Raw genomic sequence first — 72089 nt, forward strand, 5'->3', positions numbered from 1 at the left:
GTCATGCGATGTCCCTGCAGTAAGAACATAAGAACATAAAAAATAGGAGCAGGAGTAGGCCATACGGCCCCTCGAGCCTGCTCCGCCATTCAATAAGATCATGGCTGATCATCGACCTCAGCTCCACTTTCCTGCCCGATCTCCATATCCCTTGATTCCCCTAGAGTCCAAAAATCTATCGATCTCAGCCTTGAATATACTCAAAGACTCAGCATTCACAGCCCTCTGGGGCAGAGAATTCCAAAGATTCACCACCCTCTGAGTGAAGAAATTCCTCCTCATCTCGGTCTTAAATGGCCGACCCCTTATCCTGAGACTATGCCCCCTCATTCTAGATACTCAAGCCAGGGGAAACAACCTCTCAGCATCGACCCTGTCAATCCCCTTCAGAATCTTGTATGTTTCAATGAGATCACCTCTCATTCTTCTAAACCCCCGAGAGTATCGGCCCATTCTACTCAATCTCTCATCATAGGACAGCCCTCTCATCCCAGGAATCAGTAGCTGGGACCATGCCCAATAGAGCAGTGCCTGCCCACTCTCAGAAACTTCAACACTTTTAAGGGTCTGGCTGCAATGGGAGGATGTGTGTGACCATGAGAGGAATTTACCTCATCATATCCTCCTCCAGCCACACCCCTTCAGTTGGGCACCCCAAATAAATTGCCAGCGATCTGTCCATAGGGTGTCTTCGATGTTGCTGAAGCCCTCTGAAGGAGCCATGCTGGCCATGTACGGAGAGCAAATGGTGTATGCAAAGTAGGGTGCACTTACCTTGACACTTCTCCAAATATTGGCAAACCTTCCCTTCATTTGTTCCCAGTATAACGGACCTGGGAGACAGTATTGATTCACTCGGTCACCTCCCCGATCTGCTGCGCGTAATCTGTCTTCACAGGAGGGCGGTCATCTGCCCCAGAAAGAGCCACCATCCCTTTGATGCACCTCCTTCAGCAAGATCTCTAAGGCTTAGACGGAAAATGGGGCAATGCCCTCGTTTCTCTGTACATCCATTTAAGGATTTCTCGGTGCTATGAAGCACAGCCCCAATATGTTTCTATAGATATATCTATGTTTCTATAGATATATTTCTTAAGGCTAAATGGATCAAGGGATATGGGGAGAAAGCAGGGACAGGGTACTAAATTTGGATAATTAGCTATGATCTCATTGAATGGCGGAGCAGGCTTGAAGGGCCGAATGGCCTACTCCTGCTCCTATCTTCCATGGGGTCGATTTTCCCGAAGCTGTCGGGAAGGAGGCGGGACTACAACTTTTGAGTTTTAGACCCGCCTACATCGACATCCGGCCAATCCGCGCAATCCGCGCGGGCTCAGCAGGCCAATTAAGGGCCACCCGGCAACAGGTGACGTCACAGACTGCAATTTCATCTGTCAAGAGTTCTTGACAGATGAAATATCAGTGTTTCACAGCTGTTTGAAGCTGCCAAACACTGACAGTCTGAGTTCTAACCTGAGTCCTTCTGCACAGACTCAGTTAGAACTCTCAGCAGCACTCAAAGCTGAAGGCTGTCACTTTTCACAGATCACGGCCATTCAGCTTTAAGTGCCGGCTGAGTGATGCGCTCCCGACGCCTAGAGGAAGAAAGGCTGTTAAGGTAAGTACAGGTAAGTAAAAGTTCTTTACACACTTTAGACACACCAAACACACTTACCTTTGCACTCATGCACCCATCACTCACCTGAACACCGACATCGCGACCCCTCCAACTCCTTCAACCCGACGGCCCGCCTGCTCTAACCTGGCGTGGTTTGGAGCCGTCGGGAATCCCACACGACACCCCTCAAAATAGGGATTAGGCTAAAAACTGCCTGTTAACTACCTGTTAACAGGCAGTTAATTGTCACTAATCCCTTCCCGCCTGGGGTCGGCGGGTCCCAGTGCGGGGCAGGTACCCGCCGCCTCTGAAACTTGCGTGGAGCGGGATTTTGGGCGGGATGGTGTCGGGACCCCCCGAATTCGGGATTTCCCCCCCCCCCCACACGCCTGAAACCCCGCCTGACGGCGCCAGGAAAATTGACCCTATGTTTCTACAGGTCTTCCAAAATTGGGATTATGATGTGTTAACTGTGCATTGCAATCATTTTGATTCTGGGATTGCGGTCCTTAGAGCAGAGAAGTTTAAGAAAAGATTTAATAGATGTGTTCACAATTCTGAAGTGTTTAGATGAAGTAAATGAGGAGAAACTGTTTCCACTGGCGGGTGGGCCATTAACCAGAAAACACAGAAACAAAATAAATTGGCAAAAGAACCAGAGGGGAGATGAGGAGAAATGTTTTCACGTGGTGAGTTGTTATGATCTGGACAGCACTGACTAAGAGGGTAGTGGAAGCAGATTCAATAGTAATTTTCAAAAGGGAGTTAGATATATACTTGAAAAGGAGAAATTTGCAGGGCTGCGGGGAAAGAGGTAGGGAGTGGGATTAATTGGATCGCTCTTTCAAAGAGCCGGCACAAGCACGATGGGGCAAATGGTTCCCTTCTGTGCCGCCTGATTCTATGAAAGATTCCCATTGAATTTAGGTCGATCAAAGTTGAATTTGAGGTAATAAAGTTATAGCAACCGTACAGTACATGTATCATCCCACCAAGCTTTGATCCTGTGCAGAGCCACATACGCAACATATATGCAAAAGTAGGACTTAAAATATGACTTTAACAAGGTCAAATGTTGAAAATGGGATCGGCTAAATTAACAGGGGTTCTGAAAATAGATGCACTCACTCAGCAAAGTTGTAGAAAATCTGTTTTGCAAAGTAACTCAAAAAAAAAGGCTTGCGTTTATATCGCGTCTTTCATGACCACCGGACGTCCCAAAGCACTTTACAGCCATGAAGTACTTTTTGAAGTGTAGTCGCTGTTGTAATGCAGGAAACGCAGCAGCCAATTTGCGCACAGCAAGCTCCCACAAACAGCAATATGATAATGACCAGATAATCTGTTTTTGTTATGTTGAATGAGGGATAAATATTGGCCAGGACACCGGGGATAACTCTCCTGCTCTTCTTCTAAATAGTGGACATTGGATCTTTTATGTCCACCTGAGAGAGCAGACGGGGCCTCGGTTTAACGTCTCATCGGAAAGACGGCACCTCCGACAGTGCAGCACTCCCTCAGTACCGCACTGGAGCGTCAGCCTAGATTTTTGTGCTCAAGTCTCTGGAGTGGGACTTGAACCCACAACCTTCTGAATCAGAGGCGAGAGAGTGCTGCCCACTGAGCCACAGCTGACACGTGGACCTCCATCTTCCTCAACCGCTTCCGAGGATTTAGTGAGTATATTCGCCAAGTGGTGCGGTATCAATCCGTACGGACCAGCGGATCCCAGGTTCGAACTCTGGTCGGCGCTGAGTGAGCTGATCTCAACCTGGGCAGCATCGGAGGCGCAACAGTTAGCCTCAGTGCCCCAGATGAGTTAGGGAAGGAGAGAAGAAAAAACATCAGCTAGATTTTCCAGTCCTGATCGCTACTCAGTGACTCTTGCTGGAAGGAACACGTTTGTTGATGGTGAATGAGGACAAGATCACATTCAACTGAGAATGCTCGCCGCCAACAGATAGCCTGCTGGCACGCGCTGTGTCGGCTCGCATAGAATCATAGAATAGCACAGCACAGAAGGAGGCCATTCAGCCCATTGGGCCTGCGCCTGCTCTTTTCGAAGAACAATCCAGTTTGTCCCACCTCCATGAAGTATAGGGCTGGAAGGTGCTTGATCCCATGGAACTGTGTTCCGGCCCGAGTCAGCAGCTTTAGGAGGAAAGGACAATATTGGGGCAGAGAAAATAATTATTCAGATTCAGATTCAGATTCAGATTAGATTTATTTGCCATATGTAACAAGTACAATGGAATGCTTGTTCCCCGTAGGGACGCGTCAGCTATACATACAGCGCCGTGTTCAGAGTCAATACAATGGCTTCCCGTGGCAGTGGGAGCACGATGTCCCTCAGCCGCTCCGTTCTCCTCTTCACCGCGGCCTCCTCCTCACTGTTGCCGGCTCCACGTGTGGTGGCCTGCTTCTCCCGCTCTGTCCACCATGCCCGGCTCCCCTCCTCCCATCCGGACTGCGAGTTACCCGCCATGGAGCTGCCGGCCGACGTGCTGCAGCGTGTCGTGAGTCTGCTGCTGCTGCTCGTTGCGCTGCGCTGTCTCCGCCCGACTCGCCGAACACATCGTCGGGATGTGAATGCTCCAATGCGGCCTCCTCTTCACCGTCGCCGGCTCCACGCTCCACGGCCCGGGGCCTACTTCGGTAGTTGCAAAAATACTTTTGTTAATCAGAATCGTAGAAAGAGTGCTGCAAGAGCAAATCTTTATAATTAACAAAGTGTAAAACCATAAATTTGCGCTAACTCTTACCTCCCATTAATTTCAGAGAGATTTAATCTTTACTGATGGTTCTCTTTCTGTCCCGTTTTCTTCTTTTATATTCCCTCTTCTGAAGCCACTGACTATTATTGGGCAACATCGTAGTTCTGAGGAAGTGTCTACACCTCCAACTATCTTTGCTCCTTTCAGAAGCTGATGGACCTGCTGTGTAATTGTCGCATTTTCTGGAATGCTTTATTTATTTTTTCTTCTTCCAAATCGACTCTTTATTCAACCAGCAAATCACCATTGGTATTCCCCACAGTATGTGAGGTAATAAACTGTTTTACAATGGCAGGAAAAGGACGAGGACGTCCCAAAGCGCTTTACAGCCAATGAAGCACTTTTTGAAGTGTAGTCGCTGTTGTAATGTAGGAAACGCGGCTGCCAATTTGCGCACAGCAAGCTCCCACAAACAGCAATGTGATAACGACCAGATAATCTGTTTTTAACATAGAAACATAGAAGATAGGAGCAGGAGTAGGCCATTCGGCCCTTCGAGCCTGCTCCGCCATTCAATGAGATCATGGCTGATCATCCAAATTCAGTACCCTGTCCCTGCTTTCTCCCCATATCCCTTGATCCCTTTAGCCTTAAGAAATATATCCAACTCCTTCTAGAATATATTTAATGAACTGGCCTCCACCGCCTTCTGTGGCAGAGAATTCCACAGGTTCACCACTCTCTGGGTGAAGAAATTCCTCCTCATTTCAGTCCTAAATGGCTTACCCCTTATCCTTAGACTATGACCCCTGGTTCTGGACTCCCTGGCCATCAGAAATATCCTTTCTGCATCTAGTCTGTCCAGACCTGACAGAATTTTATAGGTTTCGATGAGATCCCCTCTCAATCTTCTAAACTCCAGTGAGTATAAGCCCAATCGACACAATCTCTCCTCGTAGATGTTGTGTGATGTTGTGTGATGTTTAGTGATGTTGATTAAGGGATAAATATTGGCCAGGATACTGGGGATAACGGGCAGATCATAACCGCGGCCCCTATCACATATATATATTTTCTTTTTTTTATCCACACTTTTTGTTTTTTTCTTCCCTCCCTTCAGCTGTCCTTCATTCTGCCAGCGCAATTCACACCCCATCTAGAGCCATCCTTTATTCCTTAACCTGTCCCATTACCACCTCCCCCCGCCTTGAATATCTCTTAATGTCTCTCAATGTCTCTCAATCTCTCCTGCTTTCTATCCTATCACTGACCTTCCCTTTTGTTCTTTCATCCCATCCCCCTTTTCCCAGCCCCCAAACTTGCTTTCCATTTCCTGTTTTTTTTCCTGTTCTGACGAAGGGTCTTCGACCTGAAACGTTAACTCCGTTTCTCTCTCCACCGATGCTGCCTGGCCTGCTGAGTTTTTCCAGCGTTTCCTGTTGTTATACCGGGGATAACTCCCCTGCTCTTCTTTGACCACCTGAGAGAGCAAACGGGGCCTCGCTCTAATGTCTCATCTGAAAGACGGCACCTCCGACAGTGCAGCACTCCTTCAGTACTGCGCTGGGAGTGTCAGCCTAGATTTTTGTGCTCAAGTCTCTGGAGTGTGACTTGAACCCACAACCTTCTGACTCAGAGGTGGGTGTGCTACTGAGCCACAGTTGACACACATATAAAGGGAAGGAAGTTTTCTACAGCTGTACAAAGCCATGGTTAGACCACACCTGGAGCACTGTGTACAGTTCTGGGCACCACACCTTAGAAAGGATATATTGGCTTTGGAAGGAGTGCAGTGCAGATTCACCAGAATGTTACCAGGGCTCCAAGGGTTAGATTATGAGGAGAGATTACATAAACTAGGCTTGTATTCCCTGGAATATAGAAGGTTAGGGGGTGATTTGATTGAAGTTTTTTAGGATTTTGAAAGGAACTGATCGGGTCGATAGAGAGAAACATTTTCTGCTGGTGGGGGAGTCTCGGACAAGGGGACATAACCTTAAAATCTGAGCCAGGCCATTCAGGAGAGAAGTTAGGAAACACTGCTTCACACAAAGGGTGGTAGAAGTGTGGAACTCTCTCCCACAAAGAGCAGTAGATGCTGGGGCTCAATTACATAGAAACATAGAAGATAGGAGCAGGAGGAGGCCATTCGGCCCTTCGAGCCTGCTCCGCCATTCAATGAGATCATGGCTGATCATCCAAACCCTAGCACCCGGTCCCTACACCGACAGCCATCCCACCCAAGCCCTATCCCCGTAACCCCGCGTATTTAATCCCCCCTAACACTAAGGGCCAATTTTTATCATGGCCAATCAACCTAACCCGCACATCTTTGGACTAGTGGGAGGAAACCGGAGCACCCGGAGGAAACCCACGCAAACACAGGGAGAATGTGCAAACTCCACACAGACAGTCACCCGAGGCTGGATTTGAACCCAGGTCCCTGGCACTGTGAGGCAACAGTGCTAACCACTATGCTACCGTAAATCGGAGATCGATAGATTTTTACAAACCAAGAGTATAAAAGGATATGGAGCCAAGGAGGGTGGATGGATTTAAGAGACAGATCAGCCATGATCTCATTGAATGGTGGAACAGGTTCGAAGGGCTGATTAGCCTCCTCCTGCTCCGATGCAGGCACACAAAAATCTACCAGGCCTGAACCCAATCAATTAAATTGCTCAAAATACATTTTGGAATAAAATTGTGGCCTTTATGTTCTTTTAATGTGTCTGCTGGCTAAGAGATCAAAATAATGGCCCGTATTTTCCGATTGGAGGTTTCCCGCGTGCGGAGGCCTGCGATCTGGAACAATCTACGCCCTTACCTGAGGGCTCTCAGGACGCACACACTTCTGATCCTGGGCCTCTCTAAATGCCAAGTGTGCAGGGCCCACGTATCCCAGGGGCGCAGGTAGTTCGCAGCGTCCCCAGGATCACGTGGGCCATGGGGAGCCAATCAAAGAAGGGAATCTCCCTTCAAACACTTGACAGGAAGACCTGTCAAATATCTGAATGGAGATCACCCCGTATACATAGTAAAACTTTAAATACATTTTTTTTTAAATCACATTTTTAAAATGACTTGAAATTACAATAAATTTAATACTTTAAACAAAAATTTAAATTTTTGTAAAAAAGAATTAAAGTTTTTTACGGGGCTAAAAATAAACTTACCTTTTTTAAAGTAATTTTAAATGATATATCAATGAAAACATTTTTTTTTGGGACTTTTTTTCAACTCTTATCCTTAGGCGTAAGAATTGTAAGGGTTTTCTGCGGGCGGAGAGTCTCCAAAAAGCGGAACTATCTGCCCGCAGAGGCCCTTCTCCAGGGCAGCTGGAGGATCTGTCAAGATCATTCTTGACAGATCGGAAATGCCGGTTTTCAGCGCATGCGCTTCGCACGCCTGAAACTGGCATTTCCGATGTCCCTACGGATCGGAATATCCGGCCCAATATTTGCAACATAAATAACAATGTTTAACAATTAAATATTTCACTATTACATGATTACCGCTTACCTATACGAGTGCCTTTTGTATCTTGAGGGCCTATTTGTGGTGAGCAGTTTGCTGTTCCATTGCAGTGTCCATGCACTAGTTGAAATGTTTCTAAATGGGCTTCGAAGCCTCTTTACTCACCTTTCTTCCTTGTGTTATTCTACATGTGTGATTCGCACTTCTTGTTAAGTGTCCAGACCATGTTGATCTTCCTATAACACTTTTCCCCATTACACTTTTCATTGATAACGCCCTTGCTGATATAAGACAGTGGATCTTCCAGCTCACCATGAGCAATGGGAACATAGGAACATAAGGAATAGGAGCAGGAGTCGGCCACTTGGCCCCTCGAGCCTGCTCCGCCATTCAATAAGATCATGGCTGATCTTGGGCTCAAAGCCACTTCCCTGCCCGCTCCCCATAACCCTTCACTCCCTTATCTTGCAAAAATCTGTCTATCTCCACCTTAATTGTAATTAATGACCCAGCCTCCACGGCTCTCTGGGGCAGAGAATTCCACAGATTTACGACCCTCTGAGAGAAGAAATTCCTCCTCACCTCAGTTCTAAAAGGGTGCCCCTTTATTCTGAAACTATGCCCCCTAGTTCTAGATTTCCCCACGAGGGGAAACATCCTCTCTGCATCTACCTTGTCGAGCCCCCTCAGTATCTTATATGTTTCAATAAGACCAGGAGGAGGCCATTCAGCCCCTCAAGCCTGTTCCGCCCTTCAATGAGATCATGGCTGATCTGCGACCTAACTCCATGTACCCGCCTTTGCCCCACATCTCTTAATACCTTTGGTTAACAAAAATCTATCAATCTCAGATTTGAAATTAACAATTGATCTAGCATCAATTGCCGTTTGCGGAAGAGAGTTCCAAACTTCTACCTCCCTTTGTGTGTAGAAATGTTTCCTAATTTCACCTCGTGTACGCCCTGGCTCTAATATTTAGGCTCTGCCCCCTAGTCCCAGGCTCCCCAACCAGCGGAAATAGTTTCTCTCTCTCTACCCTATCAGTTCCCCTCAATATCTTGAAAACTTCAATCAAATCACCCCTTAACCTTCTAAATTCCAGGGAATACAACCCTAGTTTGTGTAATCGCTCCTCGCAATTGAACCCTTGCAGTCCGGGTATCATTCTGGTAAACCTGCGCTGCAGACAGGAGACCTGCATGTAACTATGAGCCTGGCTTTCCTTCCAATTCAGAAGCAGAATGAAGGGAGTTCAGATCTCGGGGGTTTAATGTCCTCTGGTGAGGCATTGGTTAATGCAGCCAATTAAAAATATCTTTGCACATGCTCTTTGAACGCAGTTAAGAACATAAGGACATAAGAAATAGGAGCAGGAGTCAGCCATTCGGCCCCTCGAGCCTGCTCCACCATTCAATGAGATCATGGCTGATCTTCTGCCTCAACTCCATTCACCGGCCCTATCGCCATATCCCTTGATGTCCATACTAGTCAGAAATCTATCAACTTCTGTTTTGAATATACCCAATGACTGAGTCTCCACAGCCCCCTGGGGTAGAGAATTCCAAAGATTCACCATCCTCTGAGTGAAGAAATTTCTCCTCATCTCAGTCCGGAATGGCCTATCTTTTATCCTGAGGCTGTGGCACCTGGTTCTAGACTCCCCAGCCAAGGGAAACATTCTCTCAGCATCCACCCTATCAAGCCCTGTAATAATTGTGTATGCTTTAATGAGATCCCCTCGCATTCTTTTGAATTCAAGAGAATGCAGTTGGTAACCTGTGGCAATTTGATGCATTAACTAGTGCACTACCGAGGGAAATTAAACAGCTCACTCATTTCCCCAGTGTCCTCGCATCCTTCGAGAGATGTTTTTGAAGTTGAGTGCTTTAAAGTGCGATGATTAATTAAACTTTCTTCGTGAAATTGTAATGAGCTTTTGCCGGCAAACTTGTCACAAAGCATAACCTTTGAAGAACCGTAACTTCACAAGAACTTCTCCTGCTTAAGTGATTCAAAAGTATTTAAATGCCAGAGTACAAAGAGGATCTGTTCCAGAAACTAATGCAAATAGCTTTATTGTTGACAATTGTTAAGTCGAATGAAAACCCTTCTTTAAAAACATTTTAGAAGTTTTAAAAAAAAATGAGAGCTGCACCCACTGTTTAAAATAAACCTTCTCTCATTTCCCCAGGTGAGTCTCCGTTCCCCGTCACACAGCATCTGCATCGGAGGGGAGGCTGCTGTCGCCCAATGTGTAAGTCTCCAACAAAGCTTCTCTCTCTCCCCGTCTCTGTCTTTCCCTCTATCCCTCTGTCTTCTTTCTATTTCTGTCTTTTTCTCTCTTTTCCCCCTCTCGCCCCCTTTGCTTTCTCTCTCTCTCTCTCTCTTTCTCTTTCCCTCTTTGTCTCTCTCCCTTTTTCCTCGCTGACTGTCTCCCCTTCCCGACAGCAGCGTGCCTGTTGGGGACAACGCAGGCGAATCCAGGGTTTGCCACTGATGCTCTCATACACTGTTCTCGTTATCCTTTATTGACCTGGGATGCTTCCTTCTCCATCTCAAAAAAAAAGGCACACACAGCAATGTTCCCTGTAATTTTTCTGGGGGCCGTGCGGCCCATTCAAAATACTGCGCACGTGCGGTTTTTCTACTTAAAAGCCGGCAAGCTGGCTGCGCGGGACCCCTGGAGCGCTGCGCGGTGGCACAGCTTAAAGGGAACAACGACGCACAGTAATAAAGGCCATTCTGAGCAAGGTTCCTTCACGGTGAGGGAAGAAGATTAAAAATAAGTGCAGTGAAGAGACAGGCTAAAGATGTTATACTGCGAAACCGGGAGGAAGCATATTATGTGGGCAGATAATCTACTGCATGGAGATGAGCAGAAATTAATAATGGGCGAGGATAGAAAAAGGAATCGATGTTTAATACCAAACACATTAATGTGGCATTAGAAGTTTTCACCGAATGTACTGAAGCTGTAAGCAATAGCTTTCAATTTACAGACCAAATCTGAACAGTTACATTTTCGTCAGGTATTGAGTTCAAGTGCAGCTGCCGGTAATGCAGTGGTACTGCCAGATGGAGGCAGTGTAAACTAAGAAACAGTTATTTGAAGGTTATTGGTACAGACTGACGCTCACTTACTGTCAGATCCGTTCCAGTACACAGCCAACTCGGGAGGGCTGAACTTGCTCTCTTTACTAATCTTAGTGAAAGATAGACGCGAGTAAAAATATGAAGCGGTGACCCAGACCAGGCTGAGTTTGTGCTACCTAGAGGGAATAAGTGAGAAACTATCTGTCACAGTGTCAGCTGTGTCTCAGTGGGTCGCACTCTCGCCTCTGAGTCAGAAGGTTGTGGGTTCATAGTCCCACTCCAGGGAATTGAGCACATAAAAGCTAGGCAGTGCGGTGCTGAGGGTGTGCTGCACTGTCAGAGGTGCCGCCTTTCGGATGAGATGTTAAACCCGAGGCCCCGTCTGCTCCCTCAGGTGGACGTAAAAGATCCTATGGTATTATTTCGAAGAAGAGCAGGGGGGTTCTCCCTGGTGTCCCAGAGCCAATATTTATCCCTCAATCCACATCACTAAAAACAGATTATCTGGTCATTTATCACATTGCTGTTTGTGGGAGCTTGCTGTGCGCAAATTGGCTGCCACGTTTCCCACATTACAACAGTGACTCCACTTCAAAAAGTACTTCATTGGCTGTAAAGTGTTTTGGGCGTCTGGTGGTCATGAAAGGCGCTATATAAATGTAAGTCTTTCTTTCTTTACGGGGTTAATTTTAACCCAACTTGCCCAGCAGGAAACTGTCACAAGCAGATCAGCTGCCCATTTTACACTCTGCCCGGTTCCACTTTCCATGAGAAGAGTCAGGCCACTGATCCGACTGCCTCTGTTTCCTGCCAGCTGCTTCATCAATGACCTTCCCCCCAACATAAGGTCAGAAATGGGGATGTTCGCTGATGACCGCACAGTGTTCAGTGCCATTCACAACTCCTCAGATAATGAAGCAGTCCATGCCCGCATGCAGCAAGACCTGGACGACGTTCAGGCTTGGGCTGATAAGTGGCAGGTAACATTCGCGCTGCACAAGTGGTGGGCAGTGACTATCTCCAATAAGTGAGAGGCTAACCACCGCCCCTTGACATTCAACGGTATTACCACTGCCGAATCCCCCACCATCAACATCCTGGGGGTCACCATTGACCAGAAACTTAACTGGACCAGCCACATAAATACTGTGGCAGCAAGAGCAGATCAGAGGCTAGGTATTCTGCAGCGAGTGTCTCACCTCGTGACTCCCCAAAGCCTTTCCACCATCTACAAGGCACAAGTCAGGTGTGTGATGGAATACTCTCTACTTGCCTGGATGAGTGCAGCTCCAACAACACCCAAGAAGCTCGACACCATCCAGGACAAAGCAGCCCGCTTGATTAGCACCCCATCCACCACCTTAAACATTCACTCCCTCCACCACCGGCGTACCGTGGCTGCAGTGTGTACCATCTACAAGATGCACTGCAGCAACTCGCCAAAGCTTCTTCAGCAGCACCACCCTAACCCGTGACCTCTACCACCTAGAAGGACAAGGGCAGCAGGCGCATGGGAACACCACCACCTCCAAGTTGCCCTCCAAATCACACACCATCCTGACTCAGAAGTATATCGGCCGATCCTTCATCGTTGCTGGGTCAAAATCCTGGAACTCCCTCCCTAACAGCACTGTGGGAGCACCTTCATCACACGGACTGCAGCGGTTCAAGAAGGTGGCTCACCACCACCTTCTCAAGGGCAACTAGGGATGGGCAATAAATGCTGGCCTTGCCAGCAACACCCACATTCCAAAAACGAATAAAAACAAAGGTATTCTCTATGAAGTTTAATATACTTTTTTTTTTAACCACGTCCACTTGTAAAACGAGTTGCTGTCTCAGTGGGCTTGAAGTTACCCTGGAATGTGACAGCAGTGTTTAAATTAAATATGCAGGAAAGAGGAGTAAATTTATATGACCGTGTTGCAACAGAAAACAAAATAAATACTTTTATACGGTATCTTTCATGGCACAAAGCACTTCACAGCTCATGAATTAGTTCTGACGTGTAGATACAACAACAGCAACAACAACTTGTATTTATACAACGCCTTTAATGTAGTAAAAAGTCCCAAGGCGCTGCACAGGAGCGATTGTCAATCAAAATTTGACACTGAGCCACATAAGAAGACATTAGGAAAGAGAATCAAAAGCTTGTTCAAAGAGATGGGTTTTAAGAAGCATCTTAAAGGAGGAGAGAGAGGTAGCGAGGCAGAAAGGTTTAGGGAGGGAATTCCAGAGCTTAGGGCCCAGGCAGCTGAAGGCACGGCCGCCGATGGTGGAGCGATTAAAATCAGGGGACGCGCAAGAGGCCAGAATTAGATGAGCGCAGATATCTCGGGGGGGCGTTTGTGGGGCTGGAGGAGATTATAGAGATAGGAAGGGGCGAGGCCCATGGAGGGATTTGAAAAGAAGGATGAGATTTTTTAAAATCGAGGCGTTGCTCAACCGGGAGCCAATAAAGAATAAATCTCCCAATGGAAACGATTTTGATTGCAAAAATACCATTCTTCTCTGAAGAGCAAATGTATTACATAGAAACATAGAAACATAGAAGATAGGAGCAGGAGTCGGCCATTCGGCCCCTCGAGCCTGCTCCGCCATTCATTGAGATCATGGCTGATCATCCAAATTCAGTACCCTGTCCCTGCCTTCTCCCCATACCCCTTGATCCCTTTAGCCTTAAGAAATATATCCAACTCCTTGAATATATTTAATGAATTGGCCTCCACTGCCTTCTGTGGTAGAGAATTCCACAGGTTCACCACTCTCTGGGTGAAGAAATTCCTCCTCATCTTGTCAGCGGCATCGGCAGCGGGTGGAGGCGGAGCTGAGCGGCAGAGCGACTACAAGAGGCCCCAGAGGCTCAGGTAGGCCCCAGTGCGGCATCGGCAGCGGGTGGAGGCAGAGCTGAGCGGCAGAGCGACTACAAGAGGCCCCAGAGGCTCAGGTAGGCCCCAGTGCGGCATCGGCAGCGGGTGGAGGCGGAGCTGAGCGGCAGAGCGACTACAAGAGGCCCCAGAGGCTCAGGTAGGCCCCAGTGCGGCATCGGCAGCGGGTGGAGGCGGAGCTGAGCGGCAGAGTGACTACAAGAGGCCCCAGAGGCTCAGGTAGGCCCCAGTGCGGCATCGGCAGCGGGTGGAGGCGGAGCTGAGCGGCAGAGCGACTACAAGAGGCCCCAGAGGCTCAGGTAGGCCCCAGTGCGGCATCGGCAGCGGGTGGAGGCGGAGCTGAGCGGCAGAGCGACTACAAGAGGCCCCAGAGGCTCAGGTAGGCCCCAGTGCGGCATCGGCAGCGGGTGGAGGCGGAGCTGAGCGGCAGAGCGACTACAAGAGGCCCCAGAGGCTCAGGTAGGCCCCAGTGCGGCATCGGCAGCGGGTGGAGGCGGAGCTGAGCGGCAGAGCGACTACAAGAGGCCCCAGAGGCTCAGGTAGGCCCCAGTGCGGCATCGGCAGCGGGTGGAGGCGGAGCTGAGCGGCAGAGCGACTACAAGAGGCCCCAGAGGCTCAGGTAGGCCCCAGTGCGGCATCGGCAGCGGGTGGAGGCGGAGCTGAGCGGCAGAGCGACTACAAGAGGCCCCAGAGGCTCAGGTAGGCCCCAGTGCGGCATCGGCAGCGGGTGGAGGCGGAGCTGAGCGGCAGAGCGACTACAAGAGGCCCCAGAGGCTCAGGTAGGCCCCAGTGCGGCATCGGCAGCGGGTGGAGGCGGAGTCGGGACCAGCGGGAGCAGCGAGGAGGAGCTCGGGAGAAAACCCGGCGACCAGCGAGGCCCGAGACCAGTCGGGAGCAGTGAGTCGGAGCCCGGTATAAAAACCGGAGAGAGGCGAGGCCCGAGACCACAGCTGGGGCAGTCGGGAGAGCAGGAGGCCAGTAACTGCTGGGGCAGTCGGGAGAGCAGGAGGCCAGTAACTGGTGAGTTTAAAAGCTCACCTTTCGCGGGCTTTTTCTTTCACAGCTGGTGCAGTCGGGAGAGCAGGAGGCCAGTAATTCTTATATAGGTGGAGCTGTTGCTAAACCCGAAACACTACAGTGTAGTGTCTCCCACCCTTCCACCTCCTCTAACCTTTTAGGGGTTAGGGGAAGTTGAAAAGGTAGGTTCAATTTATTTTATTTCAGGAGCCTAACCTAGGTGGAAAAGGTTCCAGGACAGGAGGCGGCAGTGAAAATACAACACCAGAAAACAGGTAGGTGACTGGTTGGTGAGTACTTTCACAAACTTATTCTAAGTAGAATTCAATAATTAAGCTAAATCGTAGTAAATAAAAGGGTATTGTAAGGGTTAAGTCATGGAAGGGCAGCTCGGACCCGTGTCATGCTTCTCCTGTGCCATGTGGGAAATCAGGGACACTGTCCCTGACAACTATGTGTGCAGGAAGTGTGTCCAGCTGCAGCTCCTAGCAGACCGCATGGCGGCGCTGGAGCTGCGAATGGACTCACTCTGGAGCATACGCGATGCTGAGGATGTTGTGGATAGCACATTCAGTGAGTTGGTCACACCGCAGGTAAAGGCTAGCTCAGACAGTAAATGGGTGACCAAAAGGCAGGGTAAAGGCAGGAAGGTCGTGCAGGAGTCACCTGCGGTCATCTCCCTCCAAAACAGGTTTACCGTTTTGGGTACTGTTGGGGGAGATGACTTATCAGGGGAAGGCACCAGCAGCCAGGTTCAGGGCACCATGACTGGCTCTGCTGCACAGAAGGGCGGGAAAAAGAGGGATAGGGCTATAGTGATAGGGGATTCAATTGTAAGGGGGATAGATAGGAGTTTCTGTGGCCGAGACCGAGACTCCAAGATGGTATGTTGCCTCCCTGGTGCAAGGGTCAAGGATGTCTCGGAGCGGGTGCAGAGCATTCTGAAGGGGGAGGGGGATCAGCCAGTTGTCGTGGTACATGTAGGTACCAACGATGTAGGTAATAGAGGAACAGATATGTAGGCAAATCTCAGAGAAATGTGCAAATAATAGGGTAATAATAATGGGGGATTTCAACTTCCCCAATATTAACTGGGATAGTCAAAGTGTGAAAGGCTCAGAGGGTGTAGAATTCTTAAAGTGCATCCAGGAGAGCTTTTTGAGCCAGCATGTAGAAAGTCCTACAAGAGAGGGGGCGGTACTGGACCTAATTCTAGGGAATGTGGCCGGCCAAGTGGAAAAAGTGCTAGTAGGTGAGCACTTTGGTGATAGTGACCATAATATGGTAAGATTTAAGGTGGTCATGGAAAAGGACAGGGATGGGCCGGAAATAAAGGTTCTAAATTGGGGGAAGGCCGATTTTAATAGGATAAGGCAGGATCTGGCCAAAATGGACTGGGATCAGCTACTTGTAGGAAAATCCGCATCGGAGCAATGGGAGGCTTTCAGAAGGGAGATTGAGATCATACAAGGGCAACATGTTCCCATAAATGTCAAGAGTGGTTCCAAAAACCACAGGGAACCGTGGATGTCAGGGGATATACGGGAATGGATTAGGAAAAAAAGGAGGGCTTTTGGTAGATACAAAAGGCTAAAGACGGAGGAAGCCCTAGAGGAGTACAAAAAGTGCAGGGGGATACTTAAAAAAGAAATTAGGAGATCAAGGAGGGGCCATGAAATAACACTGGCGAGCAAAATAAAGGAAAATCCGAAGATGTTTTATAAGTATATTAAGGGTAAAAGGATAACTAGGGAAAAAATAGGGCCCATTAGGGACAAAAGTGGCAATCTGTGTGTGGAGCCGGAAGATGTAGGAGGGGTTCTAAATGAATTTTTTGCATCTGTTTTCACTATGGAGAAGGACGATGTAGACATAGAAATAGGGCGGGGGGACTGTGATATGCTCGAACATATTAACATCGAGAGGGAGGAGGTATTGGCGGTTTTAGCTGGCCTAAAAATGGATAAATCCCCAGGCCCGGATGAAATGTACCCCAGGCTGCTGTGTGAGGCAAAGGAGGAGATTGCGGGGGCTCTAACACATATATTCAGGACCTCTCTGGCCACAGGGGATGTGCCAGAGGACTGGAGAACCGCTAATGTAGTACCATTATTCAAGAAGGGTAGTAGGGAAAAACCGGGGAACTACAGGCCAGTGAGCCTAACATCAGTGGTAGGAAAATTACTGGAAAAAATCCTGAGGGACAAAATTTGTCTCCACTTGGAGAGGCAAGGATTAATCAGGGATAGTCAACATGGCTTTGTCAAGGGAAGATCATGTCTGACTAATTTGATTGAATTTTTTGAGGGGGTGACTAGGTGTGTGGATGAGGGTAACGCAGTGGATGTGGTATACATGGATTTCAGTAAGGCCTTCGATAAAGTCCCGCACAGGAGACTGGTCAAGAAGGTAAGAGCCCATGGAATCCAGGGTGCCTTGGCACATTGGATACAAAACTGGCTTAGTGGCAGAAGGCAGAGGGTGATGGTCGAAGGTTGTTTTTGTGACTGGAAACCTGTGGCCAGTGGGGTACCACAGGGATCGGTGCTGGGTCCCTTGCTGTTTGTGGTCTACATTAATGACTTGGATATGAATGTAAAGGGTATGATCAGTAAATTCGCGGATGATACTAAAATTGGTAGGGTGGTAAATAGCGAGGAGGGTAGCCTCAGTCTGCAGAACGATATAGATGGGTTGGTCAGATGGGCGGAACAGTGGCAAATGGAATTTAACCCGGAAAAGTGCGAGGTGATGCACTTTGGGGGGTCTAACAAGGCAAGGGAATACACAATGAAGGGAAAGACCCTAGGCAAGACGGAGGGTCAGAGGGATCTGGGTGTGCAGGTACACAGATCCCTGAAGGCGGCGGAACAGGTGGATAAGGTGGTAAAAAAGGCATATGGGATACTTGCCTTCATTAGCCGAGGCATTGAATATAAGAGCAAGGAGGTTATGATGGAGCTGTATAAAACACTGGTTAGGCCACAGCTGGAATACTGTGTGCAGTTCTGGTCGCCACACTACAGGAAAGATGTGATCGCGTTAGAGAGGGTGCAGAGGAGGTTCACCAGGATGTTACCAGGGCTGGAGCGCTTCAGCTATGAAGAGAGACTGGGCAGATTGGGTTTGTTTTCCTTGGAGCAGAGGAGGCTGAGGGGGGACATGATTGAGGTGTACAAAATTGTGAGGGGCATAGATAGGATGGATGCTGAGGAGCTTTTCCCCTTAGTAGAGGGGTCAATAACTAGGGGGCATAGATTCAAGGTAAAGGGCGGGAGGTTTAGAGGGGATTTGAGAAAGAACTTTTTCACCCAGAGGGTGGTTGGAGTCTGGAACTCACTGCCTGAAAGGGTTGTGGAGGCAGAAACCCTCACAACATTTAAGAAGCATTTGGATGAGCATTTGAAATGCCATAGCATACAAGGCTACGGGCCAAATGCTGGAATATGGGATTAGATTAGACAGGGCTTGATGGCCGGCATGGACACGATGGGCCGAAGGGCCTCTATCCGTGCTGTATTACTCTATGACTCTATGACTCTAAAAAGAGGGAGGAGGTCCTACAAGCTGAATTTAGGGAGTTAGGAGCTAAATTGAAAAGTAGGACCTCAAAGGTAGTAATCTCTGGATTGCTACCAGTGCCACGAGCTAATAAGTTTAGAGAGAGTAAGATAGATAAGCTAAATACGTGGCTTGAGCAGTGGTGCAAGGGAGAGGGATTTAAATTCTTGAGGCATTGGAACCAGTTCTTGGGGAGGAGTGACCTGTACCAAGGGGACGGTCTACACCTGAACTGTGAGGGAGCCGATGTCCTCGGGGTAATATTTTCTAGGGCGGTTCGGGAGGATTTAAACTAATTTGGCAGGGGGATGGGAACCTAGGTAGTGGAAAAGAGGGAAGTCATATGAAGTTAGAAATAGATGGTAGAAAGGTGAGAAGCAATAAGCAAAGGAGAGAAACACAAAGGGCCAAACTAATTCATAATGAGAGTGTGAAAAAAGCAAGCCTGAAGGCTTTGTATCTTAATGCTAGAAGCATTAGGAACAAGGTGGATGAATTAGTTGTGGAAATAGAGGTAAACAAGTATGATTTGATTGGGATTACAGAAACGTGGCTGCAGGGTGGGCAAGGCTGGGAACTTAACATCCAGGGATATACAATATTTAGGAAGGATCGGCAAAAAGGTAGGGGAGGTGGGGTAGCATTGCTGGTAAAGGAGGGGATTAATGCAATGGAAAGGAAGGATATTAACTCGGATGAAACGGAATCTGTATGGGTAGAAATGAGAAATAGCAAGGGGAGGAAAACGTTAGTGGGTGTGATATATAGGCCTCCAAATAGTAATATGGAGGTGAGGGAAGGCATAAAAAGGGAAATTAGAGAAGCGTGCGATAAGAGCACAGCTGTCATCATGGGTGACTTTAATTTACATATTGATTGGACTACCCAAATTAGTAAAAATTCTGAGGAGGAGGAATTCCTGGAATGTTTTCGGGACGGTTATCTGGACCAATATGTCGAGGAGCCGACTCGAGATCAGGCCATTTTAGACTGGGTATTGTGCAATGAGAAGGGACTTATCAGCAATCTTCTTGTACGAGGCCCCTTGGGTCAGAGCGATCATAATATGATCGAGCTCTCAGTCGAGATGGAGAGTGAGGAAATTGAATCAGAGACTAAGGTCCAGAACTTAAATAAAGGGAATTACGAGGGTATGAGACGGGAATTGGGTAAGATTGATTGGGTGGTGTTTCTGGGGGGATTGACAGTGGATAGACAATGGCAAGCATTCAAAGATAGAATGGAAGAATTCCAGAACATGTTTATACCGGTTTGGCATAAAAATAAACCTAAAAAGGTGACTCAACCGTGGATAACGACGGAAATTAGGGACAGCATAAAATCAAAAAAAAGGGCATATCAACTGGCAAAAAAAAGCACCAGACCGGAAGATTGGGGGCAGTACAGGATACAGCAAAAGAGGACAAGGGGATTAATCAGGAAGGGGAAAATAGAATACGAAAGTAAACTTGCAGCAAACATAAAGACAGACTGCAAAAGCTTTTATCGGTATATCAGGAGGAAAAGACTGGTAAAATCCCAAGTCGGTCCCTTGCAGTCCGATTCGGGAGAATATATAATGGAGAATAAGGAAATGGCAGACCAATTAAACTCATACTTTGGTTCTGTATTCACAAAGGAGGACACAAATAACCTCCCAGGAATATCGACAAACATAGGGACTAATGAGAGGGAGGAGCTGACAGAAATTAGTATCTCTAGGGATATGGTGTTGGGTAAGTTGAGGGGACTGAAGGCCGACAAATCCCCGGGGCCTGATAAACTACATCCTAGGGTACTTAAGGAGGTGGCCCTGGAGATAGCAGATGCTCTAAGGATCATCTTCCGGAACTCCATTGACTCGGGAACAGTACCCGTGGATTGGAGGGTAGCTAATGTTACCCCAATATTTAAAAAGGGGGGTAGAGAGAAAGCAGGGAATTATAGACCAGTAAGCCTTACATCGGTTGTGGGCAAAATGCTAGAGTCCATTATTAAGGATAAAATAGCGGAGCACTTGACAAATGGGGAAAGGATCGGACAGAGTCAACATGGATTTACAAAGGGTAAATCGTGTTTGACTAATCTGCTGGAATTTTTTGAGGAAGTAACTGGTAAAATAGATGGGGGAGAGCCAGTGGATGTGGTGTACCTTGACTTCCAGAAAGCCTTCGATAAGGTTCCACACAAAAGATTATCATGCAAAATTAAGGCTCATGGGATTGGGGGCAAAGTATTAACGTGGATAGAGAACTGGCTGGCGGATAGAAAACAGAGAGTTGGAATAAACGGCTCGTTTTCGGAGTGGCAGGCAGTGACCAGCGGGGTGCCGCAAGGATCTGTCCTGGGACCCCAGCTGTTCACAATATATATAAATGATCTGGATCAGGGAATTGGATGCAATATTTCCAAATTCGCTGACGACACTAAACTAGGAGGAGGGGTGGGCTCTGATGAGGATGTCAGGAGGCTACAGTGCGATTTGGACAGGTTGGGGGAATGGGCGGATACGTGGCAGATGCACTATAATGTGGATAAATGCGAGGTTATCCACTTTGGGGGTAAAAACAGGAGGGTGGATTATTATCTAAATGGCAATAGATTGGGAGATGGGGAAGTGCAGAGGGACCTGGGTGTTCTTGTGCACCAGTCACTGAAGGAGAGCATGCAGGTGCAACAGGCGATTAAGAAGGCAAATGGTATGTTGGCCTTCATATCAAGGGGGTTCGAGTATAGGAATAGGGATACCTTACTACAGCTGTACAAGGTGCTGGTGAGACCGCATCTGGAGTATTGTGTACAGTTTTGGTCGCCCCATCTGCGGAAGGATGTTCTTGCCATGGAAAGAGTGCAGCGGCGATTCACCAGGCTGATACCTGGAATGGCGGGAATGACCTACGAGGGGAGATTGAATAGTTTGGGCTTGTACTCACTGGAGTTTAGAAGATTGAGAGGGGATCTCATTGAAACATATAAAATTATGGCAGGCCTGGACAGGCTGAATTCAGAGAGAATGTTTCCAATGGCAGGGGAGCACAGAACCAGGGGCCACAGTCTAAAAATAGCGGGCAAATCATTTAAAACAGAGATGAGGAAGAATTTCTTCACTCAAAGAGTGGTGAGCCTGTGGAATTCCCTGCCACAGAGGGCTGTGAAGGCTAATTCAATAAATATTTTCAAGAGAGAATTGGATATATTTCTGAAGGCTAAGGGGATTAAGGGTTACGGAGAAAAGGCGGGGACGGGGTACTGAACTGGTAAGATCAGCTATGATCTCAGACGAAGATCAGCCATGATCTCATTGAATGGCGGAGCAGGCTCGAAGGGCCGAATGGCCTACTCCTGTTCCTATCTCTATGTTTCTATGTCCTAAATGGCTTACCCCTTATCTTTAGACTGTGGCCCCTGGTTCTGGACTCCCCCGCCATCGGGAACAGCCTTCCTGCATCCAGTCTGTCCAGTCCTGTTAGAATTTTATAAGTTTCAATAAGTTTATTAAATTTTCTCACGATACACAGATAATAAGATGGAATGGAAATGTCACTGGGTACACTGAGGAAGCGTTGTACTATTGGAGGTGCTGCCCTTCAGACGATCATTGGGCCAGAGCCCTGTCTGCCTGCATAGGTGAACGTGAATTATCTATGGTATTTTTTGAAGAAAAGCAAGGGGGAGTTCCTGCAGTATTCAATGCAATTGAAAAGAATATGTTTGGAAATGTTGTTCTGAAAAGCAACCATAGCAACTATCCCCTCACAACGCAGTAATCTTTCAGTTTGGGCAGCTATCAGTTACTGGGGTGAACGCGATTTGTGAAATTGAAAAGTTTTCCAATTTCAAATAATTGCAAAGAAGTGTGTCGAACATATGCCACTTACAGCTGGATCTGCTAGAGCACATCAATCCAATTCAGCCATGTATTTACTTTTTCTTAATCCTACCTTATGTCTCCTGCCTATTGCAATCCCCTCATTTGTATTCAATAAAGTGCAGCTTGCAAGGAAACAATAGAGATTCCAATACGGTTATCAGTAATCACTCAAAACCTGGGTTACAGCACTTTGAAATCTCTATCAAAGAATAATTTAAACATGCCCAGTTTATTACTGTTCAATAAAATTTGATACCTGCACTAATAGCAAAACCTCAGGAGGGTTTCAGAGGGGTGGGGGTTGGGGTGGGGGTGAGGTGGTGTTGAAGTCGGTTAGCCAGGTGCTGAAGGACGGAATACTAGAGTCTAGACTTTAAGCTGCTTACAGTGTCAGCTGTGGCTCAGTGGGTAGCACTCTCACGTCTGAATCAGAAGGTTGTAGGTTCAAGTCTTGCTCATAGAGACTGGAGTGCAAAAATCTAGGCTGACACTCGAGTGCTGCACTGTCGGAGGTGCCGTCTTTCAGAGAAGACGTTAAACTTGAGGTCCCGTCTGCTCTCTCAGGTGGATGTAAAAGCTCCCATGGCACTATTTTGAAGAAGAGCAGGGGAGTTCTCCCCAGTGTCCTGGGGCCAATATTTATCCCTCAACCAACATCACTAAAACAGATCATCTGGTCATTATCACGTTGCTGTTTGTGGGAGCTTGCTGTGCGCAAATTGGCTGCTACGTTTCCTACATTACAAAAGTGACTTCAAAAAGTACTTCATTGGCTGAAAAGTGGTTTGCTATGCCCGGTGGTTGTGAAAGGCGCTATATAAATGCAAGCCTTACAGAGACACACAGTACATATTGTGCATCCCCAAGATAAGCTTGGCACCCTTTCCCAGCCTACTCCCAAATATATATATGTGCACAAGAGAGTCCCGAATTAATACCCAGCACCTGAATATAATTAACCCCCAATTGCTGCACTTGAATACAATTAAGAGGTAGTACTGTTATTAAATGATTGAGAATAATAACACAAGGTCAGCTCAGTGCTTTTAGATTTGAATAATTAAGTGGTATTCGCTGCATATTCATTGTAGGATTGCATCTATTCATTCCTTCACTCTCCACATTGGTTCAAGTTTTGCTTGTGGTCTGTTCTTCAGTGCTTTAGGCATCGGTGTACATTAATGCTTAATTACAAAATCACAACATATCACCATTTGCGAAATGTTGGCCGAACCTGTGTTAATCCTTTTCAAGATTACCAGGAATTACTCCAGATCAAGCTAACCTGACAGAAATTCCCCAGCCGCACTCTATTGATTGACCAACAGAACATACATTACTTCTCAATCGCACTTCTATCTTGCACCGTGTTGCAGGGTCAAATGTCAACCATAATCAACACAAATTGATTTCCAGTGTTCAAGCCCTGTTTTTCCTCTTTTGCCCGCTTCCCTTTCTCTGTGCGCCTGATCTGCCGGGGTTTACACAATGTCCCTGGGCCAAGAGAGCGAGCAAGCAGCACTCTCCTTGAGTGGCATCACCATCTTTAGCACGTGTGCCCGCTGCCTTGGCGTGCCACACAGGTACACACATCAGTCAGAGGGTGAGGGTGGGGGAAAGGCGGCAAGAGCTTGCTAAATTCTGAGGTCAAAGCTAATGGAAGCAGATTATGTACATTAGCTTATCGTTATTGCAAAAAAGCACGCAGGAGCTGCACTCTATTCCTGTTGAGACAGGACACAGGGAAGTAGTTTGGAGATGCTAGGTTATAGTTACACAGAGCCCAAGAAACCCGAGACCACTTGCAGGATGGCCAGTTGGAGGCAGACTTGCTTGCGACTGGCTCTGTGGTTTAGAATGGTATTATGAATACTTCTTACTGCTTTACAGAGTTAAATGCGTAACTCCACTTCCATGATGTAGTGCAGTATAACGGATAACCGGGAAGGAAGCCCAGTTGAGCTGAATGAAGATCTCAAACTGTGTTCAAATTGGTGGATGATCTCCTATTGCCTGGTCCATCTCTCCCCTACATCCTCACATCTCGGTCCAACTCTCTCCGACGTCCTCCACATCTCAGTCCATCTGTCTCCTACATCCTCACATCTCAGTCCATCTCTCTCCTACATCCTCACACCTCAGTCCACTTCTCTCCTACATCCTCACATCTCAGTCCATCTCCCTCCGACGTCCTCCACATCTCAGTCCATCTCTCTCCTACATTCTCCACATCTCAGTCCATCTCTCTCCTACATCCTCCACATCTCAGTCCATCTCTCTCCTACATCCTCCACATCTCAGTCCATCTCTCTCCTACATCCTCACATCTCAGTCCATCTCTCTCCTACATCCTCACATCTCAGTCCATCTCTCTCCTACATTCTCCACATCTCAGTCCATCTCTCTCCTACATCCTCACATCTCAGACCATCTCTCTCCTACATCCTCCACATCTCAGGCCATCTCTCTCCTACATCCTCACATCTCAGTCCATCTCTCTCCGACGTCCTCCACATCTCAGTCCATCTCTCTCCTACATCCTCCACATCTCAGTCCATCTCTCTCCGACGTCCTCCACATCTCAGTCCATCTCTCTCCGATGTCCTCCACATCTCAGTCCATCTCTCTCCTACATCCTCACATCTCAGTCCATCTCTCTCCTACATCCTCCACATCTCAGTCCATCTCTCTCCGACGTCCTCCACATCTCAGTCCATCTCTCTCCTACATTCTCCACATCTCAGTCCATCTCTCTCCTACATTCCCCACATCTCAGTCCATCTCTCTCCCCTACATCCTCCACATCTCAGTCCATCTCTCTCCGACGTCCTCCACATCTCAGTCCATCTCTCTCCTACATCCTCACATCTCAGTCCATCTCTCTCCGACATCCTCACATCTCAGTCCATCTCTCTCCTACATCCTCATATCTCAGTCCATCTCTCTCCTACATTCTCCACATCTCAGTCCATCTCTCTCCTACATCCTCACATCTCAGTCCATCTCTCTCCGACATCCTCACATCTCAGTCCATCTCTCTCCTACATTCTCCACATCTCAGTCCATCTCTCTCCTACATCCTCACATCTCAGTCCATCTCTCTCCTACATCCTCACATCTCAGTCCGTCTCTCTCTGACGTCCTCCACATCTCAGTCCATCTCTCTCCTGCATTCTCCACATCTCAGTCCATCTCTCTCCTACATTCCCCACATCTCAGTCCATCTCTCTCCCCTACATCCTCCACATCTCAGTCCATCTCTCCCCTACATCCTCACATCTCAGTCCATCTCTCCCCTACATCCTCCGCATCTCAGCCCACTTCTCTCCTACATCCTCACATCTCAGCCCATCTCTCTCCTACATCCTCACATCTCAGTCCATCTCTCTCCTACATCCTCACATCTCAGTCCATCTCTCTCCTACATCCCCCACATCTCAGTCCATCTCTCTCCTACATCCTCACATCTCAGTCCATTTCTCTCCTACATCCTCACATCTCAGTCCATCTCTCTCCTACATCCTCCACATCTCAGTCCATCTCTCTCCTACATTCTCCACATCTCAGTCCACTTCTCTCCTACATTCTCCACATCTCAGTCCAACTCGCTCCTGTTGTGTATGTAACCTGTTCCACCTTAAGAGAGCTTAAGCCTGTTCCACCTTAAGAGATGTACTACTTTCTCAGGCTGCTGTAGACGTAATACCGGGGGTGAACACACCGGTATATAAGCACTGTGCAGTAATCTTGTATTCAGTATAGTCCCTACCTCCAACCAGTAAAGACCTGTTTGAGTTATACGTTTAAGTCTTTGTGTTAATTGTTCAATACAATACACATACTTAACACTGGCGACGAGTCAGGTTCTTATCCTGCGGCAGTTATTCCACGGCGGTTGAAGAGAGGTTTCAAACCTCACCACTCACCACCCCACTGGAAGCGACAGGCATTAGGACCCTGAAGCCTCCATCAGCTTGTGAACCGGAGTAGAAGACAGGACTGGGGAAGAGAGAGGTACAGGGCGATAGCGATCGGCAGATAAGGGCCGGGCCGCTTTGAAGTGAGGGGCGCAGCCGGGCCATCGATCGCAAGCACTGATAAGGGCCGGGCCGCTTTCAAGTGCGAGGCGCAGCCGGGCCATCGATCGAAATCCCTGATAAGGGCCGCACTCGGGCTGAAAGGCGCAGCGTCGGCAGACACTGAAGGCGCGAGAGCCGCGGTGAAAAGCGCGGGCCATCGATCGCGGCGGAGATAAGGGCCGCACTCGGGGCTGAAGGGAGACGGCGTCGGGGGATGGGTGAAGACCGCCAAGCGCGGGAAAACCGCCATTTTGTGGGCGGAGGACGACGGCAAGAGCGGGAAGCCGCCATCTTGGATAGCAAAAAAAAAAAATCTGAGAAATTGCAAATCTGATAAAGTACTACAATGCCTAAACACGGGAATATTAGCAACTTTGATAGTGACATCGAAGATTGGGCCATATATGTTGAACGAGTTAAAAATTATTGTAAGGCCAATAAAATTCGTGAGGCTGATAAAGCACTAACATTATTAAATTTAATGGGTGCGAAGACATACGGGCAATTGAAACACCTGTTATCACCAGATGAACCGGCGGATAAGACGTTCGATGAAATTGTTACTGTCCTGAAAGATCATCTAAACCCCACGCCGCTGATGCTAGCGGAACGATTTAAATTTTATGACAGAAGGCAGCTACAGCATGAAAGCAATGCTGAATATTTGCTGGAATTGCGTAAATTAGCGAAATATTGTCAGTTTGGAACGGGACTGACAGATGCACTACGAGACAAATTTGTGTGTGGTTTATTTAAACAGGATACACAAAAGCGACTGCTCGAGGAGAATGAGCTGACGCTTGAAGGCGGTCACTATGGCAGCAGCACACGAAGCCGCAGCGAGAGGCACGGCAGTAATGCAGCTACGGTCACCGGAGCTCAGTGCACACAAATTGGGTGTGAGTTCTGTTAAATGTTATCGTTGTGGAAAGACAACGCATGATCAGAACCAGTGTTGGTTTAAAAACCAAGAATGTAGAACTTGTGGTAGGCTTGGACATATAGCTAGAGTATGCAGGTCAGGGAAGAAGACCAGCAACAAGAAGTCACCGCAAGGGAAATACGCAAAGGTACACAAGGTGGCCGAACAGGAGTCCGATTCAGACGCAAGCAGTATTGAACTGGCTAGCTTAAGGGTACTCAACGTTGGTAAGGGTGCAGACCTCCAGACAATTTGGGTTACTCTTCAGATAGAAGGAGTCCAAGTAAAAATGGAATTGGACACTGGATCGGCATTGTCGGTCATGAATAAGAAAGATTACAGAAGGTTATTCCAACATATTCCCCTACAGGATACGGAGATTATATTGACAACCTACACGGGGCAGAGAGTGTACCCCATCGGGACAATAAAGGTTGCAGTGGCCAACAAGGGCGAAGGAAGTCAAATAATGGACTTATGTGTGCTACCGGAGGGAGGTCCACCACTACTAGGCCGGGAGTGGTTTAGAAACATAAATATGGACTGGCATTCGCTAAAAGCCATAAAGAGTGAGAACTCGGTGCAGATAATCAGCCCAGACTCTAGAACTGATGATGGTAAGACCAACCCATGTGCAAAAGACAAAGTTTCAGCACAGAATTCCACTGAGCAACAACAACATAGTTTAACAGAGAATTCTGAGTCTGTCAAGTCTACTGATATGCACATTTTTGAGGGACACTGGGCTCGAACTCAACTCCATTTCAAACTACAACAGCAATTAGAACAAATGATTCGCCGTTTTGAGCAAGAGATGAATGAAATAAAAAAGTTCTTTGTTACAGAGTGGGAGAATCTGGAAAGGCAACAGAAGCAACTGATGGAGAAAATGGAGCAGGAGCACACCAACCATCTGCGCGAGGAGGCTGAACGAATCAAAGCTGATTCAGGTTCTGAAGGTGCGTGCCATAATCTGGTGTCAGAAGAGTTAACGGTCAGCCAACTCCTTCATATGCTGAGGGACAAGACTCTGAAATGGGAAAAACTTGAACACGAGCTGCGATCTTCAAAGGAAAAGGGTTCGGAGCTCCCAAAAGTCATTGAGATGGCTGATGTGACGACACAGACTGAAACGACTGCAACAGAGCAGCCATTGGATGCCAAAAGTACGCTGACTCACGTCAATGTAGAACAACAGACAGCTGAAACAGCTGCTCCGGTAGAGGGATTGCATAGTCCGAGCAATCAATCTCCAAAGGAAGTTGAAGTATTAAAATCACAAATGAGGTCACTAGTAAACGACTTGCTGAAAGCCCAGAAAAAGCTGGATGCAGAGGTACACATGAAGAAGTCTCTTCAGGAAAGATGTCTGGATTTGGAACAAGAGCTGGCTAACGTCCAGCTGGGTATGGAGGAAATAGACGACCCTCTCGCTGGCCTAGCTCAGGACGACACCGAATATTACCATGACCTGTCGGACGACTCCGAATATTACGATGTCCTGTCCTGCCCAGCTTGTAACTTCGACCCCCAAAGTGCAGAAATCATGGAGGAGCACCAAAAGTCTACGGAACATCGGAAGAAGGTGGCTCTACTACGGGAAGTAAGAGAGATAGAGAAGGAACAGCAGTCGGATAGCGTCCAGTTGGGTAAGGAAGAAGTAGAAGGGCCTCTCGACCTGTTGAGTGATAGTGAATACTACGAGGATGTGGTATGCCCAAATTGTGATGGAAACTCCCAAAGTGCTGAAATCCGGAGGAAGCACTTAAGGTCTAAAGAACATAGAGAGTTGGTAGCATTACAGCTGTCCGCCGAGAAGATGGGAACGACAAGAGTTGTAAAAAGGCAGAAAAGAAAAAGAAGAGGCCGAAAATAATAATTGTTTAAAATATTGTTACTTCTACTACCTCCGGCCGAACACTACGAAAAGATGCTGTCTGGAACGAATTAAGATCAGAGACTGAATTTACGAACTGTTCCCACAGAGACTGAACCTGTAAACTGTTCCCACTAAGAGTATGTTGCAACTGTTCGTAGAGATTGAATCTGTGAACTGTTTTCCGCAGAGACTGAATCTGTGATATGTTACGTTAAACATGAAGTTATATATGTATATATGTTATTACGTTATGTTAAATGGGGGGGATGACTATAAAGCTAAGTAGGGAGGAGTGTTGTGTATGTAACCTGTTCCACCTTAAGAGAGCTTAAGCCTGTTCCACCTTAAGAGATGTACTACTTTCTCAGGCTGCTGTAGACGTAATACCGGGGGTGAACACACCGGTATATAAGCACTGTGCAGTAATCTTGTATTCAGTATAGTCCCTACCTCCAACCAGTAAAGACCTGTTTGAGTTATACGTTTAAGTCTTTGTGTTAATTGTTCAATACAATACACATACTTAACAGCTCCTACATCCTCCACATCGCAGTCCATCTCTCCCCTACATCCTCCACATCTCAGTCCATCTCTCCCCTACATCCTCCACATCTCAGTCCATCTCTCTCCTACATCCTCCACATCTCAGTCCAACTCTCTCCTACATCCTCCAAATCTCAGTCCATCTCTCTCCTACATCCTCACATCTCAGTCCACTTCTCTTCTACATTCTCCACATCTCAGTCCATCTCTCTCCTACATCCTCACATCTCAGTCCATCTCTCCCCTACATTTTCCACATCTCAGTCCAACTCTCCCCTACATCCTCCACATCTCAGTCCACCTCTCTCCTACATTCTCCACATCTCAGTCCATCTCTCTCCTACATCCTCACATCTCCGTCCATCTCTCTCCTACATCCTCACATCTCAGTCCATCTCTCTCCTACATTCTCACATCTCAGTCCACCTCTCTCCTACATTCTCCACATCTCAGTCCATCTCTCTCCTACATCCTCACATCTCCGTCCATCTCTCTCCTACATCCTCACATCTCAGTCCACTTCTCTCCTACATTCTCACATCTCAGTCCATCTCTCTCCTACATTCTCCACATCTCAGTCCATCTCTCTCCTACATCCTCACATCTCAGTCCATCTCTCCCCTACATTCTCCACATCTCAGTCCAACTCTCCCCTACATTCTCCACATCTCAGTCCATCTCTCTCCTACATTCTCCACATCTCAGTCCATCTCTCTCCTACATCCTCACATCTCAGTCCATCTCTCTCCTACATTCTCCACATCTCAGTCCATCTCTGTAGGGGTTTTTTTTTCTGCTCTCTTGCCCGTTCTGGCCTCCTGCCAGGCTTCGTGCAAGAATTACCCTTGAGTGGTTCGACCCACTCCCCCTACGGTTCTAGACCTTGGACAGTAGTGCAGAGAAAAGGACTCAATAGACCAGGCTGAATAGCACGAAATGGATGCTTTTATTTTTAAACAGTTTGGAGCATTACAAAATACATGTCATAGGCACAGATTAAAGCAACTATAATCATGCACAAATTTATGAACTTGACTCTATGGAAATGGGGAACACACGGCACGTCGTAAAAGGGGAAACACATTACGATTTCCCTTAACTCCCTCCCCTATACCTAAACTAAGTTTCGACCTGGGGAACCTGGGATCATGCTCACCACTCTCGAAATCGCGAGAAAGGGGGTTCGCAGCCTTTTTGGCACCGCTTTCCGTCGTCACGTGGATTTGGAAACTTCTGGCGCAGTCGATATTCTCTCTCTCTCTCTCTCTCTCTCTCTCGAGGCGATGGGGTAGACACAGCCTCGATGAGCGCTCGTCAAGGTTGAGATCCACTAAGCCTGTTTGGGTTCATGGAGCAGACCCAGATGCAGGCTATGCACATGGGAGAATCTTGTGGCCTAGATCGCCAGTCCTCCAGAGGGTTTCTTCTCCGTCGGCCTGGGTTGTCGATGATCTCCCGACCCCAGTACCCGGGCCACCCTCGTCGTCTTCTCGTCGTGGCCGAGCCTTGATTGGCTGAACACCGACCACGTTGTCCTTTTACCGAAACCGTCCGTCTTTAAAAAGACGAAAACGTTTTCATCGATTCTGCATCTGCCGAAGTGGAAGGGGCGCCGATCCTGGCCCCGTCCGAAGAAATTGAAGAAGTCCAAGAAGAAGAAGCAGCCGCCGTCCAGTCAAGTGAAGTTGTTCAAGTAACCCGAAGTCCGAAGTCACTTAGATGGACTTTCAATCCATAGTTATACTCTTTTGGGACAGTCTTATCTCCCGCCAAATCATAGTCCTGTCTTTGTATTAATTTTTGGCGGGCAGAAATCTCTGCAGGGGCGCTTTGTCTTGTAACGGAGCCGGTGATGACTTAAACTGGCCTTCCTGGCCGATAATGTCTTTTTAATGTCTTTTGCATTGTCACCGCGGCTCGGTTCGCATATTGATCGGTCCGGAGATTTTCCTTGATGGCTGCTAAACGGTTTTTCCTTTGTACAATAAATGGGTATGAGTGATTTTGCATTGTCCGCCCATATCTTGATGGGCCCCATCCTGTACTTGTAATCCATTGAATATGTATGCTGTTCCTCTGAGTTTCGGTTCCCAGATACTGGCTTTCGCGGGCTCACTGTCTTCAATCCACAAGCCTGTCTGGCTTGAAGTAACAGAAATAAAATGGTTCAGAAACTGATCACGGGGCCTGGCGGCCATTTTGTATGCCCTTTTATCAAAGGTTTTTCTGTGCAAGCTTACTTTGGTCAAGAAACAGTCTTATTTTATCCAGTTTTTCTTGCGTGATTTTTGCTGAAAATTGCGAATCTTACATCTCTCTCCTACAACCTCACATCTCCGTCCATCTCTCTCCTACATCCTCACATCTCAGTCCATCTCTCTCCTACATCCTCACATCTCAGTCCATCTCTCTCCTACATCCTCACATCTCAGTCCATCTCTCTCCTACATCCTCACATCTCAGTCCACTTCTCTCCTACATTCTCACATCTCAGTCCATCTCTCTCCGACGTCCTCCACATCTCAGTCCATCTCTCTCCTACATTCTCCACATCTCAGTCCATCTCTCTCCTACATCCTCCACATCTCAGTCCACTTCTCTCCTACATTCTCCACATCTCAGTCCATCTCTCTCCTACATTCCCCACATCTCAGTCCAACTCTCTCCTACATCCTCCACATCTCAGTCCATCTCTCTCCTACATCCTCACATCTCAGTCCATCTCTCCCCTACATTCTCCACATCTCAGTCCACTTCTCTCCTACATCCTCACATCTCAGTCCATCTCTCTCCGACGTCCTCCACATCTCAGTCCATCTCTCTCCTACATTCTCCACATCTCAGTCCATCTCTCTCCTACATCCTCCACATCTCAGTCCACTTCTCTCCTACATTCTCCACATCTCAGTCCATCTCTCTCCTACATCCTCACATCTCAGTCCATCTCTCTCCTACATCCTCCACATCTCAGTCCACTTCTCTCCTACATCCTCACATCTCAGTCCATCTCTCTCCTACATTCCCCACATCTCAGTCCATCTCTCTCCTACATTCCCCACATCTCAGTCCATCTCTCTCCTACATCTTCACATCTCAGTCCATCTCTCTCCTACATCCTCCACATCTCAGTCCACTTCTCTCCTACATTCCCCACATCTCAGTCCATCTCTCTCCTACATTCCCCACACCTCAGCCCACTTCTCTCCTACATTCCCCACATCTCAGTCCATCTCTCTCCTACATTCCCCACATCTCAGTCCATCTCTCCCCTACATTCTCCACATCTCAGTCCAACTCTCTGCTACATCCTCCACATCGCAGTCCATCTCTCTCCTACATCCTCACATCTCAGTCCATCTCTCTCCTACATCCTCCACATCACAGTCCATCTCTCTCCGACGTCCTCCACATCTCAGTCCATCTCTCTCCGACATCCTCCACATCTCAGCCCATCTCTCTCCGACGTCCTCCACATCTCAGTCCATCTCTCTCCGACGTCCTCCACATCTCAGCCCATCTCTCTCCGACGTCCTCCACATCTCAGTCCATCTCTCTCCGACGTCCTCCACATCTCAGTCCATCTCTCTCTCCGACGTCCTCCACATCTCAGTCCATCTCTCTCCTACATCCTCACATCTCAGTCCAACTCTCTCCTACATCCTCCTAATCTCAGTCCATTTCTCTCCTAAATTTTTTATACCTCAGCCCATCTTTGCCCTATGTTTTATTACACTGAAGACACTATACAAATGCTAGTTGTGTTTTTGTTGGGAGTTACACTGTGCAGTGTTAACCTACAAATGGGTTGGCAACAAATTCCTCTGCCCACTATTTCAACAAAGGCATTAAACCCTGTAAAATACACAGCTGACACCGCCGCTAAAATAGCAGACAGAGCAATTCGACACCAGCCCTTTAAGTCCTGTTACAAAAATATCGCACAACATAACTGACGACCCTTGTTCCTATTGCAGCTTGCTGAAAACTATAGTTAATTTTTATGACATCTGGTGAAGCAGTCTTAATGATGCACTTGTTGAGATGAGCTAAACATGGAAAAGGAAAATCAAGCCGGACGTATAACAGGTGACCGATCCAGCTTCCGCCCCGCCGAAGTTGATAGTTCCACCCACTGTTGCGTATATGATTCTAAGGGGGAGAAATTCAGTATCGCCCATTTTGGGGCGCTAATATTGGCTGGGCACAAAGTTTGGCGCCCGGTGCTAATTATCGCCTCCGACTGCAAAATTCGCCTCTATCGCCCCCTGGAGTTGATTGGAGTGCTAAATCAGGCGCTACACACCTCTCTTAAGGCGCAAATGTCGGGGAGCGAGGCGCTACCTCAGAACACTACAGAAGCTCAGGCGATGTTCGTTACCATGGAAGCCAGACAGACTGGCGCTGTCCAGTTCTTAAAGTGGAGGGGCCATCTTGCTGGCCAGCCACAACCTGCTCATTGCAGCCTTGAACCTCGGCCTGGAGTGACCTCTATAGTAATTGTGTGGAAGCACTAATGGATAGGCCCAGGGAAAGAGCTCGGCACTTAGGAATCTCAAAAGTGGTGCTGAGGGCCAAAACTCCTTCGGACAGCGTTAAAACCAAAAATTTTGCCAACAAGAAAAGGCAGGAAGCTCCCCCAGCCCCTTCCCAACTTGAAAACGTTCCCCTCTACCTGTCGTTCCTAGCGGCAGGCACTAAGGCAGGGGGCGCCACTCAATATCCGGTCCGGGGTGCTACCAGGGCGTTGCACACTTGACTGACGTCACGATCTGCGGGTGCAGGAGATCGTGGCGGTAGTGTTCAACGCAGCCGCAAAATGTCTGGTCAATTTCGCGAGCGGCGCAAAGATCGCCGCGCTCGGGCGCTAGTTGCTTTGCTAATCAACTGAATTTTTCCCCCTAAGTCTGTATCTGGACATGTGACAGTGACAGGTTTTTAAAAATGAATAGACACACGTAAACAGAGTAAGTTATTCTAGCGCAGCACATTACACAATGCCAATGCTCCCGTGTTGCTTGAGAAACTCTCACCTCTGTTGGATCAAGGGCTCAAGAAACTTGCATGAATGGATTTGTGTGTGTGTGTGCAGCCCATCCCATAACTCCATCATACCGCAAGTCATTGTGTTTGGTGGATCATGCGATGCGCACAATCTAGAATTGCACCAGCTTAGAGTTATACTACAACCCTACGAGGTACCAGCAACTGACTGCACTGGTGCTACTCCCCAAAGTTTGTGATTGTCGGGCTTTATTATTGGGTTCTGATTTTTTTGCCTGTGTCTGAAGCTGATCCTGTGCCAAATGACTGGTAGATAGGTCAAGTGGTCCTGCTTTCTGCAATCTGTGTGCCTGACCCTTCACTAAGAGATATATAGGTTAATAAAGAATTTACACACGGACTATAAAGTGTGGGGATTGGATCCTCTGCTCTTTGCTTTCCTCTACTGTATGGCTGATTTGAACCTGTTCTCACTTGATATAAAGAAAGAAAGACTTGCATTTCTATAGCGCCTTTCACGACCTCAGGATGTCCCAAAGCGCTTTACAGCCAATTAAGTACTTTTGAAAGTGCAGTCACTGTTGTAATGTAGGAAACACGGCAGCCAATTTGTGCACAGCAAGCTCCAACAAACAGCAATGTGATAATGACCAGATAATCTGTTTTTTTTAGTGATGTTGATTGAGGGATAAATATTGGCCGGGACACCGGGGGAACTCCCCGTGCTCTTCTTCGAAATCGTGCCTCTGGGATCTTTTACATCCACCCGAGGGGGAAGACACGGCCTCAGTTTAACGCCTCATCTGAAAACCGGCACCTCCGTCGGTGCAGCACTCCTCAGCACTGCACCGGGAGTGTCCGCCTTGTTTTTTTGTGCTCAAGTCTCTGGAGTGGGACTTGAACCCACAACCATCTAACTCAAAAGTGAGAGTGTGACCCATTGAACCACTATGATGAAGCACTTCGAATGCTTACATAACAGGTTGATAGGATGCAGCAATCCCAAAACTTTCTTAAAGCAACATTAACAACATGCCGGAAATGACATTTTTGGACCACATTAACTCATCATAAGACTGGATGATACCCTAACTTAAAATAAGCAAGCTTTCAACATACAGTATATGAAAATTCCAATGTGTTGAGACCCGAGTTGTTGCAATATTTATCAATACATGAACTGGATGTCATTATACACATGCAACTTTGCTCTAGCAGTGTTTATCAGTTACTGTATTTAGAGCACTAGAACCAGATGTGCAAACCTGCTTAGCAGATTAGTCTGTATCTCCACTGTGCGCAAGCACTTCATTTGTACTCTAACCGCAGGATCCTGACAACAGGTGTTGCGTCTGAATATTTTATTTCTGCATAACCTTAAAATCTCAACACCTGCCTCTGCACATAGGGGAACATCTGTTCAAGTGATGGTGTCTCGTGCAGGCTCGAAGTCGTGGAGGACATTTTGAAGATATGTAGGATAGACATCTGATCTAATAACTGATGGACACAAAGTTTGCAAGCTCAAATATTCTTAAATGTTTTAATGCCAATTAATGTGCAGAACCTGATGGAACATATATAATATTTATAAAATAAAGGACTTGCATCTACATAGTACCTTAGCACAATGTCAGCCATGGCTCGGTTGGTAGCACCCACGCCTTCTGAGGTCAGAAAGGTTGTTTGTGGGTCCAAAGTACCCACTCCAGAGACTTGAGCACAACAAATCTAGGTTGACACTCCTGTGCAATGCTGAAGGAGTGCTGCACTGTCGGAGGTGCCGCCTTTCGGATGAGGCGTTAAACCCCGTCTGCTCTCTCAGGTGAATGGCACTATTTTGAAAAAGAGCAGGGGAGTTATCCCTGGTGTCCTGGCCAATATTTATCCCTCAATCAACATCATTAAAAACAGATTATCTTGGTCATTATCACATTGCTGTTTGTGGGAGCTTGCTGTGCGCGAATTGGCTGCCGTGTTTCCTACATTACAACAGTGACTACACTTCAAAAGTACTTCATTGGCTGTAAAGCGCTTTGGGACGTCCGGTGGTCGTGAAAGGCGCTGTAGAAATGCAAGTCTTTCTTTCTCTCTGGACATCCCAAAGTGCTTCACTGCCAATTAAGTTATTTCGAAGTGCAGTCACTGTTGTTATGCGGGAGAACGTGGCAACTGTTTTGCGCACAGCAAGGTCACAGCAACACAGTTGAACGTCTGGGTCTGAAGGGTGGCACCTCCAACACTGCAGCACTTCCTCGGCGCTGCACTAGAGTGTGAGCCTAGATTACGTACTGTGGTCCCGCAGGGGGCTCAAACGCTCAAACTCCTGAACCAGAAGCGAGAGTATACCAACTGGGCCAAGCTGGTGGAGCTGCATAGCTGTAGCATGACTAAAGATTTGCCCAGACAAACATGGTTAATTTGTGCTTCCGCCCACGACCCTCCGCAACAATATTTGTTCCTGGACTCGCTGGCCAAGTAAACGCGTAGGCAGTACGTAACTCGGGTGTGATTTCTCACAAGGATACGCATTGTGGACCAAACATGCAATTCCAAGTTGGTGTCTCATTAGTGAAAAATAAGCACTCCATCAGGCAAGCTGAAAAGGTTTAGCTAAAGCACTCCGTCAGAACAAATTAATTTCCAGGCTCATGGGGAAGGCAAAGTGCATCAATAAGCATCAGGATTCAAATTAATTTCCGTTTTCTGATCCGACTTGCCATGATCCCTTAAACTCACAACCTGAAACCTTGAGCCAATGCTTGACAGCAGCAAAGGAAAATATCATTTACATAATTTTAACTGTGTTGCATGTAGGTACCTTGAACCAACATTTTGGTTTTAGAACACAATGGGGGAAAAATTGGGTGAGTAGCGCCACCTGATAGCGCCTAAAGAGGCAGCCAGTGGCTGTAGCGCCACTGGCCACACCTCCCGCGATATTCAGCAGGGGCGCTAATGGTGGCGTTAGCCTTTTGTGCTGCGCCGCCATCGATGACGTCATCGGTGTGCGCAGCGCCCCATTCGCGCCCCGATCGCGATATTTGGTAGCGAATGCCGCTGTAGCGCCGTTCGCTACCCGCGCCCGGTTCACAGGGCCTTGCTGCGCCGGCAGAGGTGCAAGTTAAGGTGGAGGTGCGGGGCGGCTGCTTTTTTGGCGGCCGCCTGCCAGCACCTCTGTCCCCGGCCTCCTGGTCCCCCCTCCTGCAGCATTGCCGGCTGTTTCCCAAGAGCCCGGCACTTCTCCTTGGTGCCGGGCTCTTTTGCCGGCACTCGCGATCGGGGCTCGCGCTGTTGCAGGCCCCTCCCCCTTAACAGTGGGTGGAAGGCATGCAGTACCGCAGCGTGCCGTGCCGCAGCGTGTGGCGCTGCGGCATGTAGCGCTGCGAAATTCACTTTCAGCGCCCTAAGAGGGACACGGAGCACCTCGAGCCGCGCCCCGTCTCCCTCTAGGGGCACATCAACTGAATTTGCGGCAATCGCTAATGCGGCGATCGCAGCGCAAATTCCAGCGCCCAGGCGAACTTTGCGCCGCTTGGGCACCTCAGGCCAATTTCTAGGCCAATGTCCCTTCTATTATCACCAGTCAAGTGCAAAAAGAAATGACTTGCATTTCTATAGCGCCTTTCACGACCTCAGGATGTGCCAAAGAGCTTCACAGCCAATGAAGTACTTTTTGAAGTGTAGTCACTGTTGTAATGTGGGAAATGCGGCAGCCAATATGCGCACAGCAAGCTCCCACAAACAGCAATGTGATAATGACCCGATAATCTGTTTTAATGATGTTGGTTGAGGGATAAATATTGGTCGGGACGCCGGGGAGAACTCCCCTGCTCTTCTTCGAAATAGTGACCTTGGGATCTTTTACGCCCACCTGAGGGGGCAGACGGGGCCTCGGTTTAAGGTCTCATCCGAAAGACGGCACCTCCGACAGTGATCTGGATTTTGTGACCTGGGTGTAAACCTTTCATCACCTTGACTTTTACAAGGTGACATTATTCACTGAAAATTGTCATCCCGACATCCTGATTAATGTATTTCATATTGTAGAAGCTTAGTACTGAAGGACGTGCAGTTTTAAATTTAATAGAACGTTTAATTAATTTGAAATGGTGTGTTACGTGTTGCAGCACATTTGGAACATAATTCTATGCCCTGAAATTGCCGCTGCTGCAGAGAGCGAACAGCTTGATTTCTGCCCAGGGTGAAGGGCCGAGATTCTGGGTGGGCTCCAGAATTCCGTCCCGCTTAGGCTGACTCTTTGAATTCTGGTAAGGAGGCCACGTCAGCTGTCAGTGCCAGTGTCAGCTGTGGCTCAGTGGGCAGCACTCTTCTCCTCAGAGTCAGAAGGTTGTGGGTTCAAGTTCCACTCCAGAGACTTGAGCACAAAAATCTAGGCTGACTCTCCCAGTGCAGTGCTGAGGGAGTGCCGCACTGTTGGAGGTGCCGTCTTTCGGATGAGACGTTAAACCGAGGCCTCATCTGCTCTCTCAGGTGGACTTAAAAGAGCCCACGGCACTATTTTGAAGAGGAGTAGGGGAGGTTTTTAATCAACATCACTAAAACAGATTATCTGGTCATTATCACATCGCTGTTTGTGGGAGCTTGCTGTGTACAGATTGGCTGCCGCGTTTCCCACATTACAACAGTGACTAGACATCAAAAAGTACTTCATTGGCTGTAAAGCGCTTTGGGATGTCCGGTGGTCGCTAAAGGTGCTATATAAATGCAAGTCTTTCGTTGCTTTCATGGGTAGATCTTCCTAACACAAACCACCACCTACCCTACCTGGTAATGGTAACGGGTTTCTCTGGGATATTTCGCCCTTAAAAGGCCTGAACGAAACTCACAACAGCTGTGGCCTTCTGAAAGACTGAGGCAATTGACCATGATGGCTATATGGCTTAATTTGGAGCCAAAGACTTAAAAAAAAATCACTTTTGACCTGGTCCCGTTGAGCCTCGTTAGATCTCAGGCTGTCGGCTGTTCCACCTTACAAGGGTGGATTTAGACAGGCACTGCGATGTGCCCTTACAAAGGTGGATTTAGACAGGCACTGCGATGTGCCCTTACAAGGGTGGATTTAGACAGGCACTGCGATGTGCCCTTACAAGGGTGGATTTAGACAGGCACTGCGATGTGCCCTTACTAGAGTGGATTTAGACAGGCACTGCGATGTGCCCTTACTAGAGTGGATTTAGACAGGCACTGCGATGTGCCCTTACAAGGGTGGATTTAGACAGGCACTGCGATGTGCCCTTACAAGGGTGGATTTAGACAGGCACTGCGATGTGCCCTTACAAAGGTGGATTTAGACAGGCACTGCGATGTGCCCTTACAAGGCTGGATTTAGACAGGCACTGCGATGTGCCCTTACAAAGGTGGATTTAGACAGGCACTGCGATGTGCCCTTACAAAGGTGGATTTAGACAGGCACTGCGATGTGCCCTTACTAGAGTGGATTTAGACAGGTCACTGCGATGTGCCCTTACTAGAGTGGATTTAGACAGGCACTGCGATGTGCCCTTACAAGGGTGGATTTAGACAGGCACTGCGATGTGCCCTTACAAAGGTGGATTTAGACAGGCACTGCGATGTGCCCTTACAAAGGTGGATTTAGACAGGCACTGCGATGTGCCCTTACAAGGCTGGATTTAGACAGGCACTGCGATGTGCCCTTACAAAGGTGGATTTAGACAGGCACTGCGATGTGCCCTTACAAAGGTGGATTTAGACAGGCACTGCGATGTGCCCTTACTAGAGTGGATTTAGACAGGCACTGCGATGTGCCCTTACTAGAGTGGATTTAGACAGGCACTGCGATGTGCCCTTACAAGGGTGGATTTAGACAGGCACTGCGATGTGCCCCTACAAGGGTGGCTTTAGACAGGCACTGCGATGTGCCCTTACAAGGGTGGATTTAGACAGGCACTGCGATGTGCCCTTACAAGGGTGGATTTAGACAGGCACTGCGATGTGCCCTTACAAGGGTGGATTTAGACAGGCACTGCGATGTGCCCTTACAAGGGTGGATTTAGACAGGCACTGCGATGTGCCCTTACAAAGGTGGATTTAGACAGGCACTGCGATGTGCCCTTACAAGGGTGGATTTAGACAGGCACTGCGATGTGCCCTTACAAGGGTGGATTTAGACAGGCACTGCGATGTGCCCTTGCAGGCGCTGGTAGCTTGCCCCAGCCATGTATGTGACCCCATCCCTGGGATTTTAGACAGGGTCTACAGTTACCATCAGGCGAGGGTTCTGCACCATTGCACTTGGGAATGGTCCCAGGAAATTAAGGATCTATGTGTTGGCTATCGATCCTTTGCTCAATGGTTGTGAATATCTTGTGGCGGTGCTGAAATACTTCTTTCACATTGGTCTCCAACCAAATTATGAATGTGTGTCACTTATGCTACGATAAATTATCGTCTCACACAGTATGCAATCTTGGCCCAAGGATGATACGGGACAGTTCACTGAATTTCAGCTCCGTAATGCATGCCAATGTACGCACTATGATTTATTTTCCCAAATTACTCCGGTGTGATTAATCTCACTCGCTCAAGTTGTGTTGACAGAATACTAATCGTCGTGACAGAAGTCGGATGGTTTTTGTTTAGCTTGTGATGAATTAGATGGCAGAATCCCAGTTTCACTCCTTGGTTATTACTAATCTAGGTGAAGGATTCAGGACCACAGCAGGGGACAACGGCAACATGTATTTATATAGCGCCTTTAATGTAGTAAAACGTCCCAAGGCGCTGCACAGGAGTATTTTAAGACAAAAAATTTGACACCGATCCACATAAGGATAAATTAGGGCAGGTGACCAAAAGCTTGGTCAAAGAGGTAGGTTTTAAGGAACATCTTAAAGGAGGAAAGAAAGGCGGAGAGGTTTAGGCAGGGAATTCCAGAGCTTAGGGCCGAGGCAACAGAAGGCACGGCCGCCAAAGGTTGAGCGATTATAATCAGGGATGCTCAAAAGGGCAGAATTAGAGGAGCGCAGGTATCTCGGGGAGTGGGGGGGGGGGGTGGCGGCTGAAGGTGATTACAGAGATAGGGAGGGGGCAAGGCCATGGAGGGATTTGAAAACAAGGATGAGAATTTTGAAATCGAGGCGCTGCTTAACCGGGAGCCAATGTAGGTCAGCGAGCACATGGGGTGATGGGCGAACGGGACTTGGTGCGAGTTAGGACACGGGCAGCTGAGTTTTGGATGATCTCAAGTTTACAGAGGGTGGAATGTGGGAGGCCAGCCAGGAGTGCGTTGGGAAACCACCAAGGTTGAGTGGAGGAGGCAAAGTTAAGCAGTAATGGTTAGCTGACACCAAGCTTGGACTTAGAGTCTTGGGGGGAAAAATTCGGTTGCTTTGCGCCTCCCGTTAGCGTCCTAAGAGTGCGCTAATGGGGCGCAAAGCAACTAGCGCCAGGGCACGGCGATGTTTGCGCTGCTCGCGAAACTGACCAGATATTTTGCAGCGGTGCTAAACACTACCACCACGATCTCCTGCACCCGCAGATCGTGACGTCAGTCGAGCGTGCAACGCCCCGGTAACGCCCCGGACCGGATATTGAGTGGCGCCCCCTGCCTATCCGCCTGCCACTAGCAACGACAGGTAGAGGGGAACGTTTTGCAGTCGGGAAGGGACTGGGGGAGCGCTATTTAAAGGCAAACGCTTCCTGCCTTTTTTTTGTTGGTGACATTTTTGCACCACGCATTCTGAGAGAGAGAGAGAGAGACTTCTGGAGAGATTCAACGCTGTGTGAAGGAGTTTTGGGTACTGAGCAGCACTTGGCAGGTTCATTTTGATTTGCCCTTCCTTGCATTGATTTAGAAGAGACTATAGGGGCTGCACTCTGGGCCCTTTCCCTGAGCCTCTCCATTGTTCTTTCCAGCAGATTTGATGTACAGGTCTCTCCAGGCCGAGATTCAAGGCTGCAATGAGCAGGGTGTGGATGGAGAGCAAGATCGACCCTCCCCTTTAAGAACTGGCCGGCGCCAGTGTGTCTTGTGTTCCATTGCTGACTGACATCACATGAGCTTCGTCAGCGCTCTGAGGTAGCGCCTCGCTCCTCGGCGTTAGCGCCCTAAGAGAGGTGTGTAGCGCCTGATTTAGTGCTCCAATCACCTCCGGGGCGATAGAAGCCAAGTTTGCAGTCGGAGGCGATAATTAGCGCCCGGCCGATAATTGCGCCCCAAACGGGGCGATACCGAATTTCTCCCCCTTGAGGTCCTGAGAAAGAATGAATGAAAGTAGGAGACGCTGTGATGAGCCTTGATTTCAGCACAGCAAGCAGGGAGGAGAAAAGGCATGTTTGGCTGACATTTTGGAGCTTAGGAGGTGATAGCCTTCCCCTGAGGTTCCTGCTCTTGTCCTTCTCCATGGTAGAGGCTGAGGGACTGGGAGGTGGAAAGGCTTAGAGGCGTCAGGAGGTGAGCTATTCAGTGCGGAGGATCCAGCCTCAGCCTGCTCCTGTAGCCACAATGCTGGTGCAGTTAAGCTTCTGGTCAGTGGTGACCTTCAAGATGTTGAAGGTCAGGCAGAGGTGGCTGGGCTTTTTCTCGTTGGAGATTGTCACTGCCTGGCACTTATGTGGTGCAGATGTTCCCTGCCACGTATCAACCCAACCCTGGATGTTATCCAGGTCCTGCTTCATTATTGGAGGAGCTGTGAATGGAGATAAATACTGTGGAATCATCAGTGAGCGACCCCACTTCTGACTTAATGATTGAAGAAATTATCTGATGAAGCAGCTGAAGATGGCTGGGCTGAGGACTACCCTGAGGAACTGCTGTAACAATATCCTAGGCCAGAAACAGCCACAACCATCCTCCTCTGTGTCAGGTATGACTCCAGCCACTGGAGGGCTTTCCCGTTAACTCTCATTGATTTCAGTTTTCCTGGAGATCCTTGATGCCACACTTGGTAGAATGCTACCTTGATATCGACAGCGACTCACACCTCTCCTCTGGCAGTCTGGTTTTGAGTCTATGTCAGGCTTAGCCCGCGTTTAGTACAAGAAGCCGTTTAAAAAAAATATTCGTTCATGGGATGTGGGCATTGCTGGTAAGGCCAGCATTTATTGCCCATCCCTAGTTGCCCTTGAGAAAGTGGTGGTGATAAGCTTCTGGTCAATGGTGACCCCCAAGATATTGATGGAGGGGGATTCGTCGATGGTAATGCCGTTGAAAGTCAAGGGGCGGTGGTTAGACGCTCGTTTGTTGGAGATAGTCATTACCTGGCACTTGTGTGGCGCGAATGTTACCTGCCACTTATCAGCCCAAGCCTGAATGTCGTCCAGGTTTTACTGCATGCGGGCATGGACTGCTTCATTATCTGAGGAGTTGTGAATGGCACTGTGCAGTCATCAGCGAACATCCCCATTTCTGACCTTATGTTGGAGGGAATGTCATTGATGAAACAGCTGAAGATGGTTGGGCCTGGGACACTGCCCTGAGGAACTCCTGCAGCGATGTTCTGGGGCTGTGATGATTGACCTCCAACCACCATAACCATCTTCCTTTATGCTAGGTATAACTCCAGCCAGTGGAGAGTTTTCCCCCCTGATTCCCATTGACTTCAGTTTTACTAGGGCTTCTTGATGCCACACTCGGTCAAATGCTGCCTTGATGTCAAGGGCAGTCAATCTCACCTCACCTCTGGAATTCAGCTCTTTTGTCCATGATTGGACCAAGGCTGTAATGAGGTCTGGAGCCGAGTGGCCCTGGCAGAACCCAAACTGGGCATCAGTGAGCAGGTTATTGGTGAGTAAATGCTGCTTGATAGCACTGTCGACGACACCGTCCATCACTTTGCTGATGATTGAGAGTAGACTGATGGGGCGGTAATTGGCCTGATTGGATTTGTCCTGCTTTTTGTGGACAGGACATACCTGGGCAGTTTTCCACATTGTCGGATAGATGCCAGTGTTGTAACTGTACTGGAACAGCTTGGCTAGAGGCGCGGCTAGTTCTGAAGCACAAGTCTTCAGCACGCCAGCCAGGATGTTGTCGGGGCCCATAGCCTGTGCATTATCCAGTGCACTCAGCCGTTTCTTGATATCAGTGGAGTGAATCGAATTGGCTGAAGGCTGGCTTCTGTGATGGTGGGGACCTCAGGAGGAGGCCGATATAGATCATCCACTCGGCACTTCTGGCTGAAGATGGTAAAGGAGTTGAAGCTTGCACTAAGAATGGCTGCCCGGAGGATTGTTAAGCAGCTGATTGCCTGCTAGCGCTCATTAAGGAGGCTGCATGGAGGAGGCAATTGGCTAGCACTTGAACTAATGCCCTCTCCTAACAGTGACCAGATGATTAGGAGTAAACTAGTCGCCGCATAGTCATTGCAGAGGATTTCAAGCACTACTTAAAGGTCTATCACCTTTTAATACAAAAAGAAAATACTGCAGATGCTGGAAATCTGAAATAAAAACAGAAAATGCTAGAGATACTCAGCGGGTCAGGCAGCATCTGTGAAGAGAGAAACAGAGTTAACGTTTCAGGTCGATGACCTTTCGCCAGAACTGGAAAAAAGCAGGAAATGGAACAGATTTTTAAGCAAGTTAACTCTGTTTCTCTCTTCACAGATGCTGCCTGACCTGCTGAGTATCTCCACCATTTTCTGTTTTTAAATCACCTTTTAATGTTCACTTGCTGCTGGAGGTTTGAAGAGGAGTTTTGAAACACATAGGGAGACTTTCTGGGACACTGTGTCAAGACTTCACCAACACGCTATCAACATTTATTCTGGAACTTCTCCGAGGTCTTCACCTAAAAATAGTAAGTGTTGTGTTATTCTACCTTATTGGATTCTTTATAGGAGTCACCAGGAGAAAGGTAGTGCTCGGCCGTCGGCATCTTGCTAGAGGTCTCCCTTGGTCTGCAGGAAGAAGACATGAGGCCAGGCAGATCAGCACATAAGAACATAAGATGTCGGAGCAGGAGGAGGCCATTCGGCCCCTCGAGCCTGCTCCACCATTCAATAAGATCATGGTTGATCTGATCTTGGCCTCAACTCCACTCCCCTGCCCGCTCCCCATAACCCTTGACTCCCTTATCGTTCAAAAATCTGTCTATCTCCACCTTAAATATAAGGGTTTGAGTACAGGAAGAAGGATGTCTTGCTGCAGTTGTACAGGGCCTTGGTGAGACCACATCTTGAGTATTGTGTGCAGTTTTGGTCGCCTTATCTGAGGAAGGATGTTCTTGCCATGGAGGGAGTGCAGCGAAGATTCACCAGGCTGATACCTGGGATGGCAGGAATGACGTAAGAGGAGAAATTGGGTCGATTGGGCTTGTACTCACTGGAGTTTAGAAGAATGAGGGGATCTCATTGAAACTTATAAAATTCTAACAGGACTAGACAAACTAGATGCAGGAAGGATGTTCCCGATGGTCGGGGAGTCCAGAACAAAGGGTCACAGTCTAAGGATAAGGGGTAAGCCATTTAGGACAGAGATTAGGAGGAATTTCTTCACCCAGAGAGTGGTGAACCTGTGGAATTCTCTACCACAGAAGGCCGTAGAGGCTAATTCATTAAATATATTCAAGAAGGAGTTAGATATATTTCTTAAGGCTAAAGGGATCAAGGGATATGGAGAGAAGGCAGGGACAGGGTACTGAATTTGGATGATCGGCCAAGATCTCATTGAATGGCGGAACAGGCTCGAGGGGCCGAATGGCCTACTCCTGCTCCTATCTTCTATGTTTCTATGTTTCTATTCAATGACCCCACCTCCACAGCTCTCTGGGGAAGAGAATTCCAAAGATTCACGACCCTCTGGGAGAAGAAATTCCTCCTCATTTCCGATTTAAAAGGGTGCACCCTTATTCTGAAATTATGCCCCCTAGTTCTCGATTCCCCCACGAGGGGAACCATCCTCTCTGCATCTACCCTGTCAAGCCCCTTCAGAATCATATATGTTTCAATAAGATCCCCTCTCATTCTTCTAAACTCCAATGAGTATAGGCCCAACCTGCTCAACCTTTCTTCATAAGACAACCCCTTCATCTCAGGAATCAACCTCATGAACCACCTCTGAACTGCCTCCAAGGTTCAGGCAAGCACCAGCTGCTGCAGGAAAGAGGAACAGGAGGAACAGGGGGGCAAGGCGGACTCCTTCCCCCCCTGTGGGTACAGGACACCCCTCCTCCTCGGGACCTCCTTCACCAGGACCACCAGTGCTGTGTCCGAGAACCTGTGCACCCTCTCCCTCAGTCCCCCTAACCATCCCACAGCCAGCACACTCCACACCTTCAGTGGAAGTGGGTGAGTGGAGCCCACATATACAGCGCCACGAAAATTGCGTCTAATTTGAGTGTTAAACCTGCAGGTGTCTCTATTTTAGCACCTCAGGCAAGTTCAAATTATAGTAATCATCAGTTAAGACCAAAATTGGGTGCTAAAGGCAGTCTTTCAAACAGCACGGCACATAGTTAGCATCTGTTTTCACCCTTTCACTAAAATCACCCCCCCCCCCCACCCCAGCCCCTGTTGTGACCCTGGGAGTTTTAACCCCTTGTAAGCTGAATGTAACCTTATCGCACGGAAATAACATAAACTGAAACAAAATCCCTTGCTCAAGTCCCAAAATGCGACAGTGACATTCTGGTGGAGTGGAAATTCAGCATTGGTACTGCTGAAATTTTTGCTAACGTTTATACTGGAAAATGGGATAATCAGAACCAATGTAACAGCTCGGATAGCTGGTTACTTTGACTGCAGCTGAATGCAAAAACCAATTGTACTTGAAATGCAAACTGATGTCAGTCCATGTTAACTTGATCTGCATCTATTCTGGTTTTCATCTGCATGTAAGCTGAGCAAGTCACTGAGATTGAGGTTGTGTGTGACAGACAGCGCCACTGGTGACAACTTCAGCAGAGGTAGCCAATGTTTAACGACAACATTCTAATTACCGGTGCAAATTGATTTAAAAAAAAAACAAAATGACTGCAGGAACAATGGGAAATTATTACATGGAGAATTGCGAGAGTTTTACAGCACAGAAACAGGCCATTCCACCCAACATGTCCGTGCTGGTGTTTGTGCTCCACACGAGCCTCCTCCCACCCGATCAGGATATCCTTCTATTCCCTACTCCGTCATGTACTGACCTAGCCGCCCCTTAAATGCATCTGCGCTATTCGCCCACGTTAAGTTTGCAAGCAATCCCAGTAGCTCAGTTGACGCTCATTCTGGATTAAAGGCGACATACAGCCAACCGCAATGATTCTCCCTTCACATCAATGAGCCCAAGTCACCCATTCCATTCAGACCTCAAACCACAGCAACAACCACGTCCATTTTTATACAGCCTTTAATGTTGAAAACGTGTTGCAAATCACTCCACAGAGACAAAAGACAAACATGCATTTCTATGGCACCTTTCACAACCACCGGACGTTCCAAAGTGCTTTACAGCCAATGAAGTACTTTTTGAAGTGTAATGTAGGAAACGTGGCAGCCAATTTGCACACAGCAAGATCCCACAAACAGCAATGTGATAATGACCAGATAATCTGTTTTAGTGATGTTGATTTAAGGATAAATATTGGCCCAGGACACCGGGGAGAACTCCCCTGCTCTTCTTTGAAATAACGGCATGGGATTTTTTACATCTACCTGAGAGGGCAGACAGCATCTCGGTTTAACGTCTCATCCAGAAGACGGCACCTCTGACAGTGCAGCGCTCCCTCAGCACTGCTCTGGAGCGTCAGCCTAGATTTTTGTGTTCAAGTCCCTGGAGTGGGACTTGAATCCACAACCTTCGTGACTCAGAGTTGAGAGAGAGTGCTACCCACTGAGCCACGGCTGACTCCAAAGCAATCTCACCCAGATGAGACCTAAGCACAGGAATAAATGTAAGCCAGGTGTAATTGCCATGCTTGTATCACTCGGCCAGTATTCTCCCTTTTCTCGCTCTCTTTCTGAAAGTACCAGTTTGTGATGGGGTACAGCTCCGTGGGTGCTCATCCTTCAATGCCTTGCCCAAGTGACTATTCTTCCTAAGCCCTCCCAGTGAATATCTGCCAACTGCTTGACCATGTTGTCAGCTGTCTCTCCGAACTCTTCTATTTCTGCTCGTGCTTCGCGCCCTCCAGAAACACCATGGCACATTTTATTCTGTTCAAGGCACTATAAATAGGCAAGCTCTGTTGGGGGAAGAGGGAGGGCAACCCACGACCCAGATCTTGTTCTCAATCAATGTTCACACGCGCACTTTCCAAAGGGGCCACTGCATAGCGACCGAGCAGAAAAGAGAAGGCTAAGAGGTGGCCTGATAGAGGTCTTTAAGATTATGAAAAGACTTGATAGGGTAGACTTGGAGAAGATGGTTGTGCTTGTGAGGGTGACCAGAACTAGGGGCCATAAATATAAGATAGTCACTAATAAATCCAACTGGGAATTCAGGAGAAACTCCTTTAGCTAGAGAGTGGTGAGAATGTGGAACTCACTACCACAGGGAGTGGTTGAGATGAATAGCGGAGATACATGTAAGGGGAAGCTAGACAGGCACGAGGGAGAAAGGAATAGAAGAATGTGTTCATGGGTTAGATGAAGAGGGGTGGGAGGAGGCTCGTGTGGAACATAAATACCAGCATGGACCTGTTGGGTTGAATGGCCCGTTTCTGTGCTGTAAGTACTTTGTAATACTTTGTAAAACTCTGGCTGATTTTTTTTTAACCCTCCTTATCTCAGGGGTGCTGGAAATCTAGTACACCTTTCCCCAATATTGCTGCGATCAGTGAACTCAGCACTGACAGAGAATTGAACCTTGCCCTGTTTTCAAAGTTTTTTTGGTCGATCATGAGATGTAGGCATCGGTGGCATTTATTGCCCATCCCTAATTGCCACGGAGCTGTAGGGTTTTTAGGCAAAATGTTGGGGTTGTCTTACAGCTGGGCCAGCTTCTACGCAAGAACACAGGACATTTACAATTAACCCTCCAACATTCCACGTTTAATACTTAGAAAGGAAGTTAGATTCAGTGGGAATTTGCATACAGATCTGGCTTCCGTATACCAGCTGGCTCAGAATACCTGCACATTTTGTGGATGGGATGATTTTTGCAGGAAAGGTGTGAAGGAAAAGGAGAGAAAAAAGCTACGACCCTCTTCTTCTCCTTTCAGCCTTGTGCAGTGATTTCCCACCAACTTAGTTTGACCGTCTATGAGGACACCCCCCCCCCCCCCACCCCGAATAAAATTTTTTATGTTAAGCACATCAGCGATACACATCTCTCTTGTAATTCATTTAGTTCAAATCCAGGTCAGTTCCTTTCATAATTTTAGAACTGAGATCCTGCCCTTCCCCCTCAACAGCATTAGAAGTCCCTCAGGTGCTCTTACTCCCCAAAGCTGTGAGTATCTCTCGTGCCCTTCTCTGATCCTTGCCTTAAGCTATGTTAAATATCATTTTTTAAAATTTGTTCCTGGGATGTGGGCATCGCTGGCAAGGCCAGCATTTATTGCCCAGCCCTAATTGCCGCTTGAGAAGGTGGTGGTGAGCCACCTTCTTGAACCGCTGCAGTCCGTGTGGTGAAGGCGCTCCTATGGTGCTGTTTGGGAGGGAGTTCCAGGATTTTGACCCAGCGACGATGAAGGAACGGCGATATACTTCTAAGTCAGGATGGTGTGTGACTTGGAGGGGAACTTGGAGGTGGTGGTGTTCCCATGTGCCTGCTGCCCTTGTCCTTCTAGGTGGAAGAGATCGCGGGTTTGGGAGGTGCTGTCGAAGAAGCCTTGGCGAGTTGCTACAGTGCATTGTGTAGCTGGTACACACTGCAGCCACGGTACGCCGGCGGTGGAGGGAGTGAATGTTTAAGATGGCGGACGGGGTGCCAAATCAAGCGGGCTGCTTTGTCCTGGATGGTGTCGAGCTCCTTGAGTGTTGTTGGAGCTGCATTCATCCAGGCAAGTGGAGAGTATTCCATCACACTCCTGACTTGTGCCTTGTAGATGGTGGAAAGGCTTTAGGGAGTCAGCAGGTGAGACACTCACCGCAGAATACCCAGCCTCTTGCCTGCTCTTGTAGCCACAGTATTTATGTGGCTGGTCCAGTTAAGTTTCTTCAGTCAGCACGGTGCTGAGCCATACAGATCAGAAAGGTTGCATGTTTGATCGCTGGTCTCTGCTGAATTAGCTGATCACAGGTAGGTTGCAGTGCTGTTCAACTGCAGTCAATCAGGGTTCCTGCTGCTGATTGTGCTCCAATGACCCATAATACATAACAGTGGTGAGCCGTCTTTTTGAACCGCTGCAGTCCGTGTGGTGAAGGTGCTCCCACAGTGCTGTTGGGGAGGGAGTTCCAGAATTTTGACCCAGCGATGATGTAGGAACAGCGATACATTTCCAAGTCAGGATGGTGTGTGACTTATGGGGAACTTGGAGGTGGTGGTGTTCCCATGCGCCTGCTGCCCTTGTCCTTCTAGGTGGAAGAGGTCGCGGGTTTGGGAGGTGCTGCTGAAGAAGCCTTGGCGAGTTGCTGCAGTGCATCTTGTAGATGGTACACACTGCAGCCACGGTGCGCCGGTGGTGCAGGGAGTGAATGTTTAAGGTGGTGGATGGGGTGCCAATCAAGCGGGCTGCTTTGTCCTGGATGGTGTCGAGCTTCTTGAGTGTTGTTGGAGCTGCACTCATCCAGGCAAGTGGAGAGTATTCCATCACACTCCTGACTTGTGCCTTGTAGATGGTGGAAGTTCACTGGGGATTCCAGGCTAGAAAGAAACAGAGAAAAAGACAGAAATACGTGCACTGCATCGCATCTCTCAGAATCATGTCAATGTATTCCACATACAATGAAGTGCAGTTACTGTTGTTATCTAGACACGGAGTTAAAGCTATGAATAAAAAGAAAGCAGTTCTCATTTGCTATTGCATTTCGCAATCAGTTTATGCATTAACTTTATTGTCAGCAAAACTGTTGAGAGATATTTCAGGGAATACGTTTGGAAAAATTTACCTTGGTTGTACTTGTTCTTTGTCACAAGGAAAAAAGATTAACTGGATGTTATTCTCGCTGTAATTCAGCAGTTCAAATAAACCAACAGATATCAATTGTGCTGCATAATACGTTTCAGTTCCCAGTAATGGATTTGTTTGGAAGGTGTTTTCATACAATGCAGTTTGCACGATGAGGCATTTTCATAATACTGTAGGCATATGGAGGTAAAGGTCACCACTCTCTTTCAGACCATTGCCTGGGGCTTTTTAAAAAATTGGGATTGCAAGGGTGTTGCTTCTTCAGAAAGTTATGATTTGCAATAAGGAAATATTACTCCTTCAAGAAATTTTACTTCATTTTCTTGCATTGCCGTTACAAGGTATAAAATGATGAGGGGCCCAGATAGAGTGGATAGGAAGGACCTATTCCCCTTAGCAGAGAGGTCAATAACCGGGGGGCATAGGTTTAAAGTAATTGGTAGAAAGTTTAGAGGGGAGTTGAGGTGAATTTTTTTCACCCAGAGGGTGGTGGGGGTCTGGAACTCACTGCCTGAAAGGGTGGTAGAGGCAGAAACCCTCATCACATTTAAAAAGTACTTGGATATGCACTTGAAGTGCCGTAACCTACAGGGCTACGGACCAAGAGCTGGAAAGTGGGATTAGGCTGGAGAGCTCTTTTTTGGCCGGCACAGACACGATGGGCCGAATGGCTTCCTTCTATGCTGTAAATTTCTGCGATTCCGATATTCTATTGCATCTCACCTTCTTTGTTATACTGAGCCCAGTTTGGAGAGTATTAAAATGAAATGAACTTGGAAAAGGGCACAGCCGTCTAGATGCAATTATGTGCTGCACAACAGACATATTGATTGCCTTGGAATATGGAGCATTATTTTTCCACTTAGCAGGTTGCTTCTAAAAATACTCAAGTTAGGACAAATTGTAACCTATCAGTCCATGATAGAGATTTTTTTTTGTGCTGTGTCGCAGGAATCCTAGTACCCTCCTAAGCCTTCATATTCCATACAGTTTCCACAGAAAACTGGGACATGTTTGCACCTTAAAACCCATGGAGAGTCTTATTTTGGTCAAGACTCGTGCAAAGCAAGTTCACTTTTTTTTTGTTAAATGAGTGTCTTCACTCCTGTGAAGGTCGTGGGTTCAAGTCCCCACTCCAGAGACTTGCGCACAAAAATCTAGGCCGACACTCCCAGTGCAGTGCTGAGGGAGCGCTGCACTGTCGGAGGTGCCGTCTTTCAGATGAGACGTTAAACCGAGGCCCCGTCTGCCCTCTCAGGTGGACATAAAAGATCCCATGGCACTATTTCGAAGAAGAGCAGGGGAGTTATCCCCGGTGTCCTGGGCCAATATTTATCCCTCAATCAACATCACTAAAACAGATTATCTGATCATCATCACATTGCTGTTTGTGGGAGCTTGCTGTGTGTAAATTGGCTGCCGTGTTCCCCACATTACAACAGTGACAAGACTTCAAAAGTACTTCATTGGCTGTAAAGCGATTTGGGACGTCCGGTGGTCATGAAAGGCGCTATAGAAATGCAAGTCTTTCTTTTCTTTCTTTATTTCTTTCTGTGTCTCCAGATACCACCAAGAATGGTCATCGATATTGGATTGCTTTGGCACCCTATTCTTAGTCAAGGAACCGGGGTATCTGAATGCAATAGATTTGAACTAATGTCGTTTATTTGTGTTGAGTGTGGCCAATAAATCTGACTGTCCCATGCCATGTTGGATGTCCATCCCAAGTAAGCATGTACAGTAATGCTCTATAACTGAGAATTAGGCCGCAATTTTATTTCAGGAGGCGGCTTGGAGTTGGGTTGCATGGTGGGCGGGGTCCGGACCGGCTGCCACCTGCATCCGATCCCCAGTTCAGATTTTAGTTTAATTGGCCCCTTAAGTTGAGTGGTGCGCGCTGGCCGGACCAATGACTGGGATCAGGTCTGTTAAACGCCTCTGATGACGTCATTAGAGTGGATGTTTTTAAGGGCACCATACAGGCTCAGCCTTTAATTTATTGATTCTGCCAGAGTCCGGAATTGGGAAGGCCACAATGAGTTCATCGAAAGCTAAGGCAGCACCGCACTTCACTGAGGACTCCCTCCAAGCTCTTGTGGAGGGAGTTAGAGGGCGCAGGGAGATTCTCTTCCCTGCGGATGGCCGGAGGAAGCCTCCTCAGCAAGCCAAGGCAGCCTGGCTGCGCATTGCCGAGGAGGTCAGCGCAAGGTCCGTTTGTTCACGCTCATGGATCCAGTGCAGGAAACGCTCTAATGATCTTCTGCAATCACCAAAATTGAGTATCACATCATACTTACCTTCAATCTGCTTCCCTTCTCTTCTCATCACCAGCACTCTGCATTGTAAGCCTCCTCCTCCACATCCCACCTTACCCTTACTTATCCATCTCTCTCTCTGTACTGAATCACTTCACCATCCTGCCATCGCACCCCTCAGACTCGCTCTCACTGTTATGCATTGACAACAACTAACAACGCACAGGGAGCTAGCTTCCTCTTGGCACCTCACTCCATCTTGGTCTCCCTCTAAGCTTCTATGTTAGGGCTTCTTCACACTCACTCCATCACTGTGGTTGAAATGCCACTTGCAGGAAAAGATAGCCCACAATAAGAGGGAGAGAACACAGACAGGAGGAGGCACACCAACCCTTGCAACATTGACCAGTGCTGAGGAGGCTGCGCACAAAACTGCCGGAGGTGGCAAGGATCTGGAAGTGGGCGATGGAGGGACGGGCACACTAGACGAAGCTGGTGACAGATTAGAGTTTCATCCCTCTCATTTATATTTAGTGATTGACTGCAATGGCATATGATGTTCATAGAGATTCATTTTGTATCATCTGCACAAAAGGGTGTGTCTGCTACATCAAAATCAGATGTCTAACTCATGCTTTTACTCTCCCACAGGACCATCAAGCACCCCCCTCCCCACTGTCCAGGAGGAAGAGCTGGACGACTCCTCAGAGGAACCTGCAGCCTCTGAGGGAGCAGCGTCACCAGGACTCAGTGCGCCCAGCACCAGTGCAGATACGCACACCTCGGTGGGACCTTCGCGAGATAGAGCAGTGTTGTCACCTGGTGTATCACAGCTCACAAGTGAGCATCAGCAGATGGTGGAGACAGGGACAGCACTGGAGAGTCCTCGTCGGAGGTTGCAGGACCCTCCAAGCTTTGCTCAGCTGCATGCAGACGCTGTGCCTCTGGGGCTATCCAGAAAGAGAGCGTTTCGGGAAATACAGGAACAAGTGCAGGAGTCTCTGGAAGGGTTTGCCTCCAGGGTAAGTGTAAGTGTGCAGAGAATGGAGGAGTCTATCTCTAACATGAGCACTGCCTTGATGCAGGCAATGGCACATGAACATACCACCATGGATAGGATGGCATCCTCCATGGATAGGATGGCAACCTCCGTGGATAGGATGGCAACCTCCATGGATAGGTTGGCAACCTCCATGGATAGGTTGGCAACCTCCGTGGATAGGATGGCAACCTCCGTGGATAGGATGGCAACCTCCGTGGATAGGTTGGCAACCTCCATGGATAGGTTGGCATCCTCCATGGATAGGATGGCAACCTCCGTGGATAGGATGGCAACCTCCATGGATAGAATGGCATCCTCCATGGATAGGATGGCAACCTCCGTGGATAGGATGGCAACCTCCATGGATAGAATGGCATCCTCCATGGATAGGATGGCAACCTCCGTGGATAGAATGGCATCCTCCATGGATAGGATGGCAACCTCCGTGGATAGGATGGCAACCTCCATGGATAGGTTGGCAACCTCCATGGATAGGATGGCAACCTCCGTGGATAGGATGGCAACCTCCGTGGATAGGTTGGCAACCGCCATGGAGGACATAAATCGCCAGAGTAATGAAAACATAATGACTGTTGAAAATAGATTGTCATTTCTGGAGGAGAGATGGGCAGCTACTGAGCAGAGAGACCAGAGCTTCATGGAGGTCCTTGTGATGAGGACTGCCAGTGCAGATACGGGTCCTCATGGCCCCCCTGATGTGCAGCAAGGTGTTCTCCAGCCAATTACTAGCACTGAAGTGCGGCTGACCCATGAGAGGGATGTTGGTGGCAGCCAACAAGGAAGCATGGGCTCCTCTGCAAGGGCTCACACGACCATGCCACTGCGGAGCCCTCATTCAGAGACCTGCTTTACAGACCCAACTGAGATAGCCCTGCACAGCCGCAGGAAGAGCAGACTGCTGCAGAGCCCTCCCAGGCTCCCAAACCCAGAGGACGCCCGCCAGGCACAGCATCCAAGTGAGCAAGGTGCCTCTACATCTGCTGAAGCCACATGGGGAAGCACCACGTAGAAGCACGCGTAAGAGGAAGATAATGCACAAATAGTCACAAGGGGACTCACTTGGGTGTTTTGTCATGATTTTTCTGCTTCTACTTAAGAGTTTGCATTGCGATCCTTTTGTCAATGTAGTAAACAAAAGTGATGGCAAACAGTTGAATGTGTGGCCTATGTGTTCTGGGAAATGGCAAATGTGCATTGAGGGCTCAGGGCGACTTACATTTGGAATGATGATGGTGAAAGTGATACGAAAGAGCCAGTTATAGCAGAGATGATGTATGACGTTGGAGGAATGTCGCCTACAATTAGAGAGCCTTATGGTAGCCACCTATGGTTGAAGAGTAAGCTTATGCGAATGTGCCATCACAGTGTGCATCCCCTGCTTGACGGGCAGCAGTGACCTGGAGGGATGCTGCTTTGGTCACAACAGGACCTGCAAGGCGGTCCTCCTCCTCCTTCCTCCTCCTCCTCCTCCCCCTCTTCCCCTTCTTCCTCGTCCTCCTCCTCCTCTTCTTCCTCTTCTTCCTCATCTTCCTCCTCCTGTTCTTCCGAGGAAGCTCTGCGCTGAGCCAGGCGGCTGCTGCTCCTCCGATTATGACGACCAGGATGAGAGGACATAAATGGAGCCCCTGGCGCTGGCAGATATCTCAGTCAAGGAATGGAGGTTGTGAGCGCTCAGACAGAGTGGCCAGAGGGTGTTCCGAGGAGCTGACACAGCAGATGGATGTCAGACTCTAACCTCACAAGATTAGTTGAGCACCAAAAGGTCTCCCAAACCTCAAGCTACTAAGTTATGGCATGTGATAGAATAAGACATTGCATTGCAGGACCGCTTTAAAGCTGCTCAAGCAGCTGTCAGCTATTGAGGTCCGAGGTGAACACGCCTCCATTCACCAGGCGTGTTTTGATGAAGGCGGGCAGCATCTTGAATAACCACGAAAATATGATCAGCCCTTTAAAATAGGATTAACCCGGCAGTTAACGACCTGTCAACCAACATAAGAAAAACAGATGATCTGGTCATTATCACATTGCTGTTTGTGGGAGCTTACTGTGCGCAAATTGGCTGCCGCGTTTCCCACATTACAACAGTGACCACACTCCAAAAAGTCCTTCATTGGCTGTAAAGCGCTTTGAGACGTCCGGTGGTCGTGAAAGGCGCTGTAGAAATACAAGTCTTTCTTTTCTTTCTGTCCTGCCGTTTGGTGTCGGGTCAGCTCCGGAGCGGCTGACCCGACACTTCCGAAAGTTGCGTGGAGGCGGGATCGCAGCCTGCCCCCAATTTCGCGACAGACCTGCCTCCAAACCCGTTGCCCCCCTCAGAGGAATAAAATTTGCGGCCAGAATATGGCGCAGCATCCCATGACTGCCGTCTCGTAGGTCAGCATTTGACCAGTTCCACCCGCGCATTCGTTGTAAATGTTCTGACAGGATTTTTCTTTTTTAAGTGCAGGATAAGCATTTTAAAACAAACATTACTTTCTGCTGGAGGCAGCAAAACGATTCAGGATCCCATTTTCCCTTTTGTTTGAGACACTGACCTGAACTTGGGGCAAACTGCGCTCATATATTAATAATAATGCGATGTTTCTGTCACTGTGGTTCTTTCCTAAGAGGAATAACACAGTTGTGTAGGTTGGATATGATACTTTCTGCTTCTCTGCACTCACTCTAAGGGTTTGATTCTGTTCTCTCCGGTTATCTATCTAAACAAAGCCTGCAGATTGCCAGTGTATATCCAGAGCGAGCGCAACAATTTGCGAACATTCTTAAAATAACGACTCGTAATTTGCGATCAGCGGCGAAGCAAAGGCGCCTGCCGCTGGCCCTGAAGAAAGCTGCCCACGGAGATCTCGCCAAGTTTGCTTGATCGACCTGCAAGTGATTTCAACGCAGTGTAATGGGGATTCCCTAGTGCGATGCAGCTGTGATGTCAACAAGCTGTCCAAGCAGCCAATCACAATGCAGTATTCTCACTGACAGGGAACCCAGGAAATGAAGCAGCTGCTTTTCTTTCGAACTTTAAAAAAAATGTTAACCGAGAGCGAAACAAGGATTGGGGCGCTCACATGGGGTTGCGGTAGAACCTGAAATATGAACAAACTTATAAAAAATATATATATATTTTAAAGTTTCTTAAAAATTGTAATTTTTATCATAATGGAGAAATTTGACCCTCCACAAAATTAAAATTAGTTTTTCAGGGACATAACATTTGTTTAGCAATCTCCAGAGAATACAACCACTACACCAGCAAGGACATGCCGATCCAGGCCGACTTGAACAACTTACCACCAACCCGTCCCAAATCTAGAAGGCCATTTTGGTCCATCGCTGAAGCCCTTCAGCGATCTCCCCTCAGCCGTGATGACCGATGGCGAAATGCTTGGAAGAACTGCGACATACGGAATGGATTCCTTATAGAGGACCCCACAGTACAGCCTGAAAGATCAAACCTTCCTTGCAAACAGTGGACAACCGTCAACCGCCTCAGAACTGGTCATGGTAGATGCTGCCACCTTCTCCATAGATGGAAGATTAAAGCATCCCCATCATGCGAATGTGGAGCTCCTGGTCAGACCCTGGAGCACATCATTGAGCGCTGCCCTCAGAGGAAATTCACAGGCAGCCGACAAGATATCCACACTGTTACACCGGAAGCTTTGACCTGGATATCCGGCTTAGATATTGACATTTGATTCGCTTTGCTACTGGCATATGAAAGAAAAAGAGCGGTCAATATGCTGTTAAAACCCCAGTTACAGCTATTCCAACAAGGCCTAACATTTAATGGGGTACTTAATGGTGATATTACCGTGGGAAAGCCAAAGTTTTCGTCCGTTTCACTGATCTCCCTGATTACACTGATTGCCGGCTGTCCAGGGGAGCGGGGTGGGGGGCACAGTGCAGCCAGTATCAGAGCAGTGACCGACTGACCGCAACTTCAGGATTTCCGCGTTAGGATGCGAGCGAGCTACATCCTGAAGTTGCGGTCAATTTTGGAGGGGGTAATGACGGCGAACGGTGTTAGTTCGCCATTATTACCCACCACAAATTGCGACCCTGCATTTACAATCGATGGTTTCAGCCTCTCAGTTACACAAAATTATTTGTACAATTCTGGTGCAAAGTCTCTCAATTCAAAGTTTAGCAAGCAGAGCGAGGGACCCTCCTTAGCTGCTCAGTGGCTTTAGACTCACTGCAATTATTACAAAGCAAGCTTTGTCCCCAGACTGCTGAAGCGACTTCTAAACTTCAATATTCACATTTACAGGTGTCGACCTTTCTTAAGGACTGTCTGATTCTTATGTATCTGCCCTTCATGAGTGCTGGTAAAATCTAGCATTTGTGTGTTAAGTCTGAAGGTGACAGGCATCTCAGTGTGCCCAAATAGCGAATTGTTACTGACTCACTGAACATTTGGCCGTCTCTTTTAGTGCTCACCAGCGACACAGTTGGTGAGGGTAAATTGGATTCTCCAACTCAATTTCTGGTAAGTGCCCTCAAAGTCAATAAGGGACTGATATTTAATGCAACACAGTGACACAAATTGCGCAGTGCAGTTTGGGCATGAAGTTGCCCATTCAGGCTCACGTGGACTGCAACTGGCTCTCCGCAAAATGCCAAAAGCTCCCATCAGGGAAGATTTTTAACTTCAGACTTAAATTTTTAATTCTGTCGGCTCTTTACCGACGTTAAACTTTAACCAGCACGAGGGCAGCGGAGAACAAAAAACACGCTCTGATTCTCTTGGCCAGAAAGTGCTGCACAGTCAACAGTATAGATGGCTCCATCTCTTCGGGTGCTTTTGCCCCCCCTCGAGTACAGGAGCAAGGATGTCTTGCTGCAGTTGTACAGGGCCTTGGTGAGACCACACCTTGAGTATAGTGTGCAGTTTTGGTCGCCTTATCTGAGGAAGGATGTTCTTGCCATGGAGGGAGTGCGGCGAAGATTCACCAGACTGATACCTGGGATGGCAGGAATGATGTATGAGGAGAGATTGGGTCGATTGGGCTTATATTCGCTGGAGTTTAGAAGAATGAGAGGGGATCTCATTGAAACTTATAAAATTCTGACAGGACTAGACAGACTAGATGCAGGAAGGATGTTCCCGATGGCGGGGGAGTCCAGAACCAGGGGTCACAGTCTAAAGATAAGGGGTAAGCCATTTAGGACTGAGATGAGGAGGAATTTCTTCACCCAGAGAGTGGTGAACCTGTGGAATCCTCTACCACAGAAGGCAGTAGAGGCCAATTCATTAAATATATTCAAGAAGGAGTAAGATATATTTCTTAAGGCTAAAGGGATCAAGGGATATGGGGAGAAAGCAGGGACAGGGTACTGAATTTGGATGATCAGCCATAATCTCATTAAATGGCGAAGCAGGCTCGAGGGGCCGAATGGCCTACTCCTGCTCCTATCTTCTATGTTTCTATGTTTCTATGCATGGGACAGACTAGATGGACAATTGGGCCTTTTCCTCTCCGTCATTTTTGCATGATTGTTCACTCGTGTTAATAACAGTGATATCTAGGCTATTGCAACACTATTTGTCAGGTAGTCACTTAGCAACAGCAAAGAATAAATTCATTACATTCCTACTCTTCCTTGTATTCTTAAACAAACACTGATTACCAACAGTATGGACAAGCGAGGGATAACCAGTTGATGAGGCACGAGCAACATCATTAAAACCTATTCAGCCAGCCCAGGAAATCCGAGTCATCAAAAGACCACAAACGTCTGCCCTTTCTTGACCACTGTGGCATGGAAGAAGTTCTGTAGCAGCCCTCATTCTGTTCCATAAGAACATAAGAATTAGGAGCAGGAGTAGGCCATACGACCCCTCGAGCCTGCTCTGCCATTCAATAGGATCATGGCTGATCTTCGACCTCAACTCCACCTTCCTGCACTATCCCCATATCCCTTGATTCCCTTAATATCCAAAAATCTATCGATCTCTGATCCAATTATTTGAATTAAGCGACTTTGAATGAAGAGTTGGCTGTCAAACTGCCATCATCACCCACCTCCTCGTAAACCCATCTTCAACCCCTTTGTCCTTGCAAACTATCAACTCATCTCCAACCTTCCTTTCCTCTCCAAGTCCCTAAATGCGAGGTTGCCTTCCAAATCCGTGCCCACCTTTCCTATAACTCTAGGTTTGAATCTCTCCACCCCTGTCACCTCAAACAAGATGATTTGGTGCAAGGTGACAAAGCGGTGAGAAGAGCCCTGATCCCTCATGGTCCACGTTCCAAGGATCAAGCCAAAACCTATGGCGTGAGTAAATGATTTAATCCCCTGTGTTTATGAGATACCAGTGAGGCTAGCAAACAATGTGTCAACAGGGTTGAGACTAGGGAGATGGATTTTAGGAGTGGTAGACAGCGTCTGAGCTGGAAGGGTTACCAGGAATGTGATAAATTATAAACTCACTGTAAATGCTTGCAGGGCATGCTTGATGAGGTCATTATGGTAGCTGCTGTTTGCTGGAATTGATGGGCTGACTGCAGATGAAAATTTGTGTCATATTTACCCTGAAGAAACTTTTATCTTTTCTCTGATGATAGCTGTCTTCCATGAAGGAGGTTTGAAGTGTTTGATGAGTTCCACACAGATTTTCTAAGTAGAGGATATGAAAAACCTCCAGTTCTTTCCTTCCCCTCTCACAATGAATGTTAAGTGTAGGTTGGCTAATTGTCCTGGCATCAGGTCCTGGTGCATCTCAAAGCCAAGGATTGTTTTAACAGAAGAGCAGAAGAGCATGTGTGAGCCTTCCGCCTAATTCCAATACCCAAGATTCAGGAAATGAGGGCAGGTCCAAGTACGTGACTCAATCATTCCCAAGCTTAAACAGTTGCTTCATAAGAACATAAGAAATAGGAGCAGGAGCAGGCCATACGAGGCACCATTCAATAAGATCTTGGCCCACCCGATCTCCATATCTCTGGATTCCCCTAGAGTCCAAAAATCTTTCTATCTCAGTCTTTCCTAAGAGGAATTATGGTAGCTGCTGTTTGCTGGAATTCAGCATCCACAGCCCTTTGGGGTAGAGAATTCCAAAGATTCACAACCCGCTGAGTGAAGAAATTCCTCCTCATCTCAGCACGGTGGCATAGTGGTTAGCACTGTTGCCTCACAGCGCCAGGGACCCGGGTTCAAGTCCGGCCTCGGGTGACTGTCTGTGTGGAGTTTGCACATTCTCCCCGTGTTTGCATGGGTTTTCTCCGGGTGCTCCGGTTTCCTCCCACAGTCCAAAGATGTGCGGGTTAGGTTGATTGGCCATGATAAAAATTGGCCCTTAGTGTTAGGGGGGATTAAATACGTGGGGTTACGGGGATAGGGCTTGGGTGGGATGGCTTGGGTGGGATGGCTGTCGGTGTAGGGACCGGGTGCTAGGGTTTGGATGATCAGCCATGATCTCGTTGAATGGCGGAGCAGGCTCGAAGGGCCGAATAGCCTACTCCTGCTCCTATCTTCTATGTTTCTATGTTTCTATGTAAATGGCCGACCCCTTATCCTGAGACTATGCCCCCTAGTTCTAGACACTCCAGCCAGGGGAAACAGCCTCTCTGCATCTACCCTGTCAATCCCCCGTTAGAATCTTAAATGTTTCAATGAGATCACCTCTCATTCTTCTAAACTCCAGAGAGTATAGGCCCAGTCTACTCCATCTCTCCTCAAAGGACAACCCTCCCATCCCAGGAATCGATCTACTGACCCAAGGAACTTTTCTCCACGGTGTAACCCTGAAATCACCTGCACTTGGGGACTACGACTACTTCGTGTGGCTGATGTAGATGCGGAGCAGCAGCTATAATAGAATAATAGAAAAATAGGAGCAGGAGTCGGCCATTCGGCCCTTCGAGCCTGCTCCGCCATTCAACACGATCATGGCTGATCCTCTATCTCAATACCATATTCCCCCTCTCTCCCCATACCCCTTGATGCCTTTTGTGTCTAGAAATCTATCTCTCTCCTTCTTAAATATATTCAGTGACTTGTCCTCCACAGCCTTCTGTGGTAGAGAATTCCACAGGTTCACCACCCTCTGGGTGAAGAAATTTCTCCTCATCTCAGTCCTAAATGTTCTACCCCGTATCCTGAGACTGTGACCCCTCGTTCTCAACCCCCCCCAGCCAGAGGAAACACCCTCCCTGCATCCAGTCTGCCTAGCCCTGTCAAAATTTTATACGTTTCAATGAGAAAACCCTCTCATTCTTCTAAACTCTAGTGAATACAGGCCTAGTCGACCCAATCTCTCCTCATACGACAGTCCTGCCATCCCAGGAATCAGTCTGGTGAACCTTCGCTGCACTCCCTCTATGGCAAGTATATCCTTTCTTAGGCAAAGAATATCCGTAATGTTACGTTTAGGTGGGTAAGCCAGATCATTGCGTTGGGTAGTGGAGTGTTTCGTTGTGATGTCTCTTTCATATTTGTGAATGGGGCATTGAGTTGTTCTGTGTTCCACAATCTGTTCTGGATGACCACAGTCACACACTGGAGAGTTTTTAATTTGCCATTTGTGCATCAAGTATCCGCATCTGCCGTGGTTTGTGTAGATGCGGTTTAGTTCACTAGACTGATCCCTGGGATGGGGGGATTGTCCAAGAGGACAGATTGAGTAGACTAGGCCTATATTCCCTAGAGTTTAGAAGATGAGATATTGAAACATGCAAAATTCTTACAGGGTTTGACAGGGTTGATGCAGGGAGGATGTTTTCCCCTGGCTGGGGAGACTAGAACACGAGGGTCACAGTCTCAGAATAAGGGGTCGGCCATTTAGGACTGAGATGAGGAGAAATTTCTTCACTCAGAGGGTGGTGAACCTTTGGAATTCTCTACCCCAGAGGGCTGTGGAGGCTCAGTTGTTGAGTATATTCAAAACAGAGATCGATAGATTTTTGAATGTTCAGGGAAGCAAGGGATATGGGGATAGTGCAGGAAAGTGGAGATGAGGTAGAAGATCAGCTATGATCTTATTGAATGGCGGAGCAGGCTCGAACGGCCAAATGGCCTCCTCTTGCTCCTATTCCTTATGTTCTTATGAATCCCACCGGTGAGCTACCTTTACGTTATCAGCAATGATGGGCAGCTTGCCGATTTGGAAGGTGGGATATCCAGTGTACCTATTATAAAGCGCTCTTGCAACTCTTCATTTAACTCTCTTCGAATTGTTGCCGCAGTTTTACAAATGGGGGTGAGGCATGTCTCCTGACCCAAGGTTTGGCGATGCAGTGGTTGCAGAGGTTTTAGTGCAGCAGGTGAGGGCTCGGAAACAGATCCTCTTCCTGTCCAACCGCAGAACGGTGTCCGGACAGGCCTGGAGGGAGCTGGCTGAGAAGGCAAATGCAAGAAGCATCAATCCCAAGTAAACGGGCGGAGCGCCTCAAGAGGTTCAATGACCGTACCCATACGGCAAGGGAGAGAATGAGCCTGCAGAACTAGACTTGGAGGGGGCCAGCCCTCCAGAAGAAGCACTAGCACTCGCTCCACGGGCTGGTGGAAATGACAACCCAGCAGACCGCGTGTTGGAGGGCAAGCTCGGCTCCAAGCTGTGCTGAAATGGAGAGCTCACTGGCCCTGCCTTTAAAGGGAAGATCTACCATGGGCACCAGAAATTGCACAAGCCATTGGATTGCCTGCTTAAGCACTGCAGCACCATATCTGATAGTACGCAGTAATCAGCTTCGACCTTCTGTAACATTATAGAGTCATGGGGGAAAAATTCAGTATCGCCCCGTTTGGGGCGCCATTTTCGGCCGTGCGCAAAGTTTAGCGCCTGACACTAATTATTGCCTCCGACAGCAAACTTGGCTTTTATCGCCCCTGGAGGTGATTGGAGCGCTAAATCAGGCGCTTCACACCTGTCTTAAGGCGTAAAGGCCGAGGAGCGAGGCGCTACCTCAGAGCGCTGGCGAAGCAAGGAAGGGCAAATCAAAATAAACCTGCAAAGTGGCTGCTCAGTACCCAAAACTCCTTCACACAGCGTTGAATCTCTCCAGAAGTCTCTCTCTCTCTCTCTCAGAATGCGTGGTGCAAAAATGTCACCGACAAAAAAGGCAGGAAGCGGTCGCCTTTAAATAGCGCTCCCCCAGACCCTTCCTGACAGCATAACGCTCCCCTCAACCTGTCGTTGCTAGCAGCAGGCGGTAAGGCAGGGGGCACCACTCAATATCCGGTCCGGGGCGCTAACGAGGCGTTGCGCACTCGACTGACGTCACGGTCTGCCGGTGCAGGAGATCGTGGCGGTAGTGTTTAGCGCCGCCGCAAAATTTCTAGTTAATTTCACGAGCGGCACAAACATCGCCGCACCCGGGCGCTAGTTGCTTTGCGCCCCATTAGCGCCCTCTTAAGGCGCTAACGGGAGGTGCAAACAACTGAATTTTTCCCCCATAGAGCCATAGTCATAACGGCACAGAAAGAGGCCATTCGGCCCATGGAGTCCGTGCCGGCTCTCTGTAGAGCAATCCAGTCAGTCCCATTCCCCCGCTCTATCCCCGTAGCCCTGCAAGTTTATTTCCCTCAAGTGCCTATCCAGTCTCCCCTTGAAAACACTGAGGCCTAGAAATTCACTATGGCCCCGCCAGCTGGCGTGCGCCCAAAAGTTAGCGCTGAGCGCGGAGCCAGTTGCGCCCGTCAGATATTCAGTTTTTGCGCCCCAAGTCGGAACCGGGCGCTATTCCAGAGTGTGCCCGCCCCCGCTTGGGGCGCTGAAACTGAATTTCAGCACTCTAGGCGCCGCTGCGCCACCTGCTGCGGAGCGGCAGGCTGCGGTACTGCAGGCCTCCTCCTTCTCTTAAGGGGGAGGTGCCTGCAACGGGGAGATCGCCGCTGGATAGTGCCGGCAAATGAGCCCGGCATCACGGAGAAGTGCCGGGTTCGCGGAAAGCAGCCGGCAATGCCGCGGGGGGGGGGGTGGTGGAGGAGGCCGGGGAAGGAGGTGCGGGCAGGCGGCCGCCGAAAAAGCGGCCGGCCGCACCTCCACCTTTATGCGCCCCACTAAGGCTGCAGTAAGGCCCTGGTCTCCGGATGTTAGTAGCGGCCACCACGGAGGAGGCGGCAGCAACTGAATATGGGGGTCGGGCCGGCATCGGGGCGGAAACGGGGCACTGCGCACACCGATGACGTCATCGGTGCCGGCGCAGCGCTACCGGCTACCGCCGCCATTACTGCCGAGCTCAATATCAGTGCAACCTCCTCTACTGGCGCAGAAGCCCTCTTTAGGCGGTAACTGGGCGCAAAGCTTGCAGCACCTTACTGAATTTCTAGGCCTGAGTGTCTCCGCTTCCACCACTTCCGTCGGCAGTGAATACATTGAATCACAAGGCATCAGCATTTTGCAGTCCATCATGGAACATGTGGTAGACTGAGCCTTCTATCCAGGCTCCATGACAGCTGCCAGGAAAGTGGGCACAGACATAAGAACATAAGAAATAGGAGCAGGAATAGGCTACTTGGCCCCTCGAGCCTGCTCCGCCTTTCAATAAGGTCATGGCTGTTCTTGGGCTCAAAGCCACTTCCCTGCCCGCTCCCCAAGACCTGCTGTGCTGGTGCTGGTGGTGATCTCTCGCCAGCAGAGGCCTTTACGGTTCATGGAGGCTGCTGGCTCATTGGCAGGTGCCCTGATGGCTACATGGGTGCAGTCAATCACACCCCGCTCTTGGGGAAAGCCTCCTACGTTTGCAAAAAACAACCTGCAGCCCTTTCCTGCTGGTTTCTGGTATCCATGGGTCGATATACTGGTGGGCCTTTGCGAAGGGGACGTCAGCCAGCTGCTTGATACGGGCATGGATTACAGATTGACTAATGTTGCTTGTGTCACATGCTTGCAGCCTGGAAAGAGTCCGAGGTGAGAACACTGAAGCAATGCGTTACCAACTGTGGCAACGTGTTGCAGGTGTTGTGGAGTATTTTAAACCAACACTCGACACAAGGTTTTAGATCGATAGTCAAGTTGTCTTTATTGCACTGGTGGGGAGACAGTCTGTTCTGTCTTAGCCAGACTCTTTCCAAATTGGTACAGGAAACACTACATTTTTATACATTACAATACACATGTCAAAATTCATTCCCGCCACCTGATTGGACCTTGGCCCGCATGCATCTTCACTGATTGGTTGCCTATGCTGCGTTACATTAAAGTACCGCCTTTATTATTGGCCATTATCCCTCAAGCTGTTGTTGCACCTATGACCTTTGTTTATGCCAAATGGGGTTTTGAAAAAGGGTTAGACCCGAAACGTCGACTCTATTTTCTCTCCACGGATGTTGCCTGGCCTGCTGAGTTTTTCCAGCATTTTCTGTTGTTATTTGAGGTCTCATCAACATTAAACTTCTGACTCATTGTCCTCCTTTCCTGCCTCTCTCGGCCTCTTTTACTTCCAACTCATTGTTTTACTTTCCTGCCAGAACAGAACTTACATCCTATTAGGCCTCTTATGGTTTCCACATCCGGCTATGTTATCTCAACTTAGAAAAAGTTTACTACTGAGATTATTGTCTTTATTACACCATTCAGTGAAACTGCCAGCGATGCCCGTTTAACTCTTTCCCCACTGCACAGGTCTAGCTGAAAGAGGCCGCACAGGTTGGTGGCACCCTCGCTGCGGAAGCATAGCCTCCTTATGCACTGCTCCTCAGTAAACTGGAGGTAGGTGGCTCCGGGCCTGTAGACCTAATGGTGGTTAAACGGGGAAGTAGCGGGCCAAAAATTGCACCAACAAACTAACTCGTGCCAGCTTACCGCTGGAGGTCCTCGATTTAAAGGGAAACAGGCTAGGGCCCAATTAAAATAGTCAAAGAAGGGTCCATTGACATTGTCAGGAACCCCAACACCATGTAGGTGTCAATCACCGTTGGCACCTCTACTTCCTAAACCCGCCCACAAGTCATGGGCAGCACAGGTCAGGTGGTGGGTGGTTTACATCACTACAACAACAACGTGTATTTATATAGCGCCTTTAATGTAGTAAAACATCCCAAGGCGCTTCACAGGAGTATTTTAAGACAAAAAAAAACTTGACACCGATCCACATAAGGATAAATTAGGGCAGGTGACCAAAAGCTTGGTCAAAGAGGTAGGTTTTAAGGAGCATCTCAAAGGAGGAGAGAGAGGTAGCGAGGCGGAGAGGTTTAGGGAGGGAATTCCAGAGCTTAGGGCCCAGGGAACAGAAGGCACGGCCACCAATGGTTGAGCGATAATAATCAGGGATGCTCAAGAGGGCAGAATTAGTACTACTTATAGGGATCATTAGCTGCAGTAAGGGGGAAATGGTTTGACATTCATTCCTTCTTCAATCTGTTGATCCTTAAATCCTCCCTCAAGTTCATCTCCATACTGCTGGTTGCGCTCGTTGAATTTTCCAATTGCTGCTCCATTTACCCACCCCATGTTTTCCAGCCCTCCTCTTTACGGTGCCCAGACAATCAGTCTTTGCCCGACCCCATTTTCTCACCCTCTCAAATAGCGACTAGCTTTGGAATCTCAACCCACCAAAATCCGCTCGGGACGCACGCTGGCTTGATGGCCAGCGCAGACACGATGGGCCGAAGGGCCTCTTTCTGTGCTGTATAACTCTATGACTATGACTCTAACATCAGGCGGGTGGGGCGTTTGCCTTGCCCCACCTGCCGCCCACCTGATCTGCGCCAAAGAAGGAGAATCAGCCACAATGTCCCCTCCCGTTGCCTCGGGCAGAGAACCAAATGCAGTGCAGCAACAACAACAGCAACTTACATTTATGTAGCACATTTATCGTCTCAAGGCGCTGAACAAGAGCAATATCAACAAAAACATTTTTGACACCAAGCCACAGAAGGAGATACAGGAAACTTTCGATTTACTGGCACCTAAATAACCGGAAATCTCGGTTAACCGGCAAAATTCAGGAGTAGGTTCAGGTAACTTTTATTACTTTTTTTACTCCATTTGTTGCTGTGCAAGGGTGTGACTGCAGCTGTTGCTAAGCTACAGAGACGCTTGCAACTTGTGCCCATTGTTCTGAAGCACAGGGTTTGTTGCTTTATACAGAGCTCTCAGCTCCGTATCTTTTACTATAGCGTTCGGTTATCCGGAATGTTTGATGAACCGGCACCACGTCGGTCCCGTCCGTGCCGGATAAAAAAAAGTTTCCTGTATCAGGACAGGTAACCAAAAGCTTGGTCAAAGAGGTAGGTTTTAAGCAGCATCTTAAAGGAGGAAGTAGAGAGAGGGAGAGGTTTAGGAAGGGAATTCCAGAGCTTAGAGCCCCAGGCAGCTGAAGGCACGGCCGCCAATGGTGGAACGATTAAAATCGGAGGATGCGCAAGAGGCCAGAATTGGAGGAGCGCAGAGATCTCGGAGGCTTGTAGGACTGGAGGAGGTTACAGAGATAGGGAGGGGTGAAAACAAGGATGAAGATTTTAAAATTGAGACCTTGTCGGACCGGGAACCAGTGTAGGTCAGCAAGCATCAATTCAGCAGGAGACCCAGCAGTTCTGTTGCATTTTCACTCATACCCAACATTCGACATATAGCAATCCAAACATCAGTTACAAACATAGGAAACTGATGGGCAGGAAAAGCACAGCTGGTCCATCAAGCCTGCCCCAAACCATGATGGCCGGACCATCACTTCCTCCCCTCCCCTCCCCTTTTTTAAAAATTCGCTTATGGGATCTGGGCATCGCTGGCAAGGCCAGCATTTATTGCCCATCCCTAATTGCCCTTGAGAAGGTGGCGGTGAGCCGCCTTCTTGAACCTCTGCAGTCCCCTGTGGTGAAGGTACTCCCACAGTGCTGTTAGGGAGGGAGTTCCAGGATTTTGACCCAGCGACGATGAAGGAACGGCCGATATATTTCCAAGTCAGGATGGTGTGTGACTTGGAGGGGAACTTGGAGGTGATGGTGTTCCCATGCGCCTGCTGCCCTTGTCCTTCTAGGTGGCAGAGGTCGCGGGTTTGGGAGGTGCTGCCGAAGAAGCCTTGGCGAGTTGCTGCAGTGCATCTTGTAGATGGTACACACTGCAGCCATGGTGCGCCGGTGGTGGAGGGAGTGAATGTTTAAGGTGGTGGATGGGGTGCCAAGCAAACGGTCATGTAATCTCCCGGGAGAGGCAAAGGACCAGAGAACAAACCTAGGGCCATGAAGCTCTTACCAGCTCTTGCTCACTTTACCTGCGCTCAAACAATGGGCAACAGAACAGTTCGTACCTTTCAGCAAATTCCTTAAGTTACTGACAGAGCAACTTCTTGAGACACCGCGCTTTGGATATTGATTCTTTTTTGTGTTTCTGTTCTCTCTCTCTTTTATGCTCCAGGGCAGCTCAAAGACTCGAACAACACTTTTGAAAGCATGAAAATTATTCCGGCAGTCACAAGATATAGTCATGAGCTCAAGACCCACACCAGGGCATGAGCGCATCATCTGTGGGAGTACCTCCACTTCACGGACCTTCAGGAAGGCAGCTCACCACCTTCTCAAGGGCAACGAGGGATGGGCAATAAATGCCGGCCTTGCCAGTGACGCCCACATTCCAAGAATGAATTAAAAAAATAAGGACCAAATCTAGGCTGACACGCCAGCGCAGTACTGAGGGAGTGCTGCACTGTCGGAGGTGCCATCTTTTGGGTGAAACGTTAAACCGAGGCTCCGTCTGCCTGTTCAAGTGGATGTTAATGACCCCACGGCACTAGACAAAGAAGAACGGAAAGTTGTTGGCTGACAATTGTCCCTTAACTAACAACCACCCAAAAAAATATATTACAGGAAACTGTGTTATATCCGGCACCGACGGGACCGAGCTGTTGCCGATCTATCAAAACTGCCGGACATACAATGTTAATGTTGAAGCATACAGAGGTTTTCATCTCCGTATCTGACAACAAACACTGTTGCTTAGCAACAGCGTCTAAAGAGTCGGCTGCAGTTGCAAGCGTCTCTAGCTGAAGCTGTTGCTATAGCTACAGACCTTGCAGTGCCTGACTGGGAAAAAAAAAGAACGAGAACTAAAAAAACTTATAGAAAATGGCTCCTGATTTTTGCCGTTAGATCGAGTATTCCGGACATACAACCTCCGGATAAACCAAAGTTTCCTGTATGTGGTTATTCATCTTGAGGGCAGGGAAATCTTCTCTTCTTCTTAGGCAGTCCCTTGGAACCGAGGATGACTTGCTCCCACACTAAAAATGAGTTCTCAGGTGACTGATGAGTCCAATGCGGGACCTACAGTCTCTGTCACAGGTGGGGCAGACGGTGGTTGAAGGGGCGGGTGGGTGGGGTGCTTGGGTTGACGTGCGCTCCTTCCGCTGCTTCCGCTTGGCTTCTGCTCAAGATGTTCGGTGCCTTCCCGAATGCTTCTCCTCCACTTTGTGCGGTCTTGGGCCAGGGATTCCCAGGTGTCGGTGGGGATGTTGCACTTTTTCAAGGAGGCTTTGAGGGTGTCCTTGAAGCGTTTCCTCTGCCCACCTGGGGCTCTCTTGCCATGTCGGAGCTCCGAGTAGCACACTTGCTTTGGGAGTCTCGTGTCGGGCATGCGGACGATGTGGCCCGTCCATCGGAGCTGATCGAGCCTGGTCAAAACTTCGATGCTAGGGATGTTGGCCTGAGCGAGAACACCGACGTTGGTGTAAAGTCTGTGGGTTGTGCAGTTAATAAATACACAGACTTCCGAAGTAACAAACAAAACAGGTCTTTACTATTCGAAGGTCCGGGCGAATCTGCCCCAGCAATCATGCCACAACACTTATATACTGGTGTGGTCACGATCGGTATTACAGTATACAGAAGCCAAACAAATAGTGCCACACCTAAAGTAGTTCCCTTAAAGGTGAACGGTTACATTCAATAGTTCCCTTAAAGATAGACGGGTACATACACTACAATCCTCCCTTTTTAGCTTATTACTTACAGAGTCCCCGTTAAACATACATATCTTCAAATTCCTATGAACCAAATTACAGATATAATCTCGGTGGAGTCAATGTCATATAAAACAATTTACAAATATAATCTCGGTGGAAACAGTTCACAGGTTCAGTCTCTGCGGAAACAGTTCATAGATTCAGTCTCTGATCTTGACTCGTTCCGAACAACATTTCTTTGGTGTAGCCGGTTCACCTGGCTAGCGTGACTCCT

This window comes from Somniosus microcephalus, chromosome 30 (genome assembly GCF_052327205.1).
Source record: "Somniosus microcephalus isolate GS21.2 chromosome 30, FLI_Smic_1.0, whole genome shotgun sequence".
Classification (NCBI taxonomy): domain Eukaryota; kingdom Metazoa; phylum Chordata; class Chondrichthyes; order Squaliformes; family Somniosidae; genus Somniosus; species Somniosus microcephalus.